We start from the raw sequence: 72089 nt of genomic DNA on the forward strand, positions 1-72089 counted from the left end.
ATGTTCACCACTCTGTCACCCCGGAGACACTTCACTTTAAACCAAAGCCAGCGAGAAAGCTCAGTGAGCTGAACGGTCGCCGCTGTCACAGTGCAGTTTACCTCCGGTCGTGAGTTCGAACCCCACCTAAAACAGAAACAGTCTTACCGTACATCGTTACACTGAGTCACCTAACTTAGGAAACCATAACTTCTGTGGTTACAGTGCATAGAAATGGCATACGTTCAGTATTTAGCACTACATTCAAAAGAAGGTGCTATTAACATGCTTTATGGAGCTTGCGGGGCACTGAGGAGAGTGGCATTGGACATCCACATTTAAATAAAAATTGTACTGCAAAAATTATATTTGATTCCTGAGTGAAAACTTGATATGGCCCATTTCGTCAACTGGTGCAGCTAGTTTGGGACCAATTGCTCAGAGGGCACCAAAGACAGGTTGAAAACAGGGCTCTGTAATTGGCAATATAACAAGCATTGAAAATGCAATAGGTCTCGCCTTTTATTAAGTTAAAGCCATTTGCTTTGCTGTACAATACCATTAGCAAAGCAAATGGCTTTAACTTGATCAAAGGCGAGACCTTGGTGGCCCTGTGCGTGGGTGGCTCTGTCTGTGTGTGGGTAACTCTGTGTGTGTGTAGGTGGCTCTGTGTGGGTGGCTCTATTTGTGTGTGGGTTGCTCTATGTGAATAGCTCTGTGTAGGTGGCTCTGTGTGGGTGACTCTGTGTGTGTGGCTCTGTGTGTGGGTGCAAATGCAATAGGTCTCGCATTTGAGAGAGATTAAGCTATTGACATTGTAAATAACAATGCAGTTTCTTTAAATGTTTTAAAAACAAAAACAAAAATAATGTCATGAGCAATGCCAATAGCTCTAACTTTAACAATGCCGAGACCATTGCATTGTAAATGCTTGTTTTTAAAAAAGAGACCATGTGGCGAAAATAGCAGGAGGTTTACCGTGCTTTCATTGGTTCACCTATGGCAGCAGAATGAAAGGCAGCCTGTTCCACCCTTTCCAATGACCTCAAGGTCAACAGAGGCTCAAAATGCATGCTCCCAGTGCCACCAGGCATTAGTAAAGCCCACACTGGAGATGAAAATGGAATACTAGGGTGCATACATTGGAGCTTGGGGGAAAAAAGGTGGGAAAGAACAGTAATTGAAAAGGGGAAAGGGCACATCTGACAGAGGAAAACATTACACACAACTGGAAACAAAGAACAGTCAAATTGAGCTGTAGCCCCTACAAATGGGTTTCTAGCAGCTGTAGAAACAGAACACAGTCAATCTAAACTGAGGAGCAGTCTGCTCAACCTACTTCAAATGTCTTGAGGGAAAGAGAGGCACAAACCTCATGGAGGTGAGAATGAGAGATTATGGCAGAGAGATGTTCTGGTTAAACCCTCAATTTCACTCCCAATTTATGATGCTCTCTCCTCTTCTGTCCCATTGCACAGCTGAGCAGGGGAGGGAAATTATTAAATTGGTTTGTCTTAACTAACTGCACAGCGAGCAATTATTACACCACTCACTTCTTTTGACTGGGGATGACGTAACATACCCTCACCCATGGTTGTATGAAACTGCAGCTTCCGAGACCTTAGCTATCTTTCTGTAGCACTCTATTGGGCAGTGGGAGAGCATTGGAAAGCAGGCAATGCTCACTGGCTGGAGATGACAGAAGTTGCACTGTGACCTGCCTCCTGCAGGTCCCTGTTGGTCAGTGAGAGCCCCTGGAGTAGGCAGTGATTGCGGTTGCTAGATATGACAGAAGGGGCAGCCCCTGCCTCATACAGGGAACTGTTGGTCAGTGGGAGCCCAAGAGAAGGTGACAAGCTGCAGGTGCACGAACGTGAGCCTCACCTGATTCCCACGCGGTCCCTGCTGGTCAGTGGGAGCCCAAGGGAAGGTGACAAGCTGCAGGTGCACGAACATGAGCCTCACCTGCTTCCCACGCGGTCCCTGCTGGTCAGTGGGAGCCCAAGGGAAGGTGACAAGCTGCAGGTGCACGAACGTGAGCCTCACCTGCTTCCCACGCGGTCCCTGCTGGTCAGTGGGAGCCCAAGGGAAGGTGACAAGCTGCAGGTGCACGAACGTGAGCCTCACCTGCTTCCCACGCGGTCCCTGCTGGTCAGTGGGAGCCCAAGGGAAGGTGACAAGCTGCAGGTGCACGAACGTGAGCCTCACCTGCTTCCCACGCGGTCCCTGCTGGTCAGTGGGAGCCCAAGGGAAGGTGACAAGCTGCAGGTGCACGAACGTGAGCCTCACCTGCTTCCCACGCGGTCCCTGCTGGTCAGTGGGAGCCCAAGGAAAGGTGACAAGCTGTAGGTGCACGAACGTGAGCCTCACCTGCTTCCCACGCGGTCCCTGCTGGTCAGTGGGAGCCCAAGGGAAGGTGACAAGCTGCAGGTGCACAAACGTGAGCCTCACCTGCTTCCCACGTGGTCCCTGCAGGTCAGTGGGAGCCCAAGGGAAGGTGACAAGCTGCAGGTGCACGAACGTGAGCCTCACCTGCTTCCCACGCGGTCCCTGCTGGTCAGTGGGCACTCAATGGAAGGTGAATGGATGCAGTTGGTAGAGCTCAGGGTCAGGCTGGCTTCCCTGGCAAACTGGCACCATCTGATGGCACACATGTTTTAGGGCAAACAGGCCTGATGTTGATTACATGGTGGCCCTGTTTTGTGGCCATATATGGGTCATTACCCCTCATTATAAATATGATGCAGCGCTAGCTTTTTGACTATACGTGGTGGGAGGTCAAGAGGAAATTGTGTGCATGGTTCAGCTCTGGCCAGACGGTTGGCCCATTGAAGTTGCCTCATGCTCCAATCAAGGCTTACTACCCAGTCCTATAAGTAGCACCACCACCAGCTCATTGGCTGGACACACTTGACGAGGCCCAGTGGTGCAAGTGGCTGCTGTCACTTAACCAATGAAACACAGAGGTCTGCAGTGAAGGAGTGCGGTGGAGTGGTGAGGACACTATGAGGGCCAGGTGGAAGTTCTGCACCCCATACATGGGGAGTAGTCACAGAGGAGATAAGACTCCAGAGTCACAGGTAGCTCAAGAGGCGTTGGTCAGGTTGAAGGGACTGAAGTACTCATTGATTGACTGCGACTGGTGCTCGTGGAAACAGTCCAAAGAAGGGCCAGCTGGGACCAGGGGTGTCTGAACGTGTTCCCTTCCTTCTCATACCCCTACACATCTGCCTGCTTCGTGTGCCATAACAATGTCATCCTGTCAGTAGATTACTATGTACTTTGCAGAACATGTTACAATTAAACCATTAGCCACTCAGAAGGTGATGTGTGGAGGAATTGAGACAACTATCTCTGCACGGATCTGTGATGATTATAAATACACCTCTTTATCTTTCCGAGACCCACCCCTGCGCTCCGCCTTGAAGTGCTTCCAACCTGGGACATTGTGCACTCTCACACTTCTGAGCTGATATTAATCGCAGTGGAGTGCAACATAAAAAGGAGATAATCACAATGTGATATCTTCTGATTCAAAAGCCAAAACAGTTCAGATTGCTTCAGGCATGGTTACATCATGGAGATCTGTTTTTGTTGACACTCAAGTGCTTGTTCTGGGTGAATAATGATGGAAAACAAAATTACAAGAGCCAGAATGCAAGGCGAGAACCACGACTACATGAGTTATACCTCTCGTGAGATAACGCGAGATCTGTGAAAACGTGGGGCCATATTAGCAACAAACTGCGATAAATATCGCAGAGCGCTAACTGTTGTTAACGACAGCTTGCTGATAGGGCGATAGAATTATCGCCGCTTTGACAGGAAAAGGTCCCGCTAAAGCGGCGATATTGCCCTTGCTAATATGCCCATTTGTTCCCTAATGACACTGATACAATCATGTATACAAATGGTGAACAAAGTAGACTTTAAAGAAAAATATGCAAAGGTTTTAAAAGAAGACAATAAGCTATGTTGTTTGTTTATCCCTCTAAGCTTCCTTCATTTTTTAAATATAAATGGACGGGGGGCGTGGCTTGGCGAGCCAAGATGGTGGACGTGCTTTGAGCCGGCTCCCGGCCGCCCGTTACATCTATACGTCTACTTATCCTGTTTCCCAGAGCTGAGGCGCCCTGATTCGAGGCTGTGGGGTGTGAACGGCAGCGGCGGCAGCCCGAGTGATCCTGGAGGTCTGGGGTCCCCTGTGAGCCGCCGGATGATCATACGGCGCTTCTGGCCTGGTGCAGCGGTGTGAGCCGCGGCCTCCAGTGAGCGGGGAGGCGGGGCTTGGCCTTCGCGTGTGGAGCAGCGGCGGGGACCCGCATTGAGCCTAGCAGTCGCCGGACGGGGTGTGAGTGGCTGGCGGCGGAGCGGCGCCTCGAGGCAGAAGAGACAGCCCAGCCTGGAGGGGTTCTGTGGTGGCTTCCTGGAGTGCCCTTGCCCGGAGGGGCATACGAGGCGGTGAGGTGTGGTGAATGACCCGGCCAGGCTGTGGGCCCCACATCAGCGTCGCTCCCCGGCTCTCTGTGCACTGCTTTCCCCCACCCCCTACACCAGTGATCCGGGGGTTTGGCGGCCGATTCGGGTCGCAGGGGGAGAGGGGACCTGTTGGGGGCTGCCGGGACGGACCGACAGAGATCGGGCCCAGACAGGGCAGGCTGCAGCATTCTTGACCCCCGAGACGGAGTGACCTGACCCAGTCGGCCGGCTGGGCGGGTGCGGACGTCGCGCCCCCCCCACCCCCCCCGGGGCATTATCCTAGAGGTGGCGCCTGGATCCTGCTGGTGGTGATTGGACCTAGTCAAGTGAAGGCCTGTGGCACACAGATTGGGCGGCGGCGGCCTGGCGCCTGGGGCGGGGACCCTGATCCCTATAGCTCCCACCAGACGGTTGGTGCTCTTGACTCTTCTCAGGGGCAGCATCCCGGAAGCAGCGTCGTAGGTGGCAGAGGAGACTTACCTTCAGGCCCGTCTGGTTTTGCACGGCTGTGGCCTTGGAGCGGGGTCTGAGACGATGACCAAAGACAAGCATGGTGGAGGCGCGGCGAAGCAGGGGCCGATAGATAAATTCACGGGCCCGGGCCTGGCGGGGGCGGCCGCGGGGGGCTCCTCGGCTGCGACGCCGGATAACACAGCTCTCCTGACAGCTATAACGCAATCCCGAGACATGCTGGATGCCAAGATACGGGCAGTTGGGTCGGATGTGATGCTACTGCGCAATGCGGTTGCCTGCATCACGGAGACTGAAACTAGGGTGTCGGGGGTTGAGGATGAGGTGGCAACGCTGAGGAAGCAGGTTGCGGCCTTGGAGTCAACCCAGCGGGGCCTAGCGGGCAGGGTCGAGGATGCAGAAGGGCGGGCCCGCAGAAACAACATGCACTTTGTGGGTTTTCTGGAAGGCTGCGAGGGGAGCAATATGGAGCGCTTTCTTTCCCAATGGCTGGAGGGCTGGCTCCCACCTGAGTCACTGTCCCGCTGCTTCGTGGTGAAGCGGGCACACCGGGCACTTATCCAGAAGCCTGATATCTCATACTGCGCAGCGGCCCGCCGCAAGCGCCGAGAGGGGCTGGTTCAAGCGGAGGCCGAAGTCGCGGAATTGGAGCGTAAGGGGTGGGAGGATGGGGGAGAGGTGTCTCGCCGGCAGCTACTCTATGCACAGCAGACGTACGGTTCTCTCTTGCTCGACAAGGCACGTCAGGCCTGGTTAGCCACCAGGAGCCGTGTATACCAATGGAGGGATAAATCGGTGCGATGCTGCACAGGTTGTGCCAGGGCATATATCATACCCAGGATCTCCCAGGGATCGTAGACCCAGAGGGCACACCTCTTGCGGACCCGGGTGCGCTCGCCAATAGTTTCGCTACATACTAAGCAGGCCTGTATAGCCCCAGTGAATGTCTCACGGAAACAGACATAGAGCGGTTTTTACATGATCACCCTGTCACGGCTCTATTAGAGACGGCGCGGACTAAACTGGATCTCCCGTTTACGGTGGAGGAATTCGGAGAGGCGCTGGGTGGCCTCAACCTGGGCAAGGCCCCGGGCCCAAATGGGTTCCCGAGTGAGTTCTTCAAGAAGTTTTTCCTCCAATTAGGTCCACATTACAAGGCGGTGGTGGAGGAGGCTCGGGACTGTGGGCTGTTACCTCGGGACTGGAGGCATGCGGAAATTGTGGTGTTCCACAAATCAGGCAGGCCCCCGGGGGAACACGCCTCGTATCGTCCAATTTCCCTCCTTAACGTGGAGGCAAAAATTTTGCCGAAAGCCCTGGCCAACCGCCTCTTGCCATACATTACCTCTTTGGTTCACCGGGACCAGGCGGGTTTTATGCCATCCCGCGCAATGCGGCATAACATTCGGTGGGCCCACGTTGCGATCGCCGTGGTGCAGCGGTTGGGGGTTCCAGCAGCCCTATTGTTGGCAGATATGGAACGGGCATTTGACTCCCTTAGCTGGCGATATCTGTTCCTGCTGCTGAAACGCTTGAATTTTGGTCCGCGGTTCATATCCTACGTGCGGCTTCTATACACAGAGCTTACGGCCTCGGTTAGGGTAGCGGGGGCAACCTCAATGACTTTCCCCGTACGACGTGGAACACGCCAGGGGTGCCCCCTGTCCCCATATTTATTTGCCCTGGCCATGGAACCCTTTGCAGCCTGGGTGCGGATAGACGCGCAAATCTCCGGCTTTGAGTGGGAGAATGGACTGTTCGATCGCATAGCTCTCTATGCGGATGACGTCTTATTTTTTCTAACAGATCTTGACCGCACGGGGCCTGAAGAAATATAAACTCCTTCTCAGGGGTCTCACTGATACTTAGTCCATTCAAACCAATAATAAAGAATTTGGCACAGAAGCTGAAATATAAAAGAACATTTTTATTAAACTCAAATGAGTGTGACTGCGTCACACAGAAGCCGTAGCAACTGAATGAGGTAGTCCATAGAATGGTCTTACTTCACGTCTTATATACTCTTTATCCTGCCCCAGGCATGTAAGGGAGTTGTACCAATGACATTCCTAAACAAATGGAAAATCTGGAGGGTCAGCAGGTGAGTAGCCTTTGGGGTTTTAACAGGATATGGGCAAAACATTATAATTACATAGTTCACAAAGGTTAAGCTGATTTAGATGGCACTGCAGGGCATGGCATGATTACATGTACAGTATCCCAACCCAAAAGTTAATCATTAGGAATGTCCCAAATTCAATCTCCAAAAGCCGGACAAACCTATAATTGAAAGCATAACCCATGTAATAAAGAAACATAAAAAAAAGAAACAGTAACAGATGATGAACAAGATAAGGCATGTGCAAGGAAACTAAAAGTTAACGATGTCCTGAACATTGATTGGCAATCTCAGACAAAGATCGATCAGGGAAATTGGCTTTGCAAGGTCAGTTTCAGGTGAAGAGGTCAGTTTCTTACAGTTCATTCCAGAGTCAGAAAGAAACCTAGTTAATGTATACATAGACTAAGAAGACCAGGCCACTTTGTTCGCCAGGCTACCTTCACAGGCCTACGTGAGGGCAACACAAAATGGTGGCACAATATAAAATGGAGTCAGTCTCGAGAATTGCAGAACCTCAGACCCTCCTTTTGCCATTACGTAGGTAATAACCTAAGACTCATGTTATTCTGAATCTAGGTCTATATCGATATTCATTAGGTTGTCAAGGTGTTGCTGTAACATCATCTTATTATTCTCTACTTCTCTCGGGACAGGTCTCCGAACACACATAGTAGCACAAAGACTCACTTCTGGTGGATCATTTTTGGATGCTAGAGGCGGAGCCACTTCCTCTTCCATGGCAATTCAGTCAAATGAGAACTTAATTAACATTTACTTTATACAATTGCACTGGAATCGCTTGTGCAACTGTGCCCAAAGTCCTTTCCAAGCCTCTCTAGCAGGCTTCTATCGTCCATCAAATCTGCTTCCATTGTCTTCTTCCGCATTGGGCCTCTCGATTCAGGCCTCGTCATGAAAATAGTACTGCTTAGTTGGAGTTCCCTTCCTGGCAAACACTCACAGCTCACTCGAAAGTCTCAATGTCTCAAGGCAGTGCACCAGTGTCTCTCCTCTGCGGCAGACACTACAAATAATGTGCTCTTCATTGGTCATGGGCACAGATCATCTTGTGCAGACCCGGGTCTACATTCTCAGGCTCCAACACTCATTATTCAGTGTCAAAGGACGCTCAGGCTGCTCTTTCATGGGCACCATAATGTAGTGCCTTTTGTCAATCTTAGATCCTCCGGTGCACTGCCCTTCCATTGGAGCAAAGAAAAAGGGGGGGGTGTGGCCAAAACTCAGGCCAAGGGGTTCAAGGGACTGTACACTGTCAGAGGTTACCAGCACATGACAGGTAGAAAACTCAAGGCTCAAATCAACCCTGCCATCAACAGCTCCTCCTTCTTTTCTGATGTTCAACGCCTTCTGATGAAGCAAGCACGATGCTTTGGAGATACCATTGATGGCGCGCTGGCGATCACTGTCCAGTCTTGCTACTTTTCTGGGTGCTGGGACTGTAGGGCCAAAACCTCCGGCCCTCATCTTATAGCTGTCACTGATGGGAATTAGGCTTAAATCAGCGTTCTGCAGGTTATTATGACTTGATACCGCAGAACCTAGTGACGTAGGAAATGTGACACAGTTGTTAGTTTCCTTCAAATTCAGTACAAAAACAGTTCATTGTATTTAACAAGGGGACTGCAAGCAGGTGGCCTGCAATCTTCAAAGGAGTGGCTTCAATGTGAGAGCATATCCTCTACCATCTAGGGGTAGATAGTTACATGGGAATTCTATCTGAATGGATGTCCTCACACATAGTGGCATTGTCTAATGGGGTAAACACAGATTTTCCTCAATAATTAAGTCTAGGTGTTCCTTAATTCCTTATCTAGAACCCCTCAAAAGAGAAAGCACATGATACAGATTATCAGGGACATGTAGATACCTCCCTTAAAAACCCATCTGGTCATACGAAAGGGAATTATACATAATATGGGGTTCCCTGGTACATCACTGCAGTCTGGAAGTGTGAACCTGAACAATACACCAACAATAATAAATGGGCTGACTGGTGAAAGGAATACGGAAAAGGGAAATGGGACTAGGACACAACTAAAATCCCAATAACTAGGCACAATGTGACATCGAGCAGGGGAGAAGGCACAATGTGACATCGATCAGGGGAGAAGCGGCAAAAGAAAAATCTATAGGAAGGACAAGAAATTACTTGGGTGATAGTCAGGCATGTGACACAACACCAAGAGTACGGGTGATACACAAAAGGCCAAAGTTACACAAATTTTAACTCTACCGCTGGCCGCTACACCATATACGGTAATCTCGGCTACTGTTCCAGTTCCTTTCCCGGGGAAAATGAAACCTGGTAGTTAGTAAGCAGAACATGATTAACTAATGCAATATAGAAATTAGGTCACCTTGTACAAGAATGGCATGGTGAGCAAACAAACGATGGATTTAGGCCCAGATCTCTGTACTGGGGTGAATGTATGACATTGTTCTGCATTCTGTCCATCAATTGTTATATTTGCATTTGTCACCCCGAGTGGGAAGGGTATGCTCAGACGTGAGTCCCTTGCTCCCCATGCCACTGGAATCAAGCTATCCTGGCTGACGAGGGCTGAAAGCCCGAAACCGGTCCTAGGATGCTTGTTTCCAGTCCAGGGAGGACCTGGCTTGGCAGTTCGGGCTGGACTGTTCCCATGGGGCACAGGGTCAAGACTGATTTGCATATGGCTGGGTTCAAACTGGAATGGCATGGTGAGCAAAAAAACGATGGATTTAGGCCCAGATCTCTGTACTGGGGTGAATGTATGACATTGTTCTGCATTCTGTCCATCAATTGTTATATTTGCATTTGTCACCCCGAGTGGGAAGGGTATGCTCAGACGTGAGTCCCTTGCTCCCCATGCCACTGGAATCAAGCTATCCTGGCTGACGAGGGCTGAAAGCCCGAAACCGGTCCTAGGATGCTTGTTTCCAGTCCAGGGAGGACCTGGCTTGGCAGTTCGGGCTGGACTGTTCCCATGGGGCACAGGGTCAAGACTGATTTGCATATGGCTGGGTCCAAACTGGAATGGCATGGTGAGCAAAAAAACGATGGATTTAGGCCCAGATCTCTGTACTGGGGTGAATGTATGACATTGTTCTGCATTCTGTCCATCAATTGTTATATTTGCATTTGTCACCTTGTACAAGAGTCACAGATCTATAATTTCATCCTTAGGTCCAATCAAGGAAACATAAATCTAGGGCTGCCTGTTCCTTGGGGAAAGGGCAGTAACGTGACTAACTGCAGGTGAGACACTTTGATCCTGTATATCTCTTTTATTTTTCTTCAATACTATTATAGCCAAATAGACATGATGCACTGGTGAAGTGTTGTCTGTCTTGTTCACAGTATCAAAATATCATATCTGTGAAATTTAGTATCAGAGCAAGTTCAACCAATTGTTGCTCAAAGATGTACATCGTCATGACATCCCCTCACAACACAGGAAAACTTGTAATAGTATCAGAAGCAACAACATAAAACAAAAACATACATAAAATAAAAAAAACACACATGTCAAGCCATCAGATATACGTGCTGTATACCAAGCACAAAAAGCATAGACAAATTACAATAGCACATGTAAATGAGCGGTGACGCACGCACTTCATAGACAAATTACAATAGCACATGTAAATGAGCGGTGACGCACGCACTTCATGCAGCCCAAAACCCAATATTCGGGCCTGCTTAATTTGTCAGGCTTAAAATTAGAAGTACACTTTCTTTTACTTTCCTCACCCTCCTTTTGACAACTGGTCACCAGTTAGTGGTGATCAGCTGTCAAATACAACTTACTGTGTCGCTTCTGACACACAGGACCAGCAGGAACAATTCATAGAAGGACAAAATGCAAAAACGTGAGAAACACACGAACATTTTTTCTTCAAAGGAGTCATACAAAAACTCATCTTGTTTCAACATACTGCTAACCCCCACCTTACTGACCTCAAGGTCAAAATCTGCCTCTCCTCAGCTTTCTCTCTCTTCACCCTGAAGCTGTCAAAGACAAAAAGCCTACCTAACTCTTTCTAACTTGCAATAACCAACCCTATCCAAAACCACATACCATATATATTACTCCCTTTAGGGGCCACAATCCACTCCTATTCCCAGACTCAAAAACATCTACTTGTGAATAATTCACAGAACACAACGACACAACATACCAGTTTTAGAACAAATGCTTGTTACCACCCTATGCAATGGTACTCATTTCATCAACCTTAAATGGATGAACGTCTCAGTAGGTCCAGCTAGAGTCAAAACCTTCAACCCTGATATTAAACTCAAACCTCTGCACCGGGCACATTGGCTCACTGAGCCATTAAAAGCAACCCCAAATGAGAACAACCTGCAAATTTGTATTATACCTAAATGTATGCATTTACTGAAGCCTAAGGCACTTTAAAAGCTACTCTAAATGAAAAAAAAAATGCTGCCTAAATAGTGCCCTCACCCAATTTCGACTTTGACACCTGGGGCACTTAAAAATAAATATCCTATAATTGTGCTACATATTAATCATCCTCAGAATGTTCTTTACAAATTGCAGAGATTGGACATTAGACATATCTCATGTAAATCCTTAGAAAAATGAGTTTTTTACGCCTGCGCCAAGTGAAATTCCATATGCAAATGTTCTCATTTCTGCGGTTCAACACAACTTAAATTAAATTTTAATGCTAGGAGCAAACACTCAGGGCACACAAAACAGCGCGCTTTAGTCATTTATTTCATAAATAGCGCCATCGCTATTTACTTACAGAGACATTTAAACACACATTTAACCCACAGATCAATACTCAAGACAGTAACAAAGGACAGCCCACAGACTGTACTTGGACCAAACCATTTGTAAATACTAGTTGTAAGTCATATTTACAACAAGCGCTTCTCAATGGTGTTCCAAAAGACTGCAAAAACAGCCCCACAGACCTTTATTTCCAAGAAGCCAAGATACACTCAATTCACTAGCTTTGGCTGGCAGAACACCAAAAATCGCTCTGCATATCTCCATTCATAAGATTGCACAGAACAAAGGATCCTTGTATGTATTATGTCCATATTTTAATTCCCTGGGGATACAGAATCACCAAGGAAGAAATATGTTTTTATACCTAAACCTATTTAGGTATTCCCTCTAGGGGAGCCGGCTAATTTACTTCACATCACACTATGGTACCTCCAAGAAAAAAGCAACACATTCTTCAATGTGAGCTTTGAAAACAGGCATGCCAAAAATACTGCAGAATATGCAATATTATAATCAAAGTAGTGCTTAAGGTACTCTCCGTACGTTGCACTGTTCAACAAAACCAGATAGAGAAAAATCTCCTCATTACCTGCCTACACGAATTGCAATTCGCATATACAAACCTATACAAATCCAAAGTTGGCCAACACAAATTCCAAAATTCCAAAATTCCAAAGCTATAGTAAGTGTTACTAAACTACCTTACCAATCCAAGGCAAAAACCAACAGTAAGAGCCGCATAACGACTTTTACCAAACAAATGGTTGTCCAAATTCTAACTGCCAAGTTCTAAATGACCTAACGGTCTTTTTTTTTTTTTAAATACTCACGCCAAAAAGGTTCTCAGTCAGGGGTGACATCATGTGGAGGATCAAAATCAGGAAGATCAGAAATATACTGGGCTGCAGAGACAAAGAATCCCCAGAATCTCCGTGCACAGAGTACCTCCTTAGTAGAGTCCTGTCCTGTCGTCCTCAGTATATTTCTGTCTTCTGACAAGATCACTCCCACAGATAGCCACTTCTCTGATGAAACCCACATTGGCCGCGCCATTTGAAGAAATATAAACTCCTTCTCAGGGGTCTCACTGATACTTAGTCCATTCAAACCAATAATAAAGAATTTGGCACAGAAGCTGAAATATTAAAGAACATTTTTATTAAACTCAAATGAGTGTGACTACGTCACACAGAAGCCGTAGCAACTGAATGAGGTAGTCCATAGAATGGTCTTACTTCACGTCTTATATACTCTTTATCTTGCCCCAGGCATGTAAGGGAGTTGTACCAATTACATTCCTAAACAAATGGAAAATCTGAAGGGTCAGCAGGTGAGTAGCCTTTGGGGTTTTAACAGGATATGGGCAAAACATTATAATTACATAGTTCACAAAGGTTAATCTGATTTAGATGGCACTGCAGGGCATGGCATGATTACATGTACAGTATCCCAACGCGACGGGCTCTAGGTTACGCACCTGCGTTGCTACGAGAGGTACATACCTGATAATGATTTTAGCAGCCTACACAGCAACCCTGCACTCTTTCCTACTCCCTGCTGACGAGAGGCAACAACCTCGAAACACGTGTCCAGGGATGGCTAACGCTATTCACACTTGCACTCACGACACGAGCATAGGTGTATCCGCCGACGCTGACTACAGGGACCACAGTTCTTTGGGGTAACACGCAGGTAGGTCAGCAGTGTGCGACCATTTGGATTTATTAATTTAGTGTCTCCTTGAGCCGGGAGAGCCGACGGGCTCTAGGTTATGCACCTGCGTTGCTACGAGAGGTACATACCTGATAATGATTTTAGCAGCCTACACAGCAACCCTGCACTCTTTCCTACTCCCTGCTGACGAGAGGCAACAACCTCGAAACACGTGTCCAGGGATGGCTAACGCTATTCACACTTGCACTCACCACACGAGCATAGGTGTATCCGCCGACGCTGACTACAGGGATCACAGTTCTTTGGGGTAACACGCAGATAGGTCAGCAGTGTGCGACCATTTGGATTTATTATTTAGTGGCTCCTTGAGCCGGGAGAGCCGACGGGCTCTAGGTTACGCACCTGCGTTGCTACGAGAGGTACATACCTGATAATGATTTTAGCAGCCTACACAGCAACCCTGCACTCTTTCCTACTCCCTGCTGACGAGAGGCAACAACCTCGAAACACGTGTCCAGGGATGGCTAACGCTATTCACACTTGCACTCACGACACGAGCATAGGTGTATCCGCCGACGCTGACTACAGGGACCACAGTTCTTTGGGGTAACACGCAGGTAGGTCAGCAGTGTGCGACCATTTGGATTTATTAATTTAGTGGCTCCTTGAGCCGGGAGAGCCGACGGGCTCTAGGTTACGCACCTGCGTTGCTACGAGAGGTACATACCTGATAATGATTTTAGCAGCCTACACAGCAACCCTGCACTCTTTCCTACTCCCTGCTGACGAGAGGCAACAACCTCGAAACACGTGTCCAGGGATGGCTAACGCTATTCACACTTGCACTCACGACACGAGCATAGGTGTATCCGCCGACGCTGACTACAGGGACCACAGTTCTTTGGGGTAACACGCAGGTAGGTCAGCAGTGTGCGACCATTTGGATTTATTAATTTAGTGGCTCCTTGAGCCGGGAGAGCCGACAGGCTCTAGGTTACGCACCTGCGTTGCTACGAGAGGTACATACCTGATAATGATTTTAGCAGCCTACACAGCAACCCTGCACTCTTTCCTACTCCCTGCTGACGAGAGGCACCAACCTCGAAACACGTGTCCAGGGATGGCTAACGCTATTCACACTTGCACTCACGACACGAGCATAGGTGTATCCGCCGACGCTGATTACAGGGACCACAGTTCTTTGGGGTAACACGCAGGTAGGTCAGCAGTGTGCGGCCATTTGGATTTATTAATTTAGTGGCTCCTTGAGCCGGGAGAGCCGACGGGTTCTAGGTTACGCACCTGCGTTGCTACGAGAGGTACATACCTGATAATGATTTTAGCAGCCTACACAGCAACCCTGCACTCTTTCCTACTCCCTGCTGACGAGAGGCAACAACCTCTCAACACACGTGTCTAGGGATGGCTAACGCTATTCACACTTGCACTCACGACACGAGCATAGGTGTATCCGCCGACGCTGACTACAGGGACCACAGTTCTTTGGGGTAACACGCAGGTAGGTCAGCAGTGTGCGACCATTTGGATTTATTAATTTAGTGGCTCCTTGAGCCGGGAGAGCCGACGGGCTCTAGGTTACGCACCTGCATTGCTACGAGAGGTACATACCTGATAATGATTTTAGCAGCCTACACAGCAACCCTGCACTCTTTCCTACTCCCTGCTGACGAGAGGCAACAACCTCAAAACACGTGTCCAGGGATGGCTAACGCTATTCACACTTGCACTCACGACACGAGCATAGGTGTATCCGCCGACGTTGACTACAGGGACCACAGTTCTTTGGGGTAACACGCAGGTAGGTCAGCAGTGTGCGACCATTTGGATTTATTAACTTAGTGGCTCCTTGAGCCGGGAGAGCCGACAGGCTCTAGGTTATGCACCTGCGTTGCTACGAGAGGTACATACCTGATAATGATTTTAGCAGCCTACACAGCAACCCTGCACTCTTTCCTACTCCCTGCTGACGAGAGGCAACAACCTCGAAACACGTGTCCAGGGATGGCTAACGCTATTCACACTTGCACTCACGACACGAGCATAGGTGTATCCGCCGACGCTGATTACAGGGACCACAGTTCTTTGGGATAACACGCAGGTAGGTCAGCAGTGTGCGACCATTTGGATTTATTAATTTAGTGGCTCCTTGAGCCGGGAGAGCCGACGGGCTCTAGGTTACGCACCTGCGTTGCTACGAGAGGTACATACCTGATAATGATTTTAGCAGCCTACACAGCAACCCTGCACTCTTTCCTACTCCCTGCTGACGAGAGGCAACAACCTCGAAACACGTGTCCAGGGATGGCTAACGCTATTCACACTTGCACTCACGACACGAGCATAGGTGTATCCGCCGACGCTGACTACAGGGACCACAGTTCTTTGGGGTAACACGCAGGTAGGTCAGCAGTGTGCGACCATTTGGGTTTATTAATTTAGTGGCTCCTTGAGCCGGGAGAGCCGACGGGCTCTAGGTTACGCACCTGCGTTGCTACGAGAGGTACATACCTGATAATGATTTTAGCAGCCTACACAGCAACCCTGCCCTCTTTCCTACTCCCTGCTGACGAGAGGCAACAACCTCGAAACACGTGTCCAGGGATGGCTAACGCTATTCACACTTGCACTCACGACACGAGCATAGGTGTATCCGCCGACGCTGACTACAGGGACCGCAGTTCTTTGGGGTAACACGCAGGTAGGTCAGCAGTGTGCGACCATTTGGATTTATCGTTCTTCAAGTAGATTTCCTTAAGAATCAGTGAAATCTACAGATTATTGTCATGATTTCATTTTTGGGGCTAAGAGCTATCAAGGACCTCAGGACCAGGATCAATCTGAGGAAAGTGCAATAGGTTCAAATTAACTGAAGGGGAATCACGCAGAACAATGAGGAAAAAGGGACATGAGAATTAGCAACCCACTGAATGATATTCAGCTGCGTTGCGACTAAAGAATGAGTTGAACCAAATGTATTTTATACTATTCAACAGGAAAAAAGAAGAGGAACTGTTAGAAATTGGATTTTTGGTAGGCTTGGGTGTGGGCCAAAGCCAGGCAAAACCCCCCACTCTAGCCAGGATAAGGGAGTTACACGTCTAAAATAACCCCTGCTCACCCCCTTGGTACCTTGGCACGAGCAGTCAGGCTTATCTTAGAGGCAGTGTGTAAAGCATTTGCACATAACCAACAGTAATACAGTGTACGCACTTCAAAAGGACACCACACCAGTTTAGAAAAATATCAAATATTTTTATATAATTAAAACAAGACCAAAAATGATAAAAAGCCACAATGCTATACTTAAGAGTTAACAGTTCAAAAATATGCAGATTAAAAAGAGTTCCTTGTGTGGATAGCCCCGTCTGGGCTACCACGGCATCGTGAACACACAAATCCAAAAACAGTTCTGGCTGATCGCTGGGCCGCAGGCCAGCTACGGTGTCGGGTAGACCCACAAACAGTACCTTTCAGAGATGCAGGGCGATGGAGCCCTTGAAGTCACTCGCGTTGCAGGTCGAGCTCCTTCCTATTGGGATCAGGAGCGCTGGCGCCAACAGGCGTCGGGTGCTGCGTGAGAAGGGCAGCGGTATGGCGTGCGGTGCCCCCAGGTCGCGATGCGAGCAGCAGTTCGGTGGCGGTTTTAGATGGCGTCGTTGGTGAGACCAGGGTCGCGGTGCAAGATGGAGGTGGTGCTCGTCACAGTGCTAGCAGGTCACGGTGCAAGCAGTGGCGTCGTCGTTGCTGAAGCGCTGTCGTCGGCTGACGAGCGAGAGTCGATGGCGCCGGTGTCGGTGGGACATGGCTGCGGTGTGGGATGAGGGTGGTGCGTCGTGTAACTTACGAGCAGTGCTCCCGGACCAAGGAGCAGCATCGATCTCGGCGGTAAGTGGCGGCGTCAGGAAGGCCACGGCGTCGTCATGTAGTGAGGCGGTGCAAAGTGCGGTGCTCACAGGTCGCGGTGAGAGCAGCGGCTCGGTGATGGCATCAGCAGGCATTGTCGGTGAGGCCAGGGTCACGGTGCGGCGTTGCGGCGGTGCCCCCTGCGGTGCCAAAGCTTTGGCGTGAAGCAAGGTGGTGCGGAGTGCAGTGCCCACAGGTCGCTGTGTGAACAGCGGCTCGGTGATGGCGTCAGCGTCGTCGTGAGTGAGACCAGGGTCGCGGTGCGGCATTGCGGCGGTGCCCTCTGCGGTGCCTTCAGGGCACGGGGTTGGCGGGTCGTCGTAGGTGTCGTCGAGGTGGTGTCCTTTGGGTTACAGTACGAAACACACAGTCCCCAGTGCTGCGGGTCAAAAAACCTGGAGTCTTTGAGGTTCCTGAGAATCCGTGAACATGGGGCAAGCTCTACTTCAAGCCCTTGGAGAGCCTCACCAATGCGGTTGCAGAAAGTCCAGTCCAGGCCTTTCACTGCCCAAGACAGAAGCAACCACTGCAGGTCGGCCCAGCAAAGCACGTAGCAAAGCAGTCATTCCTTCTTGCAGCTTCTCCGGCTCTTCGTCTTGGCAGTCTTCTTGATCCAGATGAGTTCTAAAGTTCAGGGGTCTGGGACCCAGTATTTGTATCTAAGAATCCTTTGATCTTCCAGGCAGAGAGTGTCTATGTCCGGCCAGAACCAGTTGGGCCTTCTCTGGCGTGAATTCCTGGCAGGAGGTGGAGACGGCTTTGTCAGAGCAGACCAGGAAATCTGCTCCCTCTTCCCCCCATCGCAAACCCATGTCTATTTAGCCCTTTCCTGACCTACCTAGGCTATCGGGAGCCACCCTGCTTCCTAGCCATGTGTCATCCAAACCCCAGACAATCCACATTCCAGCAGGGGCATACGGGATGACCAAGCAAAATAATACCCACCTTCTAAAAGTGGCCTTTATGAACTCAGAATGAAAAGGGCACCCTCGCTAAAGGCTGCGTCTTTAGACGCTGAGTTCAGGCATACCAAACTTCATTCACTTATACCTTTTTTGGGCTACGTACGTGGGTGGCACAATCCGTGATGCAGGCCCACGAGTAGCGGTTGAATCACAAGCCCCGGCACCCGCAGTGCCCTTTACTGGGGACTGACAAGTAAGTCAAACATCCAATCATAACACAATTTACCACAAGAGCACCAGCACTGTACCACTGATCAGCAGTGCGAACAGCGCGCTGAAACGTTACACCAGCAAAAACAGAGTAAAAACCGGAAGGGCAGAGAGCAAAAACTCGGGAGGAACCATCAACCATCTTGGATTGGCATTCTCTCAACATTCAGTATGGGTGAGTGACCATTAAAGAAGATGTGCTCCCTGGCAATCAGGAAATTGTAGCATAGAAGGCAAAAAGACGTCCATGCTGGTCCTCGCAGGGCACACCTGTAGGCACCTGCAGATTCCAACTAGCACATCCTCACAGCCTCCCAGGAGCCGCACCATCAAGGAGTAGGCTTTTCACTGCCCACAATTTCCAGGCGGCAAAGGAGAAAAACACTGACTCTTCTCCTGGCACGTGGGTGGACCTTACACGTAGATATTTACTTTTTATCTTTGATTTCCTAGGTGCTTTCCAGGCCTGATGTTTTAGGAGCTCAAATGTTGAGCAAGCACAGATTTTTAAATTAGTTTTTGTTGTTTAAAAAGGAAGGAGAGGTGTGGTGGGTAAACCTCTATTACTAGGAACTGACACTGAGCAGCAACTGGCTTGACATTGAATAGTGAAAGCAGGTGTTACTATACTGTCCACTGGTGCATGCACACTGATTATAAGATGGCGGCATATAGAGCACGATCTAGTAAAAGGTGCACATTGACGTGTGTTGTTTGGTTTCTATTGCTCAATGTGTTTTAGATGTCATTTGTTAACATTGTTGAAGTGGCTGCCTCTCTCTTCACAAGAGCCTTGTGAAGAAGAACCTCTCTGCCAGGGGCACTGCTGCTTCTGGATATGTTCCTGCATTTAGTCTCATTCTTCCTGCAAGGGCACCTAGACACACGTGCAACCTGTTGAAGGGTCACAGCTGTGCTCTTCAGTGTGTCGAAACACGGTCGTCATTTTGTAGGAAAGCTTCCCCAGCTGCTGATGATTCTGTGCCTGCACTTTTCCTCTTTTGTGTTTGATTTAAAGTTACAGAGCATATTCCTGTGCAAGGGAGTAAACATGCAAATTAAATACCCCAACACCCACTCTAAACGTATCCTGGTTGTCAGGGTTCAAGTGAAGGAAGACTGCAACAACACATTACTCCCTAGTAAGATTTGGGGGCTGTCTCTATTTGAGGGAATTCTTAATCCAGTAGGGCCAAATAATGCCTTTCACTGATCAGTTTACAAATAATATGACCATAAAACTACAGTTTTTCATTGAGTTCAGTGTGGACACTTATGAAATAATCTAAAACGTCAAGGGCTGCGCATTGAAGCTGACCTTCCCCAGAAAGGCTGGGATAATTAGTCACTTTTTCCCAGGAAAACTTTGGAAATTATTTCACTAAAAGCAAATTGGTTTGACAGACAGTCTTTAAGGGGTCCTCGTTAAATGTTCCACCATCAAAACAAATGGTAGCAAAATGGGACTTTTTTTGTAGTTCCTTAAAAATTGTCAAAAGGGCTATACATTTTCAAGCTGGTAAAATAATTATTCAATTTTTCATTTTTCTTCATATCTATTTTTCATACCCTTTAATTTTGACTAAGGGTGGGCGTAGTTGGCGGAGTACCACTACACGGGATTCTGCAGAATGGAACAAAAACTGTGAACTCTCCGTTCTATCTCATCCCAATTAATAAAACTGAAACCTCACATTCCCTTGATAAAATAAGAAACAACTCTAGTTTCACATGCAAAAATGCATATAGTCATCTCATAAAAATGAAAATACAGTAAGCAGTGAGAGAGGTGGTGATTTTGGGGTCCTCCCTAACCTAGGGAGAGAACCAAGCAGACTCCTTGAACACAAAGAGCACATCATGCTGAGCGATTCAGTGGTAGTCCCATCCTCCTAGGACCACCCCAAGCACAGTTATGGGCAAAAATACTATCCCAACCAAAGGCCCTTCAAAGCATTATGGGACGAGATTCTAGAGGGCAGTGACCCAGATAAAGCGAGAGAAAGGCAGAAAGGAGCTAGAAGGAGGACAAGAAGGATAAGAAAGTTGCGAGGGAGCAAGCAGAGATGAAAAAGAACCTGCAAGAGTGAGATAAAGAGACTTGAAGTGCAGGGTGGTGGAAGAAAGAGGCATGAGCATCAATCCTCAGCACCAGCAGCGGGCTCCTACGGAACGCTGACAAGCGAAGCACGGTGCCAAACCCTCCATTTTCAGTACAAGAACAACAATTATATGTTTGGAAGAAAAACATTAAGGAAGCAATAAAGTTCTCAGATAATATTTCCAGGATCAGAAAACAATGGCTGGTGGTGACATGCCTTCCAGGGTGCAGACAGAGTAACAATTACACTATAATTCAAAAGGGAGTGCCACAATAGAATGCGTGGCTGAGCAGCAAGGCAGCAATGGGGCAACCTTCACCTGCCTGTGGTGCAGGTGACACTTGGTGCATGTTCGAGAGACACAACTCGAGCTCTAAGCTCTGGTGCATTGGAGTGAGGTATAGGATTAGAAAGTTTCCCCCAAAAGTGCAACATGTTGAGGTGTAGGGCAGTGGCGGCTGGCATCTACGGGAAAGGGTGTGAGGCGGACACGTGTAAAATAATATAAAAAAATAAAATAAAACTTACCGAACTTGGCGACGTCCTCGCTCCGGACCTCTTCTTTCCCCGATACAGGAACCGGATGCTCCCTTAGCCAATCCTGGCGCTGCTCTCACCAGCATAAGAGCAGAGATAGGATTGGTGGGAGCGGCCTCACTCGGCGCTCCACAGTGCTCTAGAGGCTTTGGCTTGCTGTTACCCAGCTGGGTTAGAGATGTTTCAAGGGCACATCTCCATTCTCAAATTTCGACACTGGTCAAAAAAATAAGAGTCACAATTTGTGACCAGTAGGATTTGGTACATATGGCCCAATATCCCTCGTGGAGTCAGAGAGGCATGCGATTGAACGCTTTTGAATCTTCACCATTCTTATGCCCTAAACATTTCCAAAGAAGAGAAATGAGGTACATTGGAGGAGCTGCATGTTAGTAACTTGTTGAAATTAAAGACATTCTCCTTTAGGGAATAGTGAGCATAATTTAAAGGTTTTGTAGAACAAAATGACGAGGAAGGGAGGACTGCTCTGAAAATATTTCTCTGAAAATACCATTCAGAGACAGAAATTAAAGCTCACCTTAACTTTTTGGAAGAACATTTGCAAAAAAAAGTCATTGTGTTTTATATCTCGTCCTCTAGATCACCAATGGACGATCCCACGGATGCTCAAGATCTTGTGTTTCGACCAATGGTATTACCCATGACATTACATGTGACCTCCACATATGCCACCTCTGATGACCTTTTGCTACACACTAATGTGAAGTAGTATCAATATCGAGTTTTCAATTACTCTGAATGTGATATTTATTTTATTTAGTTAGCATTTGTATCATGCTCTTTCATACTCTTTAGATTCAGAGTACGAGTACTAATAATAAGAATTGCGAGAATTACAAAAATTGTAGTTCCAGTTTTATGAATGATTTATTAATAATTTAAGTAAGTAGTTAAAAGCCACTTAAAGGTTGGAGACAGAGGTGCTGACTCATGCTCAGTTACTAGAGCTGCTGAAAGGATGAAGCACTTAGTCATCTCCACCCTGAGTCACTTCAGTAAGTCTCTCACGCATGATGGTGACGTGACACGATGTGTGTCATGGCACTGGGTGCCAAGGGCAGTCGGGGACCTCTACACCGCACCTCTGATAGACCCAACCATCAGTTCACCCACCAGGCAGAGGAGGGATGCTATGGACTATGTATGATGAGGTCAGCTTGTTTATTGATGATGTTACTGGTAATGTCATATGTGATGCAATAGAATAGATGATGCTACTGGTAATGTTATTTGTGGGGCAACCAATGGTGTAATCAATTACGCTGTTTGCATTTTATTTAACGTGAAATTTCATGTTTGTTCGCTGCCTCCAAAAGCTGGCTCACCCTTACCAGCCAGGAGCCGGTGGTCAGCTTCCTCTCTGATAATTCAACAGTGCTCCTTAAAGGGGCTGTTACATGATGGAAGGCTCTTAGGAGGCCAGGCAGTGGCGGCTGTTCCAATTTTAGGGTGGCGGGGCAAAGCGGGGGGCAAAACAGGGGGAGGCATGTGAAGGAAATACGTTTTTTTAAGTTTACCTGCTCCTGCGCCCGTTGCTTCGGTGCTCCTCGTCAAAGGCTGGTCATGCTGCAATGGAGAAACATGAGTGCGCATGTCTGCTTGGCTTGTCACACAGACATGCACACTTACAAGTGCCCCACACTTCTCCTGTAGCATCATGATGACCCGCTCCTGCCTTACCTTGGCTGGGAGTCATAAAAAATAAAATGATAGTAAAGTGGCTTCATTATCATTGTATTTTCCAGTGGGGCACCATTCCTCTGCTGTAACGGAGGAGACTCCCCTGAGTCCAGGGCCAGATACTCTGGGACACCCTGGGTCACCCATTCTGAACATTTAGTTCAGGAAGCTCCTGAAACAGTGAATGTTTACATTCAGCTGTCTACTAGAACCATCCATGAATGTCAATTCACCAAACTGTCAGGGGTAGAGAAAGTGACATCACATGCCCTTTGACCTTCAATTTCCCTCACACACACACACATACACGCATTCACACTTACACACACTTTCTATCTCACGTAAACACACACCCACCCACAAACACTCACACAACATACATTTGAAACCTTTTTTTTACTTTCCTCAGCTGCCAGGGAAGGTCAAATTCCAACTCATTGTACTCATTTTTTTATTACACTAATAGTGAATAATGAAACATTGTTTACTACTAGTGTAATAGAAACATTGAGAGAAAACTGAGTGCAGCCCCAACTGACATCCATAAGGACTAGCTGCCACTATATTTATGGCACTGATTGTGCCAGGGGTCAGAAAGGCAGTGCCAGGTGTCGCAAGGGGCAAGTCAGGGGTCAACCCCTAAATGACGTCCATGGAACCATCTACACCAGACTACATAGACATGTTTAACTTGAACCACCTCCACGTGAAGGAGCGAATGACGAATACGGATGTAGGTCCTTCCCTTACATCTGGTTGGACTCTAACCCCTGGATACAGATTGTTGTCTCAGAGCAGTGAAGTGATTTGTGTGGATGCGATAGAAAGTCTGTATGAAGAAATAACAAGCCGTGAGGTGGTGTGGATGTGAACTGCAAATCTACTTTAATAAGTAACATAGGTACGCAGAAAATAGAAAACCTCTATTCCAAGAGAATTGAAAAAGGCACTAAAAGCCTCTGAGGAGCTGTTTCACAATTGTCCCAGAGTTTGTCAAACAAATGAATGACGAAGCCATTGTCCCGTTGATCATAGGCTTGCCTTCAGCTTACTTTGCACTGAGAAAATATTGGAAATATTGGTCACCTCGCAACGTTTTGCACACCTTGGAAAAATGTAGGGGCAGATTTATGAGCCCCTTGCGCCACTTTTGCGTCACTTTTCCCATGTTAAAAGTGACGCAAAAGTGGCGCAAGGGGCTCATAAATCTGCCCCGTAGTACTTAGTAGCTGCTGGTCACATTTCAGACCTTTCAGGTTTCAGGTAAATAGAGGTTTACTATCCTTAACTGCACATCTATGTAGATTGACAATACATAAATATGTGTATGTTCAAGGTACATACATGTGGAATTAGGAAGGGCAAATCTTTTGTTACATAAGTATACTAGAGTTTATTTTGGTACAACAGATTTCATGATTTTGCTTAGAATTATGTCAAAACCAGACTTTGCCTACATATAACAGTATATTCAGAAAAGGCAAAAACAAGTATTAATACATTTAAAGCATTATAATTGGATAGGTTCAATAAAAATCAAGCAGGTACAATAGGTATTACAGTGATTTCATGGTGCACAAGCTCTGGTTCCTTGGAAGGTGACAGCATAGGGATGAGTTTAGGTTGCAAGAGTGTGTATGGAGGTCTACAACTTTCTTGCAAAGACTTTTAGAGCTTTAATCCAAACATTGATATGCCAACCTGTACCCATCTTTGACCACTTTTGCGGTCACTGATGTGTTCAATTTAGTGGAAGGGAGAGTCGCTGAAATCATCAGCGTGCTTCCTCGGGATAGAGACACTCGGAAGTTTCCTCCCTTGAATGTGGCTAATTTCCCAAACCATATCAATTATTTTCTGTGAATTATGGCTCTGCTCGTAAATACTATTGCCCTGATGATGAGCATCTACTAACTCCGGGTTGAAACGCTATCGAAGTTAAATGGCTAACAGACTCGCTTGCAATTGTTTTCTCCACTGTGTTATAACTAAGGACACTGGATGAACGAACAGCTCTGTCTGAACTTGATTAATTGTCTATTGCCACAATCCTGGATTATACACACCTATATGTTCTTCTTGATGGTATTAAGTCTGTCTTAAGTTTGTCTTAAGTCTGTCTTAAGACTGTCTTAAGTCTGTCTATAGACTGTCTTAAGTCTGTCTTAAGACTGTCTTACGTCTGTCTTAAGTTTGTCTTAAGACAAATTTAAGACAAAATCCTAACTTCTGTGAATACCAAAAGTAGCAAGTTTAGGATTTTGTCTTAAATTAGTTCTGTGAATCGGGCCCTAGATTTCCGAAAGGAAGATAACATTTCAAATTTAGCAAGAGGTCATATGTGTAAATCCCTTAAAGGTTTTCCCAAAGAAACTAACTGTTGAAATAAAAAAATATTGAAAATGAGTAGAAAAACCCAGCCATTTGTGACAATGTTTTTTGTTGCAAAGCCATCCTTTGCCCTGGGCACCTCCATTCATTTGGTGACTGGTACTGGTGGTAACTGACTCTAACTGTCCCTGTGATCTGCCTAACCAGGCCCAGGGTCAGTACTATGCTGAAAACACAATTAGAATACAGTGAAAACAACTACATATAATAGGGTACACTATGGGTTAAGGTACCCCTATGATTGGCATGACCTCCCTGAAAGGGCCTAGCACATAATAGGGCAGGGGGGTTACAACTGCCTTTAAGTCTGTAGTATAAAATAGGGCATGGCCGTTTAGAGGCCAGTAGCCCTTTCTGCACTTGCATGTGTGCACTGCTGAAGCCTGAGGTCAGTTTAAAAGCAGCCCTCTGTTGCAGGGCTGCTTTTAACATGTAAATTGTGCCCAAACTCTACTTTGGTGTTTGGGGCACTTAAATGTTGATAAACTACAATAATTTGGCATATTAGGTACCCCCAGGATCTCTCCTAGGTGTCCCGGGGTGGGGGGTCAGGTACCTATAAGGAGCACCTTTATAAAATAGGTTTTATGTGCCTTGAGGATAGAGAAATTGCACATTTCACTTCCCTGATTGTAATAAAGTGCTTCCTAAAAATCGACTTTTGTGCTAGGAGCACTGTGGAGTGAGGATCTGCATATTGTTTGTATATTCAGAACCCCTAAAGTCTCTCCTAGGTGTCCCAGGCGTGTGGGGGGTCCTGTAGATAAAGGCAGGGTCCTTATAAAATATGGGCCCGATTCACAAAAGTAATCTGAGACAAAATCCCAAACTTACTTCTTTTGGTATTCACAGAAGGCATTTAGTAGTAGTAAAGTTATGATTCCTAACTTTACTACTACTAAACTGAGACAAAATTCTAACTTTACGACTTTCATTATTCACAAAAGGCATTTAGTAGTAGTAAAGTTAGGAATCCTAACTTTACTAATACTAAATGCCTTTCTGTGAATGCCAAAAGTATTAAGTTTAGGATTTTGTCTCAGATTAGTTCTGTGAATCGGCCCCTATGTTTTTATAAGCCCTGGTATTGGAGAAATTGTCCAGTTAATTTTCCCTATTGTAGATCCTCATCCACAAAGGTTAACTTGGCAATCAGTTATTATTAAATAACTAACGCTAGGCTTTACAGAAAAATATCATTCAAGGACTTAGGTGAATGGTATTGATGAATCCAACAATATGCTGTTGTTGAATTCCTCTTGAAATGTAGAGAAAATAATTTATAAGACTTTCTTGTCTGTAAGCCAAATTTTAGCTTTCCAGTGATCGGTCCTGATTGGTCAGAGCTAAATTGATTAGCCAGGCTGCTTTGATGAAGTCACCTGGGGTGAAGAGCTATTCTCAGAGGAGCAGGTTTTGCTGCATAGGAATTTTAGAGCAAGGGAGAGGGGGCATAAACCATGAGCTTCACAGGCCCAGGTGGACAAGCAGAGAAAGCCAGGTCCATCTATGCCCACCGCCTCTGTACCCAGCCAGATGACAGGCTTAAGGAAGAAATGTGAAGTTGCCAGTGGAGGGAGACTATGGCGATGGGCCATCCTGAAGGTGGTTTAGCTAGTGATTGCCTCCTCGCTGAGACTTCAGCCATTTTGAATGTTGTAGAAATAGTGCTTTCTGAGAGACCACTGTGCCACAGTTTGGAGGAAATGGTCATTCTCTAGGGTGCTGCCCTGCACATCATTGGATGTTACCACAGAGAACACTGAATAAGTATCTAAGAGGGGCAGAGCCTCTCAGATCTGCTGCTTGAAACCACAGAAGAAGAAGGGTCCTTGCTGGAAGTTTGCTTTGCACTGACCAGGCCCTGAACTCTGACTGACTGTGCCTTCAGCACTATCTGGAACTGCAGCCCTGTGGATCAAACGTGCTTCAAAAGAACTAGAGAGTGGACTCCCTGCAAGATACAGGTTAACAAAGCTCACCTGGATCATCACCATCAAGAATCCCCAACATGGAGTGACTCCAGTGGATTTGTAAGGGTTTTGTCCAAGTAGATTCTTGGAATTGAAGTCCCAAACTTTCAAGGACCATCTTGGATCTTCCAGACCCTAGGAGAAAGTTTTGGACACTTTGGGACCCTCAAAGGAACTTCAGGAAAGAGTTCAAGAAACTTGGAAAATTTTGAAGCAGCTTTGAAACAAAAGCTCCATCAGTGGACCGACTCTACCTGGCCAGCCAAGCAGGCAACCCTTAAACGCAAACCGGCCTGCCTTCCATGTTCGTCCTGCTGAAAAGCTCCGGAGGTCCAACTTCCAGAGGTTGACCGGGAGCTGGATAAAATCCAAACCAGCGAACCCTCACTGGTGAAGAGCATCGAGGGACCCCAGTATAAAAAGCTCTGTGAAAGTTTCTAAGCTCGAAGGTAGAAGAGGTGACCGGGACCAACCTGCGGGAATTAAGCCGCCCACCTTCAACCACGAGCCGGTCTGGATCTCTGGTTCGTCCCGCTAGGAAGCTCCGGAGATCTATCTTCCATTGGTTTGACCGGGTGCTCGTCGCAAGGCAAGTCGGCGAACCCTCACAGAATCCTGACAGGTGGAGAGCTTCGAGGGACCCCAGCAGAAAAAGCTCCTGAAAAGTTTCTAAATCAGAAGTTAAAAACTTTGATCGAGGCCTACCGCTAGGGGTAGCCTCGCAGGGCTCCATCGAGGTCGGCCTGAAACTTTTACTTTGTCCCTTTCTAGCGCACCAGATGTCCCAATTGGCGCTATACGTTTCTATGTGCTATATAATACTAAACCTTTAGAAATTCATACCTCCAGTTCCCTACATTGTTTTTTTTTGTTTTGGTGTCATTTTAAAGATAAAAATATTTCCAATTTTTATAAATTGGTGTTGGATTTTTATTGTGTGTTGTGTCTCAATTATCTACTGAATTAGTGTTTTTAAATGCTTTACATACCTGTCTCTGAAGTTAAAGCCTGCCTGCTTGCCGCCAAGCTACCAAGAGTTGAGCATGGGATTACCTTTCTGAGACCTACTTTGAGCCTTATTGCCACAGGTACATAAAGGTTTACCACTATTAATAATCAACTTTGCAACAGTTTTCATCTGTAACTTTTTGTCACAAAGGGACGATTTACAAAATCAATATACCTTTACGTTTTAAAGACATTTCTAGTTGCAGGGATACATAGGATTTGCAGATCATCTAAGAACTCAGTGTACCTAGGGTCAACAACTGAGTTGCACCATACAATGTGTTTTCATTGTTAACTGAGTATAGACCAATTCGTATGGTGAAATATGTAGAGTGAAAACTGGGCATCAAAGAAACCTATCTTTTTCTGAAATGTGCACAAGATATGGAGTAGCAGTAGTTATTCAATCAATCAATCAATCAATCAATCAGTCATTTGTAGAGAGAGCTACTCACCCGTGAGGGTCTCAAGGCGCTAGAGGGGGAGGAGGGATGTCGCAGCTACTGATCGAACAGCCAGGTCTTGAGGAGTCTCCTGAAGGTCAGCAGGTCCTGGGTCTGTCGCAGGTGGATGGGGAGGGTGTTCCATGTCTTGGCGGCGAGGTGGGAAAATGACCTGCTGCCGGTGGTCGTTCGGCGGATGCGTGGGATGGTGGCGAGGTCAGCGGAGCGAAGCTAGCGGTTCGGGTGTAGAAGGTGAGTCGTTCATTGAGGTAGGCTGGTCCAGCGTTGTGGAGAGCTTTGTGCGCGTGGGTTGCTATTTGTATCTTTGAATATGTGGGTACCCCTACTAGCATATGATTTAGAAGGTATATCTCCTTTCTTACACATTGGCTTACATTTGGAAGGCACAAATGCAGCAAAATCCAATTGGTAATAACAAATGTTCCACTTTCTATGCTCCCACAAATTTACCGATAAAAATGGTACCTCACTTGTGTGGGTAGGGCTAGTGCCCGCAACAGGAAACAGCACAAAATTGATGCATCACATTTTTCCACTCAAAGCTGACCCTTTTTTGCAAAGTGGATAGCTGTTGATTTTAGGCCCTAGCTCACCCGGCATCTAGGGAAACCTAACCAGAATCCCTTGTAAACCTAAAAAAGCACATTTTGCTCACATTTCTGTGAGGTAAAGTTCTGGTATCTGTGGAGAGCCACACAATTCCTTCCACTCAGCATCTCCCCAGCATTCGCCCATGTCGCCCAATAAGAATGGTACCTCACGTGTGTGGGTAGGCTTAGTGTCCAGAGCAGGAAACGGCCCAAAACGCAACATGGATACATCACATTTTCCCATTCAAAACTGACCCACTCTTTGCAAAGTAGGTAGCTGTAGATTTTGGGCCATTGCTCAGCCACCTAAGAAAACCCAGCAAACCTGTACATTTTTTAAAAATAGACACCTTGGGGAATCCAGGATGTGGTGACGTGTGGCTTTCACCAGGTTTTGTTACTCAGAATTCCTTGCAAATCTCAAACTGTGACTACAAAACATATTTTCCTCATATTTCAGTGATGGAACATTGTGGAATCTGCAGGGAGCCAAAAATGTCCTTCTACCAAGCATTTCCCCAAAGTCTCCCTATAAAAATGGTACCTCACTTGAGTGGGTAGGCCTAGTACACGTGACAGGAAACGGCCCAAAACGCAACATGGATACATCACATTTTTCCACCCTTTTTAGGTCTTGCTTGAGCCAGCGCACGTGCGCTACTCAGCGAGGCTTTAGTAAGGGCTTTTTTAAATTGTAAACACACGCTCGTGCTTGTTTTTTTTTATCACCTGCAATTGGCCTTTGCATGCGTCTTTCCAAGAAATTAATGCCATCTGTTTCCAATTATTGCATTCGTGTTAATTGGAAACAGATGGCGCGATGGCTGTCAGCGCTGGTCGCGCTGGTTTTTCGCCTGCAGCGGCGGGCACAAGCGTGCGCGCCACTCCCAGGCTTGTTGTACATTCCGCCTTGCATAATATGCCCTTCTCGTAAAAGCTTCACTACTTCACCAATGACGAGTTAGTCCCTCTACCGGTCTGCTTAGCCCCGTGCTTCTCCCTTTACCATGCCTTAGCCGCAACCCCCTCCTCTTTGGATGAGGTATTACGCGTGAGGGTTGCGGGTATGTTTCTAGGTGTGGGTGCGAGTTTAAAAGGGTGCTTTCTGTTTTTTTGTGCAAGGGGGTGTGTTCCCAGCTGGGCCTTGCCATGACTCTGCAGCCTCCTGGGAGTCTGGTTGGCTGCCGGAGATTGTAGTTCCACCGGGCAGTTTCTGGGAAGTGTAAGCCAGCTGCGGCCATGCTTTCCACAGTTCACAAAGCGGAATGCTGCATGCTGCTGCCGGGAAGAGGGCAAAGCATACCTCTCGTGATTCCCGTATACGCCCTCCCTTTGCGAGAATTGCAATTAATTGAGCCTCCCACCCAGGGTCTCTCCGCCCCTCATGTCCCAGATCGGAGTTTTATGTGTAGCACCTTGTCAGTTCACCAGCTGCACATGTGGCCGCACCAAGCTCCTCCTGTTTCAAGCACATGACAGTGGGTTGTGCACGCTTTTTGTGAGCGGATCACACAGGACATGACCCCATACTTTAGATAATTAGAGATCCTGTATCCACACCTCCTATGGGGCACAACGCTAGGGGAAAAAGTATTTCCGTGGAATATTTCACACGGGGCTGATTAAACCCCGACCCATTCGGAAGACATTATTTTATGCCCAAGTGTTGCATTTTATTTTTATCTCACCCTCAGCAGTCAAAGATGTAGCATAGATGCATGAGGTACCATTCAAAAGAGTTTGCAATTTCCCCATCAAAACTAATCTTTCAGTTCATTTTAAGCTCCAAGCCATACCGAATCATTCTTTTGTGACTTCTCAAATGGAGGCTTTATTTGAACGTCAAATATCTAAATTTTGATTGCTTGCTCACCAAATTGCTTTAGTCAGTGACTCATTAAGATTACTATTTTTAAGTATCAGTGTTTTTATGAACATGTATAGCTCGCTATTTCTGATGAGGAAGTTTCTGGGATAAATGTGTTTTTGTACGTCGAAAACCCCACTTCTATCTTCCGTTGACTTAGGACGAGAGGAGCCACGTTGAGCTTTGAGGTACCTCTTTCCCCCTTTGTGTTTGAATATAAAGTGCATGTGCATTGAGTAAATAGATATTGGCATAGCCAATAGCTCTCGCTTTTGGGACCTTATAAGTATTTAGTTATGCAGCACCATATCCTTGATGCAACAACATCAACTGTTGGATGGCTAAACACTTATAAGGTCCCAAAGGCGAGACCTATTGACTATGCCAATGCTTGCTTAGATAGGTGGGTAGCTGCAGAGTTTGGGCTGGAGCTCAGCCGGCACATAAGGAAACCAAAGCTGCACATTTTTTTTAAATTAGCCACTTGGTGGAGTCCAAGGTTGTGTGCTTCACATGGATCTGATGCCCTGCAAACCGCAAAGGTTGCCTGAAATTCCACACTTTCCTTACATTTCTGTAATGGAAACTTCAAGAATCCACAGGAATCCACCAAATTCCTACCACCCAGCGTTACCCCACTTGTGCCAATAAAAACATTGTGGCACTTGTGTGGCTCGGCCTAGTGCCCGAGACAGGAACGGATCAAACCAAAATCAATGGAAATCCCCTTTCAAGGAATGTACCACTCATCACCCCCACAGAGGTGGCACAAGGACTATTTCTCTTGTTGGGATGGGAGCATGGCCATGCCCATGGTTGGCAGCCCCCCCACCTTTATTTTGTTTTTTTTTAAACAACATTCGCTGGTATTAAGTGGGGTTTCTGTCCACCCGGGGTGGGCAGATTGGGGGTACTTACCCCCATATGCCATTGCCATTCAAGTGGGGCAGAAAGACTGTCACCATCGTTTTTGTGAGGGTGGGGGCAAGGTCATGCCTACAGTAGGCAGCCCCCACCCCTATTTTTATGTTGCAAATAGACTCTCATGTCTAGTGGGCTTTCTGTTCCCCCTGGAGAGCAGGAAGACTGTTACAATATAGGGGTGGTGGAGCATAAGCCCTTACCCAAGGGGCCGCTCCTACAAAATCCCTGGTGTCTAGTGGGTGAATCCTTGCTTGGGGATCGCTATCCAATGGCAATCGTCAAGCTTGGATCCACTGGGTAGAGATACCATTGGAAAGGGGAAATTTTGCTAAAGAAAAAAAAAGACTCAGGTTGCTCGGGAAGCTCATCCTGAGGAGCCCAAGTTTTAGAAATAATAAAGGACCCGCTCTGGTGCTCTGCACCAGAGGAGCTTTAATTGACCTCATCAGTGTCAGCCAATAGCTGACAGACTCACTGGGGAGGCAGTGCGGGTGTCATGCACTAAAGAGGTTAGGATTTTTTTTTATATGGTTCAGATAGAGTGTGATTAGACCATGTGTTGAAATGGTGATTGTAGTAGCTGTAGTGATAGCTGGCTGGCACAGGTACTATTTTGCAAACTATATACGCTAATTAATTTAATTGTCTCGTTCAGACCACATGGACCAGCTCAGCATCACGTTTTATAGAGACTAAACAGCTCAAACTATAGAGGAATGGTGACAGTTGTTTCATCAGTGTGTTGGTCCACTTTCTCTCACAGCCAAGATGCTTTCATCACTTCACAGTAACATTGTTGGAACCGCTGTGCCTCAGCTGCTGGGATGTCTAAGAACCACAGTGCTAGGTGTGGTTCCACAGTTCCCAGGCCTCAGGAAATGCAGCATGAAGCCCCCTACTGTGGACTGTGAATTTCACTCACCTGGACTGCATTGTGTCGTGCTTCTGGGCTCATAAGTGCTGCTATTTGCTCCTCTAGCTCCAAAATGGCAATTAAGTGCTTCAGGGTTTGCAGCTGCCCCTGCTGGCCCCCTCTCCAGCACCCATCCGAGGTGCTCGCTGGAGGCATCAATATGTATGCTCCTACCCTGAGGGAGCAGATTCTCCCTTTGCTCCCACCTGGTGGGTGCCATACTTACAGCCGCAGGGGATGGGGTCCCCGGCTTGAGGAGGGGGTTGTACGGCCCCCTAAATTTACAAATTTACCCAGGGAGATAGGCTCCAAGGGACTTTTGTACGGTTCAGGAAGGTGAGCCAAATCTCCTACCCTAGATTTTAAAATTAGCCCTCGGGTTGGCGTAACTGGGGCCTCTAGAAGGCTTGTGAGGAGGGGATAGACCCCCCACGCCCCCAAGTAATGCCGACCATTCAGGCACTGGCCCACCCCTGGGGGCTTACTTTTGAAATGAGCAGAAGCCTGCCATTTTTCTTTTATTAGCATAGTGGATCTGCGAATCCACCGATCCAGGGTACCAATAAAAAAATATATATATGTTTTGGGTTCCAGGGGGATCCCTCTGGGACCACCTCCCAGCAAGGCAGTAGGCTATCCCTAATCTGTCCCCCTATATGTCTTTTTACTTAATTTTTCAGGTCCGGGGAGTCTTAAAATAGCTGCTGACACATCTTTGTTGATGAGGTGGCAGCCAATCAGATCTTATCTGTAGATCTTGCATCTCCGCAGATTCTCAGATTTTGAACTTTAATTTCGCAAAAGCTACAGAGCGGATATACTCCAAATCACAAAAAGCACGCTTTCTGAACTAAGATCAGGCTTTCTGCCAAATTTTGGGTAGTTCGGTTCAGCTGTTTTGCCTGTAGCTTTATCTAATTTTTCTTTGGAAAACTGCGTGCCAAAAATGCTTTTTGAGGCCCATCCCCTTTTTTCTCGGTTCCCACTTGATGGATAACATCAAAACTTTCCTGGAAGAAGCTGAAGTGAATGAGACTTTCTTTTTGGAAAGTGTCATGAAGATTCATCAAATGGTACCAAAGCTATTAGTAAACAAAAAAATCTATTTCCTATCGAAATGTGGTCCTAACTATGATTACCCGCTGACACAGTAAGCAACAACACAGTTTCATTTTGCGAAGTCATCCTCTACAGTCGGAAATCTCACCCTAGATGGACAGGGCATTAGGCAGCAGCAAATGTTTTACCTTATGTCACTTAGGATGGCCCAGCCTTAAGTGGCAGGAGATAAACTCCGTAGATGCCAACATTGTACAGTGTCATCGGATTTCACTACTGCTGAAAGCCTCACCTTGGGGCTTTCGGCTGCAGGTAATAGAGAGGAGCTTGTCACTGCTAAGGCAACTGTAAGCAGGCGCACAACGCCCATTGGGCTCAAAGGTCTTCTGCCCCCCATACCCACCCGCCCGTCGTGTGTGTCAGCCCAGGCTGAGACTGCTTCCCGGGCACGCCCGCACCAGACTACTTCACAGGTCTTTAAAAGACCATTTACTTGTTAACTAGGTTTTATTGTGTTTTCACCCCTTCTTAGAGCCCCTACATCTCCACTCTGCCTATTGCTGGAAGAATTACTCCCCCCCCCCCCCCCGAGATTTTTATTGCCCCCCCCCCCCCCGAAATGTGGCTCTAGTTGTGCCTCTGACTGTAAGCAGTAGCCGAGGGGCTTATGTGGCAGCAGGGAATATAAAGCCATTACAAACTGGAATTTTAAACAAAATGTGTAGGGCCAGGGCTTTGCAACGTCAACCACCTCTACCTGAAAATGTATTTAACTTTTAAATACCATTTATTTTATTCAGGAGGTCATTTCATCCCATGAAGAAGACAAACAGGGAAGGCACTCTTTGCAGTGGAGGAGATTTGTAATGAAAGTGGAGCGCACTCAGTTCCATGTAAGGCTTCCTTGAGACTATGCCCCTCGCCTACTGTCCTCGCGCCGAGGCAGGCTTGTTGTAGAATTTACCAGTTTCCAAATGAACATGTCGCTTTGGCCTATAGCATTGTTCTTTTTTCCATTATTTGGACAGGCTCCTTTGGCAGCGGGCGTCTACTGCTGCATGTGTTTTGAGGTCGGATAATAATCATCTACCAGAAATTGGCGTCATCGCCTCTTAATGTCTGTCAAGAATGCTAGGCAGACCAATATGAGTTGGCTTCTCACACCAGAGGTGACGAGATGTGTACTAACACTTCCTATTGTTACTTGTTGAGTTTGTTGCCACAAGAAGTTTGAAAATCTCTTCCACGCCCCTGTCGTGCCCCTGGCCCCATCCCATGGACCCAACCAGCTTCTTGAAACATCAAAGGCCTTCACAAGTAGCCTTGAAATCCCAGGGAGAGCTTCTTCCGCCCTCACCTAGTATGTGTCATATCTGCATGACTCAGTTTCATTGGTGCGCGAAGCAGGCAAGTCTCATCGCGTGACTTTCATTGGCTAGAAGGAAGCCAATAGCCGTGGGCTGCACGTGCCTCAGCAGCAAGAGGTAAACACCCTGGCGCCAGCGCAGCGACGACCACGTTAGTAGTTTGGGAGCACCTAGCTCCTGCGTAATCAGCCGGTGGTGTGAGTCAGCCCATTCAAGGGCCAAGCCCCTCGGGAACCAGGACAAAAGACCAGGCAGGAGGGTTTCAGAGAGCAACGCCCTTTAAGACATTAACACATATGATTGCTGAGCCGTGTGGCACCGTGTGTCTATGAGATTTGGTTCTTCTCAACAAAAACGCACAAAAAAATGGACGGACTTGTGGATGAATCACACGCCCTGAGCTCCTTTCGTGAGCAGGGTGTGGCGTGGTGCCCGCGCAGGTGGATATGCAGCTTACTCTGGCAAACACCTCGCTTGCCCTCAAGCAGCAGCATGGCTGGTTTCGTCGACACGAGCCTGCCATGGCTGCCTTAGCAGCCAACCCCAGCTAGCTTTGCATGGCTCCACTCCCCCCTCTGCAAGGCCGCACGTGCACATTTGCGTTAGAATATACATTTTGCAAGTGGGGAAAGTAATTATGGGATTCTTAAGTACGGATACGTGTTCGTTTTACAGATTTCATGTTGGAAATTCGGAAGTTCTGCTTATATTTTCTTTGTACGCCATATTCGGACTTTTGTTTTCTGGAATATAACTTGTCTTTAACCCACTCTCTGTTGTAGTGCATCATTCATGCAGGAGTGTAGAGGAAAGAGTGAGTGTGTGCCTTATTCATGAAACTACTATTACTATGGGTTGTCTCTAACAATAATTTGGAGGTTCTGTCCACCTCAGTGGTCAAATAAATGTTGCAAGAAAACTGCTTAGCATACGTGTTGCCCCACTTCGGCCTGTCAGTGCTGTCAGGCAGCAGTAGGGCTGCATAAAGTTCCCTACAAGTGACCAGCATAATATTATCTGCATTGTCACACTATAAGTTAGAACTAACGTTTTACTAACAAAGACTACCAGAACAAATTGCAGTGTACACAGTCTGAACTCTACTGTCAGCTCACAACGAAAGCCACATTCTGGTTTCATCACACAACAGCTACTGCTGGAATGTCCAGCATATGCACATTTGAGAAGATCCACTTGTCTCCATGTACCAAGATTTACCACCTACTTGCTCTTTTATCTCCAGACCAGAAACTCTGATGCACTGGGGTACACAACATTTAAATATCTCCCCTGAAGAATGCCATTCACAGGAATGAACATTCTGGCCAAAACGTTACCCACAACACCCCTCTGCAGACAGGAGGCCATATTAGTGACATATTTCATCCCTGGAACTGAAACAGAACACAGTATGTAACTTTAAAAAGGCACAAGCCATTCAGTAATATTGTGGGTAAATTCATCAAAGCACGAAAAATCGCGAACCCAGAAATGTGGTGTCCTTTGCTATTGGACTAGAGTTAACCTGCTTTTAAAACACACCAATATAATATTCAGAAATAGCTATTAAACGTTCACAGCATATATGTTAACGAACAATGCTACACTGTTTGCAACTTTGGTGACACCCTCATCATTTACTTTATTCCTCTGCTGCACTCATTCACCACAAACAACCATGACTGAAGGTCAGGTAATACAAAGCATAATTTTAGTCTGGCTTTGTATGACTCCACTGCTGGAGAGAGGCTGGGTTGTTACTTGCATTAGCTAATACCCCACTGTACCTTACGATAAACATTGATGCATGGCACTTTTAATCCTTTCATTTGGCGCGAGGATTCCATGCAAAGCCAGGCCCTGCTACATTGTGTGACTTTAGTTGATGTGGCTTTGCATTTAATCTTATGGATATTTATACTGTTCCCATCCAATTACAGACACTTTGAATAAGTAGTTTGATCCTATGAGATGCAAATGCATTTAACACTATGTATCAACTTATAAACAAAAAAATGTTTGTGCACAAAAGTCGATCAGCAATCTTTGGTGACTCAGTGTATCAGACTCCAAACTGGGGGCCCCCTTTCTAATGTCTTTGGTAGGCCTAGTCAAGCAAAGAGAAAAGTAAAAATAAAATAAAAAGATTTTCACACATTGGGTCTTCCAGTTGTTGACTGGCAATCACCAGGAAGCCTTCACCGGTCTATGGCTTGACTATTGTAACAGTCTTTTAGTGTATTTTTCGAAGACAGCTTCTCAAAAATTCCAGCAGGATCAGAATTCTGCAGTGTCAGTTGGTGATGTGCAAAAATGTTATACTGCTTCACCCCTGTGCACATTTCTCAAAAAGCACCCTGTGGCTGTTTAAAGCCTGCTCCTGCAGTTACTAGCTCAGCGGTTCTTAACCTTGTGGCATTTGTGGACCTGCACTGGACCACTACTAGGATCCAAGGATCCTGTCCTGAGCAATTTATACGATTTGAACCTCAAAACAATACACACTTTAAGAACCAAGTATACAACAAATACACAAATAATAAATATTTAATGTATTTCAAGAAAAATATGCAGAAATTGAATTTTTAATTTTAATTGGAAGGTTGAAGCTTTTCAGCATAGCTTTTCAGATTCTAGCGTATCACTTTGTCTTTTTAGCCCTGAACGCATGCTCTCTTTTTGTCGACGCAAAACAATGTTTTAATTGAGGCCTCCAGTCATCCATGCTAGATATTGTTTGGTGTGGTGCCGCTGCTCGCACTAATCAATCAAAGCATACTAACTTAATTTGTAGCCTCCAGTTTCAAATTCCTTCAAATTTACAGAACTTTTTAAAATTTTAAAAAGGTACATTTTGCCTTTTTATGACTATGTACTTTATTAATCTGCTAGTATTCTTTAATTTTCTGGATAGTCACAGACCTCTGAGTAGGTGTTGCATACTCCCAGGTAAGAACCACTGCTTAGATATTTATCAGACATCTAGGAGCCATATGTCTGTTCCACGATGATAATGAAATGCTATTTGTAGAACCCTGCCAACAGATTTCTTGGCACTATTTGCAAAGTCACCAGGAAACCTGTGCAGAACAAGGTGGGCCTCAACTCCAAGCAGTGGTCATTTCATATATAGGTCCCAGGTACTCTCAATGTGTGTACCACCTGCTGGGCCTTCTTAATTCCAACCATAGACCTTTTGAGTTGCGAGGAGGATAACACAATCCTAGTTTAGATGCAAACTGAAGAGTTTTGTAGACAAAATGGTCCAAAAACGTGAATGGCTCAATGGATAATGAAGAGAATTCTAAACCAAATCCTTTATCGGACAGGTAACGAGTGAAGGAAGTGGTGGGCCTCTCTAACTTGTATGTGTATTGACTAAGCGGTTGACCAAAAAAAAAAAACTATATCATTTTGAACTTGTTAGCTATTTAAATTATAAAAAGGTAGAGCAAAATACATACTCAGGTTGTTGACATACATAAACAGGTTCTTGATGTGAAAGAATTGTGATATCTGTTGATATCGAAGGTGGGTCTAGTTCGCGCTATAAAAAACAATAAATAAATACTCTTTCTGTGGTAGTATAAGTTTGTCAAACAGGGCGTTTATTGACTTAGGAAGAAAAGGAAGCATTTTACAGATTGTTCTAAAATGAAAAAAATCAAGAAGGAGTTGCTCCCTGAATTTGCGGATCGAATGAAATTTCTTATTCAAACAAAAGGTTCATAACTTTGGAGTAGCATGAGGAATCAGACAAAAAAACAGCCAAAGGGTCTAGAGGAGAACAAGCGGTAGATCTCAACATTTAAGATACAAGTAGAACGTCTTGCTTGAAAAAGGAGAAGTTGGAGGAGAGAGGGAGTTGAGAGCCCCAGGTGGTCTGCATTTATCTCTTTATGTGCATGGAAGTGATGTGGTCTTCAGCATCTGGCAAGCCTGAGCGTGGATTGATCAATGTAAGTATTGCTAAGCTTCTTGGCATGATAGTGACGGTGGCCTGCTGCAGGTGTTTACACTAGAAACAATAGAATTAAACATTAACTAATTTTTGCAACCTCAGTTTGTCAACCTTGGAATGATGAATGTCTGAGTTGGCTCACCTCAGATTTGAGCATTGACCAGCAGGTGACACATAGATATTGGGAAAGAGCATTCAATCTGCTGTAAATTCATGCCTGAGAGACAATGATCAATAAAGCAATTAAAAATATAACATGTCAAAAGTCAGGCATGAAATGTTTCAATTACCCGCCAATGCAGAACAAGATTGCTTCCTATTGGAGCAGTAGCTTTGTCCAACCAAACCAGCTGCACGCCTGCCTATTAACTTGGGAATGACCCTATGGCCAAGTCCACTGGAATTATGCGACTGTGCGGCCGTGCCTATTTGCCATAACTATGGTTCTGCCGCATTTGCCACATAATCCATTACCTGCTGCATAATTCGTAGATTTTAACAAAAAATAAATGTTTCTAGCGCAAACGGCTCAAAAGTTACTAAACATGCAGTGACACATGTTGCTGCACAGTGAAAGTCCCTCTGCAAAGGGTAACTGGTAAACTTTCTGTTGCTTATTTATATGTTACTGGTACTAATGAGGTGCAACATGTGCCCAGACAGTATTAACAAATGTAAAAATGACAAAATAATGAAACAATACTATCATTACGCCGCATAATTTGCCTTTTCGTGCCACATAATTTTGTCAACTCTGCCCTCAGGGGAGGGCCATAATATGGCCGCATATTTCCAGTGTCTCTGCCTATGACCCTGCGCGTCATTTGTGAATGTTTCCAGGGCATGTTTTACGTCTTTTGCATGCTGTAGAGGCGGCGGTGCTCACCCCCACTGTTGTCTTTGTCACAAAGCGTTGTTGGGTATCACTTTTGACATGTTGAAGTACAATGCTTGTTTAAAAGACTGCTCAATGCACAGTTCACCGAACACAAATGCTGCAGAGTCGTCATCATGTTTCAGCTTAACTCACGCTGCTAGGAGTGAACATGTCTGGTATCTTCATCAAAAGCGTTGGGCGCTTTGTTCTCAGGCGTAATCAAGCAAATAATGAAATACTAATAATAAAAATAAAAGAAGAAGAAAAATGACTTAGGACAAGGGCCAGAAATCCCGAGCAGTCGCCAGGTGCTGCTCAGAGGATGCGCCCCTTTATCTAACCAGAGGGGCTGCTTTTTGTCTCCTCTGTAGACGGCAGATGAAGGTCGGAGTCTGAAGTGCCTGGGAGGCAGCAGGAACAGAGCGCTAAAACAATGGAAGGGGAATGAAAGGGAATGCCGAGTCCCTGGAACGCTCCACGAAGAGCCAGACGTGCTTGGGTCCAACTCACTGAGGCATTTATCCGTAGGTGAAGACGTAGGGGCATATTTACAAGCCTTTTGCGCCACTTTTGCGTCACTTTTCCCATGTTAAAAGTGACGCAAAAGTGGCGCAAGGGGCTTGTAAATCTGCCCCGCAGTACGGGTTACTACTCACAGATTCATAAATGCCTTTGTACATTTATTTCCTTGTTAGAAAAAGTGCAAAGCAGGTGCAGTGGTTTTTCGTTCCTCTAATTGTACATGGATCTCCCCAGTTTTCCAATATTCATTGTTTTGGAGCTCATTTACCTGGATATTCAAGAGTATGTGAATGAGTACTACCTGAGTACTGCTCCAGGTACCGTTTACGCCTCTGTCAATTGACCCCTGTGTGATCTTGGCATCTTCTCCATGTTGATTTAACTATAACATTTTGCCACGTTATGTTTTTGATTCTTTACTTTGGTCCTCCAAGAAAGCCATGTTTCCCCCTAGCTTTGATGCAGAAATGATGGCTATTACGGAAGTTTCTGGATGTAAACTCTAACTAGCACATGCATTAAAGCTTTTTGCGATCGCAAACGGTGCGATTCGCAAAAATCGGCCGTTTGCGATCGCATAATTAGCTTTTGCGATGCATCAAGGGTCAAGGCCCTCGCAATTTGAGAATTCGCAATTAATTGCGAGTTCTCAAATTGCAATTGCATTTGAGGAATCGCATTTTGCGATTCCTTAAATGCAATGCAAGAACCACTTTGAAGTAGCGATTTCACTACTAGGGGGCGCAAATTACCATGAAGTTGAACTTCATGGTAATTTGCTAAAGTGCATTTTTCAAAGTTGTAGGTTCCACACACACACACATGTCCTTGGGACATGTGTGTGTGCAACATTTGTGCACAGATCAATTTCAGGGGGTGCAACAGGGTGTCCTTTCGACACCCTTGCACCCTTGAAATTGCATGAGCAGTTTGCGAGTACCAATTGGTACTCGCAAATTGCGCTTGCAATTTCTCATTCATTCCTATGGGCCTGTAGGCCCAAAGAAATGAATGGGATGCTATTCCTTATTTGCTACTCGATATTTGCGAATCTCAAATAAGGAATATGTAGGAATCGCTATTAATATAGCGATTCCTACATGCATAGGATTTTGCGAGTCCTTAATTGCGACTCCTTAATATTCGCAATTAAGGACTCGCAAAATTCTGGCTTGATGCATGTGCCTGTAAGAAGCACAGAGCACCTGGAACTGCTTCATAGTGCCACACACCAGGCTTCAAGCTGCATCAAAGTCTAGCCCACGCCGTGTGCACGTTTCCCAGGTCCTGGCTCCAACAATGTACCAAGTGATTCATGCAGGGCTGGGCCGCTATCTCCAAAGGTGGAGCACGCCTGCCTTACCACAGAGCCGGTGTACTCGTGTTCATAATTACCTGTCACACTTTCTACCTCACCTGGGAGCCCCATTAAAGCTTCCTGCACCAAGCGCAAATAGGTCTTGCACACGTGTGTTCTAAAAAGACTGAATGACTCAGGAAAACAAAATGGCCGCTGCAGCCAAACTGTCAGGCACAGGTACAGGAACCCATATTGTTTTGCAACAACGGATATATAAATTTAACACAATGCTATTTACAGATATCTTTTTTTGGTTTCCAGTGCACGACTCCTGCTACAAAAATCATTCCAATTATATCACCATACACTATTTTATATTATGTTTTAACTTCCTTCTGGGTGTCTGTAGACTGAATACCCTTAAATCATATCAACCAACCTAAATTAATTCCCCCCATCTGTACATTTTTATTTTCATTTAGCCAAATAAAGACATCAAATTCTGGAGTGTTTAGATGCCATGTACATACATGATTTAGAGTTGAGTGGGAACAGAAAGTCGCCCGATTTACAGAGTAAGTGCTCAATCCACCGGCTATGTTCCAGCTACCAGATACTTCCAGAGTGGAGGAAATTCTGCTGGTGAATTATCCACCACATTCATGGTCCTTCTACAGAATTTGAATGATTTTCCATAACTACCAACTTTTAAATCACGGACATGTGGTTCAAATATGAATAAATAAGAGAATTAAATGTATTTTCAGGGTGCCTACTATGACCCCCAGCGAGGTATTTGGTGTTGAAATGAGTGAAGTAAGAACCAGTCAAGCCAAGATCAGAAGACTTGAGCAGAGAGGCAAGTATTAAAGGTTCTGCAGCACGCGAGATGGCTGGAAATGTTTTCGATCGAGGACAGCAGGTAGTTCCATTTTTTGGCTTCAAGGAATGAGACGGGTCTACCTCCAAGTCTAGATTGTGTACATCAGTTTCATTGCGCTACACAGAAACTTCCAAAAAATTGGCAAGATTTGCACAATGTATAAAGAACAGAGAGAGACCCCTTGTAACTATCAAGAGAAATAAGGTACTCTTAACAAGTAAGAAAAGGTTATCCCTTGACAAAACAATATGTTCTCAATGGTCAACTCCTACCATGCACCTATTGCAATTTTTAAGCACAGCAACAATCCATCATATAACTAATTGTAAGCAATCATTCGATTCATACAGTCAAAAATATTTTATTAAAAATATATTTTTCAAGAGATTAAAAACATAAGATATCACAATAGTAATCATAAGCAAATCATTAAAAACAGTTGATACAATGCAAAAAATTATTCAACACAAATTACAAATACCGTTATGAACCAGCATAACAGAGTAAACAACATATATAAGACCGTACACTTTGTCATACACTATTGCACATCGTATGGAACAATAACTTCAGAGCATAGCTTGGGATACATTAATCAATCTTGCATCTCCAAGTCTATGTCGATCCTTAGATTATGCCTACAGATGTGTCGACGCGTTTCGATGGATTTTCTTATAGTTCCACCTTTATCAAGACAAATAGTTAGGTTCTCTCAGATGTAATTTCTGGTTTCTCTTTCCTGTACAAAGTAAATGTGTACAATCAATAACTATAATTACATGTCTTGCACATTTTGTTAATCATTTATGTGTCAAAATATCATTTCAACATGCACTGTCCACAAGTCTTAGTGCCTCTTTAGAATCTTTAGATTATCTAGGATTTGCACTACACAATCTTCTATTCCTGCATTAATAAAAATAAGCAAGAATCTCCCCTTATGATGGTATATTTACAGCAGGTGCTCTCCTCTCCTCATAGTATCCTTCTATTATGCCTTATCCATACTGTCTTCAAATTATTCTACGGGTTGGTATTTTAACCCTCCCGCCCAGTGTCGCAATGACTCATCTGTTCTGCAGCAACCCATCTATGAAGCACAATTTTTAATAGATTACCTCTGTCATGCAGTGTATATAAGTATTTTTGATCCACTTTATATTCTTCTTCTTTTTATATACATATGGACTTCTTAATACCCTATATCAAAAATAATAATAGGGTGCTTGTTAAGAAAAACTTATATTAGGTGTCACTTATTAATCTGGATAAAAAGATTTTTTTTGCTTTCTTTTAATATCATGGCAACTATGAGGGCACTACCAATAATGTAACTCTCTCACCTCAATCATATATTCTACGCATTTATATGATTGTATTAGTCTTTGAAGCCTTTGTTATGTGTCGTATGATTTGCACAACACCACTGTCATGTTGAGCAAACTCAAACATTAGCACGCTCCACCCACCAACTGTTTCATTGGCCGTGCTCTTGATAAACATGCCTTGTTTGTTAGATGCTAAACACAGTTCACTGTTGTGCGACAGTGCAAAGGCGAGTTAGTAGAGTCTTCTGTGAGATTTGTAAATGAGGCACAGCATCCTGGACAAGTCTTTAGGCTTGGGCAATCGCCTAAGTGTAGCTCACACAATATGAGTATTTCCAAAGAAGTTACACCTATTATACATAGGAAAATGAGCTGATTTTCCTTTTGTTTTTAGTGTGCGCCTGTTTTCATTCAGCACAAGGATACCACTCAAAGCTGGGGTGTGTTATTTTGCATGTCTGTAGTTGATCTCGCATTACGACTAATCCTAAGGTTTTTTGCGCTATTCCCACCCCATTATTCTCCTTTTCCAAAACGTATCATAGATTTGGTAATATGGTTCACCCTGAGATTTGGTGCTAAGCTCAGGTCAACATTTGGTGCAACAAAACATTTTGTGTGTAAAAGTTGATTGGTGCTGCCATTTGCACCACTACACCCCATACGAAAGCCCACCCTACCATTTAGTAAATCTGGGACAATGAGTTTGAAGACAAATTAACAGCAATTTATGCCCATTTCCTGACTTCATGCTAACCAGACATTACTTGGCTTCCAACCTTACTATTACTTCATCTGTTCATTTTTAAAATGTATTTACTGTTATTATTTTTCATCGCTTTTGCTTGGGTACTGTTTGAAAAATCTACCACTCTGCCCTTTCTTTTAAAAAATAGTCGCCAATTGAAATGCGTGGGTGGAGATGTGGCCTTGTGGCTAGGGCTGCTGACTTTGCAATAGGGGGACCATGTTTGTATCCTGGCCCGGATCCAACATCCTGCGATTCTGCGCTAATGACCATGCTTGAATATATAAATGGATAGATAGATAGATAGATAGATAGATAGATAGATAGATAGATAGATAGATAGATAGATAGATAGATAGATAGATAGATAGATAGATACATTTTGTAACATATGGTTCTCATGTAAATCTCTCTAATGCCCTTGGGCCAAGCTTGTGCTCTATAAAAATGTAAAAAATAAGAGAAAATGTTTATTCGCTGTAGGACTGAGACTGCCTCTGTCCGCAATCCTTCTCCGACACAGTGTGCATGAGTACATTCTTAAACCTTCTTCCCCGAGACTTCTGACATAAAACTTTAATCACTCTCTGGGACCTTTCTCGCCAGACCTTCCTCAAAACGTGCCCTCCTTCCTAGGAATGAAGCGCAACACCCCAGTTCAGGCCACAATAGTGAAGGAGAACACAATCTGGTTCTTCTGCTGGTAAGGCATCACATTTTATGTCCTGATGCCTCTCTTGCTCTGCCCGTGTCCTCATCACATGGTTTAGCCACCGTAAGCCTTTCTGAAATGGTTCACTGCGGTCCTCTAAGACCAGTCTGTTTTCGGGCAACCTAAAAGAAGGCACTCACCTCCGATGCTTCTCCTCTGGACAGCTATGCCTAAAGGGGGCAACTTTACAACTGGTTACATGGAGCCTCTACTCCCACCTCCAAGATCATTCTTACAGCTCCTCTAAATCATGCCCCATTTTCTCGCTCAGTCTGCATTATACACATCTGATCTTGAGATGTGCATACATACCTACTACATCCTTTACAGTGTCACCATGCATGCTTTGAATCTCACTGGTCCTCAACTACATGCCACATGTATGTTGGCCAACTTTGCAGCTTATTTTGCTCAGAATTGACTGCATGTGCTCAAATTCTTTGCTGCCAGCCACACACACTGTTTTGGCCCCACTAACAATCCAAGGCTCTTTAACCAGTTCAAAAGTCTTCACAGGGGAACAACATGAAAGGTTTCACTGAAGTCTCCATAGTCCACAGTGATCTGTTCACTTCCTCACAGGCATCAATTTGATTCTTGTGACATGACTTTCCCATTGTGACAGAATGCTGCATCCCTTGGACCGCTCCTTCAGAAGCACTCGCCTGTACCTGCCTAACTCCTCCTACATTTCTGGTGTGAAATGGGTTGCACGGGCATTGGTCAACACCTTCTTCTTGGTGGCTGGTGGTGTGAGTCCAGTGTTGTTAGCGCCTGCATCCTAAGCTAGTGGTGGCAGAGAGATGACTGATGCTTTTGCTGGTGTGGTGGTATCCCGCCTGTGAGGTATCGCATATTAGTGCGGGTGACATTCTATTCTTAACCTGCCCGAAGAATAAACACGTTTGGGCGGTGTTGGTACTTCATGTGTCTGGTTTGTAAACAGCGTAAGGCCAAAACACTTGCTATTTTAATTTTTTTTGCATGTTGTATACTGCACATCTCACGCACACTTGTGTGTTGAAACAGTACTTAAATTGGTTTTGTGTCCTGCAGACGTGACACATCTTTGTGTGCAATCGCACAGGGCAAATGACATATCTCGTCAATTGCCACAGGTCCGACAAGAGTTTATATTTTGGAAAAGATGTTTAATCACATGGTTGGCAGGGAGCCAGGTACACATGGGCAACATGCAAAGGCTGACTCTGTCTGGACCACATGCTTGGAGCACTGACAAGCTGACTAGTTAATGGAGGACTGTGTACTCCCTCCAGGGTCTGAACGATCATCTCTGTGGTTCAGAGCTGATAGGCCATCCTCGCACGGTCTCTGTGGTGAGTGTGGGCTCCACAGTGTCTGCGCCAGGGTGATGGTGCTGTTCTTGGCTGGGCTCTGTTCTTGTGTCACTAGCATCCCTTCTAATACTTGATATTGTCTCCTCTCAGTGACGAAAACCACTTTAGTATCTAATCTATGGTGTGGCAGTCAATGCAAATGTATTCTTCAAGCCTCCATTTTGACCCATACAATAGTCATGGCAACCTTGACACAAATGTGATCTTTTGTGACTTCATCCATCAGTACAGGTTCCTGTTCCAGGGACCTTTTGTTTTTGTTTTCCTTTTATGTGAGGTTTAAGCTTCCTGCCCCTTGTGCTGTTGATTATCGGCACAGCCGCCAATGCACTGGGCTTTTACACACCCCTGGACTCTGTGTGCAGTGTTTATTAGCGGGAGTTCATCAACACCCACCACGCACATTTTCGGAATAAGGAAACATTTTCGTGGTTCACAATCTGCATTTGGTGAGCGCTTACGAGGCACAGGGTCAAGACTGATTTGCATATAGCTGTGTCTAAACTGGAGTGGCAAAAGTGAGCTAAAGAACGATGATGGATTCAACCCAGATCTGTGACTGGGGGTGAGTGGTTGCAATGTTCAGTACTCCACCCATCATCACCTTGTGTTTGCTTTGTTCGCCCTAAGTTGGCAGGGTATGCCCAGACATGGGTCCCTTGCTCACCTTGCCACTGGATTCAAGCTAGCCTGGCTGATAAGGGCTGTTAACCCGAAACTGGTCCCAGGATGCTTGTTTCCGGTCCAGGAAAGACATGGCTTGGCAGTTCAGTTTGGACTGTTCCCATGAGGCACAGGGTCAAGACTGATTTGCATATAGCTGTGTTTGAACTGGGATGGCAAAGTGAGCTAAATTACGATGATGGATTCAACCTAGATCTGTGACTGGGGGTGAGTGTTTGCAATGTTCAGCACTCCGTCCATCATCTCCTTGTGTTTGCTTTGTTCGCCCTAAGTAGGCAGGGTATGCCCATACATGGGTCCCTTGCTCACTTTGCCACTGGATTCAAGCTAGCCTGGCTGATGAGGGCTGTTAGCCTGAAACCGGTCCCAGGATTCTTGTTTTCGGTCCAGGGAAGACATGGCTTGGCAGTTCAGTCTGGACTGTTCCCATGAGGAACAGGGTCAAGACTGATTTGCATATAGCTGTGTCTGAACTGGGGTGGCAAAGTGAGCTAAAGAACGATGATGGATTCAACCCAGATCTGTGACTGGGGGTGAGTGTTTGCAATGTTCAGCACTCCGTCCATCATCTCCTTGTGTTTGCTTTGTTCTCCCTAAGTTGGCAGGGTCTCCCTAAGTTGGCAGGGTATGCCCAGAAGTGGGTCCCTTGCTCACTTTGCCACTGGATTCAAGCTAGCCTGGCTGATGAGGGGTGTTACCCCATAACCGGTCCCAGGATGCTTGTTTCCGGTCCAGGGAAGACATGGCTTGGCAGTTCGGTCTGGACAGTTCCCATGAGGCACAGGGTCAAGACTGATTTGCATATAACTGTGTCTGAACTGGGGTGGCAAAGTGAGCTAAAGAAAGATGATGGATTAAACTCATATCTGGGGGTGAGTGTTTGCAATGTTCAGCACTCCGTCCATCATCTCCTTGTGTTTGCTTTCAGCGCTTACGATTTGTTCATTTAAGATCGCTTATTTGTGAATGTTTCGCTCGTGAATACTAGTGAACAAACTTGGCAAATGTCTTGAATATCACGTTCGTGATAAAGTATCTTTAACAAGAACAGAAGCTCCTGGGATACACACCTTGATCAATGTCACGTGTACTTAAGTTTGCTTTGACCTACTTTAGGAGAGAGATGTGAAAAAAGTGCACACCTTCTGGGGTGAAATCTCCCCAAATATCAGTTAACTACGTGCCCGATATCCTGAGCTGTGTCAGTAACATGTGCCCTAATTAAAACACACCTATTTAGCTCAGAAATTGTCCGTATTACTGCATGAGCTGCAGACAGCACAGCTTAGAAATAAATGGAACAATTTCTCATTGTTTCTGAGCTGTGCTGTCTGCAGCTCATGCAGTAAATTTTGAGTTAAATGTACGCGCTTCGACAGTGCAATCACGTAACATGTGCACGAGTGCACATGTTCATGACAAGCCTTCAGAACTTAGTGTGTGTGAATCTAATGAGAAACCTGCACTGTTCAGTCTGTACAGCTTTAGATCAAAGGCCAAGTTAAATTCATTTCCCACTATCAGGTCTCCCTTCATGAGCAGTGGAAGGGCCGGAGAAAAGACAAAGGAAAAGTAATTTGTCCCTGTTTGGGACAGTAACTTAAACCAATTGGTACACATTTTTGAGTGGCTTTTGACCTAGTTTAGCAGCTGTTAGTACCTAGGGGCCAGATGTACGCAGATGTACAATGCTTTTTTCAGCTCCAAAGGACTGATTCGCAGAATTGGGCCTTTTGTGACCGGAAGAAAAGTATTTTAAAATGTACAAAGCCCTATTTGTGATTCAGTAACCTATTACCAAATCGCAAATTGGTTTGTGATTCAGTATTAGGAAGGGGCGTGTTAAGTGCGTCCCTCCCTAATACCAAATCACAAGGGTATGAATGAATGTTTTGTGAGTGAAATGCGGTCACGAAAATTCACCTTTTACCACCAACTGCAAGTTGGTGGTAACCCAGTTGCAAATGAGAAGGGGTCCGCAAGGGACCCCTTCCGCTTTGTGAATGCAGGCCAAAACGTTTTTTTAAGAGCAGGCAGTGGTCCCACGGGGAAAACAAAGCTGCTTAATGTAAAAGCAAACACAGATATGGTGGTCTGCTGTCCCCAACAGGCCACCATCCCTGAGTTTTTAGAGATTCCCAATGGATCACAAACTGTGAACTACATCATGAATATGAATGAGGTAGGTCAATTGCAACCCACTGGGATTCGATAACGGTGTTAAGCACACTGTTGTACATCGCTGTTTGTAATTTCCTACTAGCGATTCGCTATTAAGTAATCACAATCCCTAGATTTCGTACATCTGGCCCTAAATTTCTTGACGGGTTTCACGTTCTTCAGAGTTCTCGACAGAGTCTATTTGTGTAGAACGCGTTGTTGATCTTTCAGGGGCTGCCGCATGGTGTACCAAGGTTCCCAGTCCTCTATTGCTGAAAATCGCACCTGAAAACACCTACATCATCAGAAGAAGCTTTTAACCCTGAAAGAGCTGTGCTCTTTGCTTTCCTGGAGGAAAAATCACTTTCCATTGGCTGCAACTTTTCTGCAGCAGAACAATTCAATCACTATCCATGGCACCATGAAAGTAATACAATTTTATTTTTTTTCAGAGGAACTTTCCATTACCTTTGCCCCGGCGTTTGACTCTTTTTCATAAGTTCTCGTGTCTCTAGCCTGTCCAAGCCTTGCTCAGGATATGGCCACTTTAACTTTGAACTTTGGTACATTTGAATTTGCATGAGTTACTGCGTTTCCTGGGGCACTGTAGGCAGTTCTCTCTCACTCTCACTCCTTTACTCCATACATCAGACCCCATCAACCCAGCTATCCCTTCTCACTCTTCTAACTGAACAGGCCACAAAAAACACATGACAGGGAACTCTGATATGTGTAAGGATGTCCTTAGAGTTTGCAACTGAAATTCTACACGTGACATAAATTAAATACACCCCCTCCACACACACATACACACAGATACACACACAGACAGACAGACAGACACACACACACACACACCCACACACACAAACAACATGCAAAGCACATGTTTTTGCATTTTGTATTGTGTGTCCTGTGTAAGACTTTCTTTGGTTTTTGGTTAGCAATGAACTAGTAAAAATAGCATCATTGAAATATTGTGTGGTTCACTGGCATTGACTCAACTATGGCTTTTCTCATAGTCTCCCCACTTGAAAAACTGAAAACAAACACCCACCATGGAATGATCACCTTGTTGGGAATTCTGAAAATTTCAGGACAGTTATTTGCTATTGAAGGTCAACCAGTCTGTGTTGAGTCACTTTCACTTTCAGACCAGTCCCCCAGCAAAATGGTGACTGCATGGCGGCCCTTGTCTCTGGCAGGCATGTTGATCTTAAGGCAGAGCCCATGGCTTGTCCCACAGTGAGCTTTTTGACCTGGAGGTACTTGTGTTCTGTGCACTCTTCATGCACTACAACCTCTGAGTTGTAAAGAGGCAGTAAACAGACTTAGGTGGAAGGCATCCACATAGGGGAATATAGAAAGAATCAGCGATTTCACTTGCCGCGCCCGCGTGCAAGGACTCCGGCCAAGAATTTTGAGCTGAAAGCGAAATGAAGGTTCCCCAAGCAGCAGGTGTTGCAGCCACAGTGCCAGGTAAAGTGGATGGACTGATTCACAGTGACAGATCCATTTCCCTTCATAGGAGCCACATTCCTCGGTGCTGTTGATGTGGAAGGAGGTGCTTCAATGCGCACTGTACTTCATGCAGCTGAAGGTCAAAGTCCCAAGGGCAGGAGCTAGACAATCCTTGCCAAGAACCTTCACCATGCTGGGCCTTGAGCAGCATCTGAGCAGCAAAGACAGGGCAAGCAGAGGATGTATTGGGTAAAGAGATGGGCGCTAATGGAGGAGGCGCTAATGTTGGTACAAAGAAACAAGGCTGCCAGCCCTGACTCAGCCAACATTGTGGGATTCTTTCTTGCAAGGCAAGTGACCCAAGAGGATGTATGAGTTAATAGCTTGTGGTCAGAATAAAGGCTTTTTAAGAGTTAGTTAGCAGTGAAATTTGGTAATGTATTGGTACCTTGAAAAATGTGCTATTACACAATATCCAAGTGCATTAAACTAGTGCCCTCAAGGACCAGTGAACAAACTGCCCTAATATGCATCTAATGGGCTAAATATACCAAGCTGTGAAGCCTGAATGCTGTGAAGGTCTCTCTAGTTTCCTTCTTGATTGCACGAAGAAAGGACAGGTCCTCCTAGCAGCCACTGTGATATTCTACACAGCTATATACATCTGAAAGGTGCCAATGCTCTCCTTAAGAGGGTCTCGGTTTGACAATGAGGATAATACAGGAGTTGAAAAGGCACAAAAAGCATCGTGAATCAAGGGTGAAAAGACTCAGAGCCCAGCATACATCTTCCAAAACAAGCAGATCCAAAAGGAATCCTGCTGCAGGAAATGAAAATACCAGGGATGAAAAGGCTGCGTAGTGGGCAATGAATGCACTGAGAAATCGGGGAATGAATGCATTGTAATACATCTATCTCATGGCGACGTCTAACAATATAACATCAAAGCAGGAAATGACATCACAGGAAAAGAGAAGAGCGCTATTGTGAATTGGGACCCTCAGGCAACAACTACTGGAACAGCAACCACCTTGGGGGCATATCATCCACGAGGCGCTAAAAAATTATCGCCGCTTTTGCGTCCGCTTTCAGACGAAAAGCGGCGATCATTTTATCGCCTTATCAGCAAAGACACGCTATCGCGTGAAAACTTGCATTAGCGCCTGTATTCTGATCGCCCAGCTTTGCATCTCTAATGAGATGCAAAGTGGGCGTTCCTGCCCTGACATAACTGGAGAAATGTCGCTAAGCAACATTTCTCCAATTATCAATGGGCACGCTACCCTGCAGAGCGACAAGCAAAGTAGCGATAACCTCTGTTATCGCTACTTTCCTTACGCCTGCTTCAAGACTGACTTAGCCATGATATCCTATGGAAGATGGATATCATGGATAAGTATGCCTTGTCCTATCATCAAGCTATCGCCAAACTTTGTGAGATTATCGCTGGATCTCACATTTGGCAGTTAGCGCTTGGAATTTTATTGGTTTTGAGATAAGCGTTGCTAATAGCACACTATCTCAGCGATAAAATTCCACGTTACCCGGCGATAATTATCCTAGCGCTAAGTGTGCTTAGCGATAATTATCGCCGGTCCTTGATGATATGCCCCTGAGATCGTCTTATATTTAAGGCCATATACTCGGCAAACAACCCTTTGACCAAGCGTTGGTCATTCCTTTACTGCAACCATTGTCCCACATGCACGTTTCCAGTGGACAATTGTAGCGACGTGTCCTTATTCCATTGAAGCTGTATCATGCGTGTCCCAATGCTGTCCATGAATAGGGCCGTATCTATCAAACTGCGCCACTATTGACATATTTTCACTAGAATTCAGGTGCTTTCTGCATACCTCCGACATGTGGTTTCAAGTGATATTTGTTAAACATTTGGTTTACAAATCTCTTAGTACTGATATTTCTGATAAGTTTGCAAGGATGCTCTTCTGTCCAAGCACTATTTATTTGTTCCCAATATCTAATAATCGTCAATGTTTGAATGAGAGGTTGAGACATACATTAGACAAGCAGTAAAGAGACATCCACTGAAGTTGCCTTTGGAGTGTCTCCTAAGACAGCACCGCACCACTGTTCATCTTTTAGTGTACTTGTGATGCTAAGGAGATGTCTGGTCTAGATGGAGGCTATTTGCGGCCCATCACGGATGGGGGGTGGGTCTGCATATGAAGTCACTAAGTAACCTCAAAGCACATCTTTATTATAAGGCCCTGTCATCCCTTGGTCAATGCCAGGAAGGGTAAAAACATGGATGTCCAAATGCCCCACCTCCCAAGGTGTGGAGCAGGCAGTACAAATAGATGGCCCTTAAAAGGATGTGGGAAGCATGAGTTATGAAACAATATATGCACTAACCTGGAAAGAGGCACAATGACAGACTTTTTGGAAGTAGCCATCGAACCCTGTTGCAAAATATCATGAGACGCGCGAAGAGTTGACAGCTCAGAGCCAGGTTCTGGGGTTTGCCTAGAACTGGTAGATTTTGCGCTTGACCCAAATTTAGGACTGCGAAAAGAAGGTGCGGAGGAAAGGTTCCCGTGCACAACCCACAACAATGAGATGTTTTGTTTTGCTGATGAAGGGCATGCTTTGGACTGGTCGTGGGCAATGGGAGTCTAGGGGGAAGAAGGTGGGCTTCATGGCTGCTGTGACTGTAGGCGAGATCTATCCAAGTATTAGTCCAAATGCGATTGCCCTTTTCTTTAACACAGCCCATAAACCATATACCAACAGCTGTGTGTACGAAACTCTGATGCTTGTCAATTAGAATACTGCGCATTATTCTTTTCAGGTCTGCAGAGAAATAATAGGCCAGCGCCTGGGCAGGAGACTTCTGGGGAAACAATTTAATTGTTCAGTTTCTATTTAACAGTTAATTCAAGGTGTTAGTATGCTTCTAAGCTACCCTAAACTTGGCATATCCCCTGGCACTGCTGGTAAATCACAAGACCCTCTGATGCCCTCACATGGGTTAGGCAGGAGGTCGCGAGCCATGGCTCCCTCACCAGTCCCCTTTAAGCCACAGCTTTGGGAAAGCCGACCACCAGCAGACAACGGTCTGCAAACTGTGGGCCTGATTTGCAAAGGTAGACTTACACTTTTGTGTAAATTTACGATTGTTTGATATTCATAAAGGAATTTAGTAGTAGAAACTTTACGAGTGCGTAGTCACCCCACATAAAAAGTCCTATCTTTTTAGGGGCGGACACTCAGCACTTTTAAAGATACGACTCGTAAATCTCTTTGCGAATACCAACACTCGTAAACTTACAGGAAAGTAAAAGTAAAGTAAGTGTAAGTTTATCTTTGTAAATCAGGCCTAGAGTATCCCAATAGCACCAACATTCCAAAAACTAGGAAATGCTGCATTATACATTGGTAAACCCTGTGCAATATGTTACATTGTTCTTTAGTCCACCTGAGATGCCAGTGTGAGGGCTGAGAGCGTCTGGATATTCCATTGGTCTATTCTGCTCTGGATATTCCATTGGTCTATTCTGCTCTGGATATTCCATTGGTCTATTCTGCTCTGGATATTCCATTGGTCTATTCTGTTCTGGATATTCCATTGGTCTATTCTGCTCTTAGTAACTCTTGAACACTTAGCCAGTATCTGGGATTGAAATCCCTCAGTTTTCTTTTCATTGATCTCACATGCCCACATGTGCAGGAAAACCACACATTTTTACCAGATAGTCTGTGACTGGTACAATAGCTTCAAGCTTATTGGAGTTCACAGCATGGTGTGATTAGTTCTTCAGACAACTTTGATGGGTAATAAGGTTGATCAATGTAGCAAATCTGCGTTAGATTTGTGACCTGAAAGTGGATTCAGGCCATGCACTTAAGTGAAATGCGTGCTGTCGAGTGTGTTGTAGTTACGAATTATAGATCACATTTACGGATTCAACAAATCAGGAGTCACCTTTCAAATTTTGAATGTTTGTGTGACTGCTCTCTCCCACCAAGACACTGTGTGACAAAGGGCGGCTGATCCATATATGCAGAATCCATGTACTGAGTTGTTATGGTTTCATGGTCTTCTGGTAGCAGATCAATATGGCAGCAGCTGTGAATCCAGCGAGAGGCAAAGGATAGGTACATCCAATTGCTGCCCCAGTTTATAAAATCCTCATAATTATTGATGGGAAAATATTTGCATTGCACTTCTTTGCCAATGGATCTTGCATCAGTAAAAACAGTATACACTATCGGGAACTGGGCAAAAGTCCAGGATCCAAGGGCGTGGGTCTAAGTTCTTCCAGGCTCTAAGATTAGAAAGTAACTAGGCCAAGCTGGAAGGAAGCTCTTTGAATTTTGTTTTGGTCCCAGGAGTCTGAGTCAGAGAGGCGAGCGCACACTGCCTGGATCTTGAATTTCAATCAGTGCGGGGGCTGACCCACGTGAGCAGACCTCAAAGACCAGTTCACCTTGATGGCCTTCAGGTCTTGACTTGTCTATGGCAGGTTTCCCATACCCACTCCAAAACAACAAGGCTGTTGAAATTGTATCAGTGAAAGATTTTATGTTTTTCCAGTTATGCAGCAGGGAAGGACAAAAAAAGCAGTTGAATCCTTAGAAGCTGCATGGGAACATATCTCCCTTATGCTTGTTTCATAAACCAGGCCATGTTTACAGATAGCTGCTGATGCTTCCGGATATATCTCCTTCACAACTTACACACCCATAGTATCATTGCTTAAAACCTAAGAGTTTAGACTCAGACTTGAATTCGTCAAATATCAAGAACTTGTGTCAAGTTTCATGCATGCTATAGTGGTTTCGATCCACGGTATCCCGGGCCCTTCCCATATGCCCAGTATCAATGAGTTGTCCCCTAAGAAGGACTGTTTTCACAGTGTTTTCTCTGTAGTCACTCAGTGGTTTGTACTAAGAGGTTGAGAGGTGAGTTATATGACCAATCATCCTCTCATAGAGCAGAGCATCCTTCTATGGGTCTTCTTCTAAAGATGAGGGCCCACACAATAGTATCCATCAGAAGCTGCTGGAAGTGGTTCTCCCCTCCACAAGGGGTGGTGATCTCCTACTAGGAAAAAGTTGGGACTGCCTACCAGCAATTCCAAGAGGCAATATCCTTCCAGAAACAAGTGCTGATTTCCCTCCAGATGCAAGTGGTGATCTGTATCCAGCACAAAGTGGTAATATTTCGCTAGATGTAAGTGACAATCTCCTCACAGCAAAAAGTGGTGATCTCTCTCAGATGCAAGTGGCAAACCCCTTCCAGTCATAAGTGGTGATCTTCCTTCTGATACAAATAGCGATCTCCTTCCACTAATGAGTGGTGATCTCCCTCCAGAGGCAAGTGGCGTTCTCTTTCCTGCAATAAGGTGAGATCTTTCTCCGGATACAATTGGCACTCTCCCTCCTGCAGTTAATGGTGATTTTCTACATATCACCGACCCTGTTAAATATTTACGTGCCTCTGCTGGCTAGACTGATCAAAGCACATGGTTTTGCTTTGATCTCGTATGCTGATGATATGCAGATAGTGATAGCTATATCTTCAAATGTAGAAACAGTGGCGAAAAGGTTTCACAACTGTATAAAACACATCATTGAATGGATGCATTTACATTTTCTTAAACTGAATACCGAAAAAACAGAGGTGGTGGAATTCGGAAAAGGTCCATCCATTTGGAATCAGTCATGGTGGCAAGCGGATGCTGGGCGATGCCCTGAAGCGACTAGGAAGATGAGAAACCTAGGAATTCTGTTTGATGATCAGTTGAACTTTGCTGGCCAGTGTGCTTCCCTGACCTCCTCATGTTTTTTCCTCCTGAAGGTTTTGCGTAAAGTCTTACCCTTCATTCCTCAAGACCTTTGCAAAACGGTGGTAGTCGCACTGATTCTTTCCAGAATCGACTATTGCAACGTGCTATTTTCAGGCATGGACAAAGGTCAAATGCTAAAACTCCAAGCCTTGCAAAATGCCGCAGCTTGGGTGCTACTAAACATCCCGAAATACCATCCCATCTCCAACAGTCTCAGGGAGCTTCACTGGCTCCCGGTTCAGAAGCGCGTCAAATTTAAAGCGCTATGCTTTGTGCACAAGGCACTTTACGGAGGGCGTTCTCTGAACCTTCAGCAACTCTTTCGCTGGCATATCCGTGTCGAGAACTTAGGTCAGCCAATAAAAGACTAGTCCAGATCCAAAAAATCCGTTCAGCTAGATGGGGGGGAATTGCCGGTTGCAATTAGGCTACAACCTAATAGAGCTATTTTTAGGAGAATGCTTAAAACCTGGCTGTTTCCAACTAAACCAACCTAATCATGCTGTCTCCATACCAGTTACCACAACTCATTACAGCTCAGCGCCAAGACACCTCGGCAGCAGTTGCGCTCAATAAATGTCTCACTTACTTACTTACCAGTAATAACTGATTCTATCTCTTAGGAATAAGTGATGATGTTGTTACAGCAATATGGGGTGATCTCTTTCAAGCGCAAGTAGCAATTTTCATCGATCAAGGTATGGTGATGCAACAAAAAGCAGTATTCTCCTTCCAGCAATATGTAGTTGTCTTTTTCCAGGTTGATGTTTGAGATTTTATTCCCTACTGTGATGATGTAGGACCTTCCGAGTAGTATCAATGGTCGAAATGCATGGGTTCCCGTTACCAGGATACTGAGTACTTAAGCCCTGATTGAGGTTGGCCTAGAAAATGGGGAAATGTTTATTGCACTCAATAAATTCCAACATCTCAAGGATCAGAATTGATTGATTATGATAAATGGCGCCCATTTACATACGATCATTGCCTGATAAATGAGCCGTGACGTGGATTTTGGTGCTTACTCGGCATTTTACTCCATGCTAATTTCGGCTGGTTGGGCTTCTGAAATTTACCTGAGGTTGGTTCCGGCTGGCTCTGGGGTCCTCACTGCACAACCTATCATTTAGAAGATCTAAAAAAAAATGACTCTGTATCTCTAAATCTATGACTAATAACTAGAGAGGCACAGCGGCATTGGTATCATGGAGAGGATCCTTTAAAGAGGGGGTTAAAATTGGCTCCGCCAGCAAACTATCCAATATCCAATGTCAGATGGGTCAGATATCACCAAATCCACTTTGCGAACCAAGTCAGTGAGCTCTTGTTCCGAGTGCAGGGCCCATGCGATTCTCACAAACCTTTGCACTGCCCTGTAGAGCCCGGTGAGACCTAGAGGGTAACTTAATGACTCTCTTCTGAAAGCCAGCCCCACCACTGGTTAGTGCCTATACCCATGCAAAGCTAAATGATAAAGGGTATTGCGGACTGACAAATAGGGAATCCTTGCATCAATAGCAGGTCACTCAGTCTACAGGGGAGGGTGCTCACCAAAAAGCACCACAAACTCCAGGGGGTCACCTCCACTGTCTCTGGGGAGGCGTGTAGAGAGGATGTCTAGAAGGTCTGGGCAGTTCCTTTGACCTCAGTGGTGAGTTCCTCATCTCAGGACGTACATCCGTTTCAGTACAGCCCTTTGACTTACCGGATTGGAACAGCATTCCACCACCAATAATGTCAGCTGCAGGGTTGCTGGCTTGCTCTGGAACCTGGAGGGTGAAATGTGCCTTGCAGAATCCACAGCCTAGATTTTCCAGTTGGGTTATGTTGCTGTTGTGCAGAGAGGGCTCACTTTGCCCACAGCAATTTGAGAAGCTTCCTCAGGTGCAGTTTATAGACAGATTTCCATGTCTACTTCCTGTACTTTTCTGAAGGAGGCTCCTAGGTAGAAATGTTTGTGTTTGTGTATTCCCCAGACACTGAAGCAGATTGAATGAAGGTGAATAGGTAGGCAGTGTGAGTTTTAGTCACATAGTATCAAATGGTTTCTGGCACTCAGCTCTGTGTTTGTAGATGCACATCCTTACAACAGGCAGTATCTCACATGCTGGGTCCATATTATGTGTGGTCACAGGACCTTACATATGACCTTGAAATACCTTGCCCCTTGGATATAGTCTTTTTGTACTCCTCAAACCTTTAATTATACTGCCACCAACTAGTGACCTCCTTGCAAGGTGGAGGGTAGGATGCACCCCAAGTATTTTCGGTGGTTCATTTTTGGCTTCTTCATCAGGACAGTAGTTTCAGTCTCTGCTAGGGAGAACTGGGGTTGGGCCTGAGTGCTCCTTTATATTAAGGGGCACTGAAACACATAACAACATAATTACAATTGAAGGAATAAACAAATATCAGGATGGGACAGCTGATTCAAACAGATGGGAACTGCCACTTCTCTATGAGTTCTTCTTTACCCCCTCACTTGGGCACTCTGCATTCAAGCCATGGAGCTTATTTTGAAGATGATTGTTATACAAGATGAAAAGTAGGGGGCCTCAACACATCCATGCCTCACTCCTTTCTGATGGCAAATGGTTAAGTTATCACTCCCCGGCACACATACCACACTCTGCCCTGTGAGTCTTTCAAGTTATGAGCCTACCCGAAAGGATCTTCCCAAAGAGATGATTGTTACCAATCACTTAGGGCCCACATTTATCAAAGGATTGTATTGCCCTTGCGTCATGCAGGGTGACGCAAAGGCAAGCAAATCCTTAAATCAGATTTAGCAAGCCACTCAAGGCCACCATGTGTGGCCTGCGTGCCTTAGTAAATTCAAAGTAACACAATGCAGAGAATATCGATGCTTTGCGTTACTTTGCACCAGGAAGGCATTACATGGGTTGAAGATGCATGTTCCCAGGCATCCACCCATGGTTTTCAGCACATTTCCAGATTTACCAGGAGTAGTAAACCTAGGACTGCTTAAAAATTGTACGCCTTCCCATAGAAGTGCAAGGAGGAGTAATATCTTTGTTTCTCCTTGTTATTTCCTTTTTCTACACGTCCTGCATCCTTCAGCATACGTAGAAAGAGAAATACTCCTCTAAGGATTGTTTTTGTGCAGGAAGGTGTCCCTTCTTGTACAAAAACAATCCTTCCTGCAATGCAGGCACTGCAAAGGTGCCTGCGTTGCCGCTTGGCAATAGATAGTGTGGCATCGCAGTGAGAGAGCAGGAACGCGCCATACCTTGGTAGATATGGTGCATTCCTGCCCTCTCCATTTGATGCAAAGCAGCGCAGCAGGTTGTTCTTCTGCGTTGTGTGGCCTCAAACATTGATCAAACTTCTCCTGGATCCCTAACATGGTTGGCTTTATCTCTACCCATTTTTGAATGTTGGTAATATTGTGTAGAATGACCAAGTACTGGGCACCCTTCCCTCTTGCACCTTTGATAATAACCATGTGGCTCTCTCAAATGAGTCTATGCAAGGAGAATGTTCCATGTTTATCCTCATAAAATCAAGCATAACTGTTCTTGAACTGCAATCAGATGTGCACCTCGGTTACTTTTGTTGTAAAAAAAGGATTTGATATAGTAACAATTATGTGGATACACCTATTCCCATGTGTCCCAACCCTACTATACAAAACCGTAGGAGATACAGAGCTTCGGAAGCCCAGGGTAGGGCTAGGCTTTTATAGCAAAAGAGCAGGGGAGGGAGCACGCTGTATTCCATCACACCGAGTTCCAGTACTAACACTGAGCCACCGACAACAGGTCTTTGTTAGGTGGGACACAAACCTGATCTGGTCTCACCTAGTTCATTATTGTTGTAAGTCATTGATGAGGACTTGCACGTCCCATGGGTGCTGATCACACTACACAAAATTACAGGATGTAGAAAGTTTCAATTTAGGATACAGTATCTCAAACTGGCAATTTCTTCAAATGTGACTAAGGTCTTTGAACTTCTCCACAAACATGCTGCTCTCTTCATTGAAACACAAACTATTCCTACAAGAGGAAAAGGTATGAATATACTTCCACATGGATAAGGACTTTCAACCAACGGCAAGGAACAACAGATTGTATCATATGCATTTGGTTCACCTCTCCATGGTTATATACATCTTTGAAGTTCTACATCTATACTCACCTTATTTCCTCCACCTCCTCCCAGCTTCACATCATCTCATTGCATCTTCAGTCTTCCTTCTCTGCATTGCACCATCCAACTCGTCACAGTATCTTCCTCCTCCTCGCAGCATCCACAGCTTTTCATGGAATCTTCCTTCTCTGCATTGTTCCCCACCTCCTCAAAGTGCCTTCTCTGTCCTTACTGTATTTCATGTCTTGAAATTGCCTTTTTCATTTCATTGTGGTATTTAACTTCCATTACTGAATTCCATCTCCTTATTGTTTCCCCTATCTCCTAGACTCGTATAATTTTTAGTTCTGAAATTCATGATTTGTTGTTGACATTTGTCTTTTTTTATTTTATACTTAAGTTTTCTGCCTGTCACTTTCGTGACAAGGAACTTTTGTAAGAGGTTTGAAATTGATTCCAAACCAACACCACAGTAATTGAAGCCATTGGGTTGTTGTTCTTTAGTCAAGGATTTGCTAAACAGATGTTCAGGGTTTGCTTCCTTATCTTTTGGTTGTGTTGGCTATCCCTGTTATCCTGACAGGTCTTATGAGGCCTTGGATTTCATGCTGAGGAGTCTTGTCTCTGTTACTGTGTCTTGGGGCTCTGGTGGTAATCTCAGTTAGCAGAGCCCCATCTGCTGTTTGTGGCTTTGCTATGCAGGCAGCCCCAGGGAAATGTTAGGTCTTGCGAACACTCCCAAAATCTAAGTGTTCTGAAGTCAAGAGTCTCCATGGTAGACAGGCCTAGTGCCTATGACTGGTTCCAATGTTGTCTCTTTCAGTTAGTAGGGGAAAGTTTGCCAGATTGTAGGTTTTCCTATAGGAGGATCCCTGTGGAAGGGTCACATCTTGAGACCCGACAAAAGCACTGGGGTGACAGGAGTCGATGGGATGTTTGCTGTGTTTTGTGTCACCCTCTAGTGGCCTCCTATGAGTTTATGAGTCTCCTGAGTTTTTCTTTATTACATCAGAATACAATAACTTTGGATCAATCACAACAGGAGATTTTGGCGTCAAATATACATTTTGGACCTTTTCGCTAGCAGCCCAGTTACGCTAAGATGTTTTAAGATGGCTGTAAGTGGAGAACAGCTGGTTAATAAAATTGCCAGGACCACCGTGCCAAATGTGGGATGGACTACATCTGAAAGATTTCCTTTAACGAGCTACCTGAAAGTGAGGGTAAACAAAGGAACACTAATGCCATTCAGAGGGTGAGTCACTTGTCTCTTGAAGAGGCAACCACCTCATCTTTGGCCAGAATAGTCCTTCCAAAAGACTAAGAAATCCTTCATCCCAATCTTCGAAAGAACCCTCGGGGTTCAGGTGAAATGGAGGACAACAGGCATAAGGAAGGTCACAAGGGAATAACAACCAGACTGGGCCCAAATCCCTTGGTCATGATTCCCTGCTTCCAGGGTAATATTTGAGAAACAAGGAATTTATTTTGCTTGGCACAAATAACAAGCCACGTGGAACCCTTTTGTAGATCATCTGAACCAGTACTGGGACATAGGAGCTAAGTGTAGGGATGCTGCTCAGCCTGTCACTGACATGTTTTCTCCTTAGAAGGTGAAGAGCAGAGGGGAAGAGCAGGATGCTTTTTGTCCAACATCCAAACACATTTGCCGGGTACGGTGGCAAACTGTCCCACATTTTGCAGGTTTGTCCTGCAAACAGAGCTCCTGTCCCAGTGCCCGCCCAGATAGACTGTGAGATACCCTTTGTCTCACATTTTAGTTCCCTATACTTTTAACCTTCTCAAAGGACAAACACCTCTGGAATCCCTTCTTGCTCAAAGTGCCAACGTGCCCCAGCCCGAGAAGCGTCCGATACCACCCTTGCCATATGCTGATGACGCAGTACTTAGCCAGAACTGTAAATGCCCTCCGGATTATATTAGATGCTTTTACAACTTTTACGAGTAATCTTGTTTAAAAGTTACATATTAGCAAATCTTTTATTATGACAAGTGAACCGAGAAACAACAAATCCAAGTCCTACTTTATCTGTGGGGCGGAGGTCAGTAAGTGCCCTACATTGGATTTTTTGGGAATTTTGCTTGACACTTCTAGGCATCTGATAAATACCAGATGGCAACCATTTGCAAGGGACACCAAAGTGATTTTTTGCTTTGCCAACAAGCTCGGACACCGACCCCAGAGAGTGATGCTAGTGTTGTATCGTAGTAAATGTATTCCATTAGCTCTATACGGGACGTGTTTAGGGGTCATGTTAATTCTGGTGCTCTTCAAAGAGCGGGTTTTTCTTTTTTATGTAGACTCCTTTCGGTACCCACGAGCACTGCCACTCACATTTGTCACATCAAAGTAGGGGCAAATGATATATCAGATAACCTACGATTAGCCCCTCTGTTGCTATGGATTAAAATTTGACTCTCATCAGAGGTATTAAAAGATTGCCTAGAGCTGAATAATTCACTAAAAATCCCTTGGCTCACTTATATCAAACAGTCTATGTCAGAGCTTCGTGTCCCAGAATATTTCTGTAATCCCAATCAGATTGATGAAATTGGAAAATTAAGGATTAGAAGCTTGTTTTTAGACTAAAGTTCAATGAAGAGGGCTGAACAATTTCCATAAATGCAGAGTGTAGCCTCATTTAGTTCCCTTATATCTTCCCTTAGTATAGAACCCTACTGGACTACCTCAAGTAATTTACAAGATACCTTTTATGTGACTTGCTTTCACCTTAGCACTTAGCACTTTCTGGTAGCCTTCCCCTATTTGGGAGGCTGGTTTGCAGCCTGCCAAAATGTGCCTGTGACAAATCCTGGCAGCAAAGTACTATTCATCGTACATTATTTTGTACTTTATATTGTACTTTACGGAAATAAGTTTTAGTCCCAATCATGTGGGCATCCACTATTAGATGTTATAAGCAAGGCATGATATATTTACAAGACCTTGAGATACAAGAAATAAGATGCACAGTATTAAACTTCATATGCACTGTTTTAGCAGTGAGGAAAAGTTATGCATCAGTACAATTATTAATATTTGCATGTTTTAATTTATTTATTTGAATATCATTGAACTTGATATGACTTGTGTTAGAAATGGGATTTTTGGTAGGCTAGGGCATGTGCCAAAGCCAGGCAGAAACCACCACTCTAGTCAGGATAAGGGAGTTACACTCATAAAATAACCCCTGCTCACCCCCTTGGTAACTTGGCACGAGCAGTCAGGCTTATCTTAGAGGAAGTGTGTAAAGCATTTGCAAATAACCAACAGTAATACAGTGTAAGCACTACAAAAGGACACCACACCAGTTTAGAAAAATATCCAATATTAATATATACTTAACACAAGACCAAAAACGATAGAAAACCACAATACAGTACTTAAAAATCTTCAGTTATCAAAATATGCTTGAAAAACAGTTCCTTGATGTCGATAGCTCAGTCCGGGGCTCTCACGGCATCGTGAACAAACAAATCCAAACAGTTGTGCCTGACCGTGGCGTCGCGAGCCAGCAACGGTGTCGGGAAGACCCGCAAACAGTACCTTTTAGAAATACCTTGATTCCTTCCTTCTCTTCCTTTTCTCCGTTCCTTTTTCCCCCCTTTGCCCCCTAACCAATAAGCCCCCACTACCCCCCTCTCTCCCCCCTACCAAAATAACTTTTCTTCCCCACCCCCTTTTTCCCCCTTCCCCAACACCCCCCCCCCTTCCCACTTTTATGTTTTTCTTCCACCCCCCCTTTCTTTTCCGCCCCAGCTTTCTTTTTCTTTTCCCCTCCTGTCTGCCGCTCTGATCTGGAAATTGTTTTTTACAGAGCACTCCCAAATTAGGCGACCCAGGTCCTGATGATAATCCTAAATTGACAGGATCGAAACGCCGTCGACCACTATCCACCAGCCCAAACGTCTTTGGCGCATACAAACCTGGTTCATTGAAATAATGAAAAATACCAATTAGACCATTGAGTAAATTGTTATATGAACCTTTTATTGTATATATTGCTTCTTTTGCACCTCTTGCTGTGGTTTTTTCACGTTGTCACTTGTGCCGTTGTCTCACTAGCACGAGCACTTTGTACACCTTCTCCACTAGGGTTGCCTGAGTATTTATACCCTGTTGTGCTCTTACTACTACTATTCGAAATTCTTTTTCTAAATATATGACGCCTATTGGGGCCTTGAAAGAACAACCTTAAGTCTCCTCTCTTTTGTTTTTTGTAATGTCTTGTACATACCATTTTAAATAATTCCAATATATCCTGCTGAGATATTGTCGATTTTACACAGTATTTACCCAATCTCAGTTGGGTCTACGGGTATTACTCCTGTGATTGTTCTACATTGTGAGCAGCTGCCTAGCTACGAGAGTAGGTCTTCTGACCCCTATCTCCAACTAATTGTAGTTGTTTCTATCAGTATTTCTTTCCTGATTGAATATGTCAAGAGAGGCCCCAAATTATACTGAAGATTATATTCAACGTATCCTGAGCGGTCCCTCCCTCCTTTCCAATTCTGGTCCCTCCCTTACCACGACCACTCCTACCACCAGTTCCTCGAAGATTTTGCTCGACAGACTTGAAAAACTAAAGAAAAAACAAATCCGTACAACCCTTCATGCCCGGATGCTCACGGAGTACCTCAAAGCAGGGATTATTCCATTGGGCCTTCAAATACGTAACGTTCCAGCCATCTTCACCCAGGATCCCAAATTTCGCACTGGTTTCAGTCATTTGGCCACTACTTGCTCCCGTCACTGGATGGTCTTGGGGATTGATACAGCCATAGAACACAGCCAAAAAGAATTAGAAGAGATTGCTGAGATTGAGAAACTCATTTTGGAAGACAACTCTATACCTGAAGCAAAAAACCTTCTGGATAAAATCAATTCGACCATAACAACCTTCAATACCTTTGAACTGAACAAAAAAGTCACCAAAATACAAAGGGACATTAAATATTACAGCATAGATAAAACCTATCCGTACCTGAAGGACGAATTCTATAACACTCCCTACAACCCACCTAGGACACGCAACTGGGGCAGATTCAGGAATAATCAGCATATCACCTTCTCAGACTCTTCCAACACCTCAATTGAAGATTCGGATCACAACGGAGAGCCCAGCACCTCTAGAAACCAACACAAACTTCCATCTCTACTGCCACCCGGTTTTTTAGAACAAGGCCGCGGACGCGGCCAGAACCGTCCACGCGCACGGAACAACTACCAAAATCAATACTCAGGCGAAAGACAAACCAGAAACAAGTTCTACCGTTGGGGCCCTCAACAATAATTACCCCGAGAAACACCATGAATGTATCTGTCATCGCCATGGAACCAAATGACCCTGAATCCAGCACCAACCCTGAGGTGATCCCCATATTCAATCTTTCCAAGCATACTCTCTCTGAAGAAGAAACTCGTCTGCTCAGTAGAGGCTTGAGCTTTGTACCTACGGAACGCAGCAACTTTATCGATTTACATGTACATCTACTACAGTTCTTCAGACGAATCAGACTACGGCAATTTTTTGCAGATAAACCGAATCCTTTTCAAACTGACGCTCCACGTTTTCACCTCCCCTCTACCTTCCATCCCCCCTCACACACCATGCCTCCAGAAATACTGTCTTTTGAGCGATTGGTGCTCCATGAGATTTCAGATGTACAAGAAAAGTTTGAATATGTTCCATACAATCTCCCGCTGGTTGAAAAACAGGCCTTACTTATCCTGAACAACAGATCTGAACTAACCATCAAACCGGCAGATAAAGGAGGCGGAATTGTCATCATGGACAATGAGAAATACGACTTTGAAATTAAAAGACAACTCTCTAATGTGGCCCATTACCGTAAGCTCACATGCGATCCCCTTCCGGACATAAAGAAAAAGATACACCGCATCACCAAACAAGCTCAAACTAACAACATTATTTCCTCTAAGGAATTTTCTTTTCTTAATAATGCCCACCCACGTACACCAGTCATCTACGTCTTACCCAAGATCCACAAGGACCTTCAAAATCCCCCTGGGAGACCCATTGTGTCTGGTTGCGGTTCCGCCTTGGAACCTTTGGGTAAATACATAGACGCTGTCATCAAAGAATTCGTCCCGCTTACTGACACTTTCATAAGAGACAGCATGGATCTTATCAAGACCATTGAAGACAGACCCTTTGATGTAGATAGGAATTGATGGCTGGTTTGGATATAGAGTCCCTATACACGAACATCCCACACGAAGAAGGACTTCTAGCCATCTTTGAACTACTGGAAAACAGACCCAAACCTACCCGCATTCCAACAGAATTTGTCATGGACTTATTACACATTGCCTTAGAAAATAATTATTTTTTGTACAAAGAGGACTTCTATCTACAAATCAAAGGCGTATCGATGGGAGCATGCTTTGCCCCGAATTTTGCCATTCTCTTTGTTCACAGACTTGAAACTTCCGGTATAATCTCTCACTCACGAACACATTTCGACATCAAATTGCCTTGTGGCGCAGATACATCGACAATGTCCTTCTACTCTGGAAAGGATGCGCCGCCACTTTAAATTCCTTTGTCAATTGGTTGAACAGCTCCCAAACCCACCTGAAATTCACATGTGAACAGACAACTAATGACTTGCCGTTCCTAGATCTGACCATACATGCTGAGGAAGGACTGATCGGAACATCATTATACCGGAAGCCAACCGAGAGAAACACACTGCTGCATTACTCAAGCTACCACCCACGTGGGCTCAAAGATGGATTACCTTATGGACAATTCCTTCGGATTCGGAGAAACTGTAAATGGCGCAAAGACTATTTCAAAGAATCCGAAGTCCTATGCAAGAAACTCACAGACAGAGGCTACCCACGTAGATTGGTTTCACGGGCTCGAAAGAGGGCATGGTACTGCCATCGTGATCACTTACTTACACCCCAGCCTAAGAAAACCAATTCCCGGATTCCATTTGTTTCCCAGTTCAGTCCGAGTAGTAACCAGGTCAAGAAAATCATTACTCGAAATTGGACACTTCTACGGACGAACAAATCCTTTCAAGAACCGCCCCTTTTTTCATACAAGCGTGGCAACAATGTATCTAACCATCTGGTCCATGCCATCACTTGGCCCAACAAATCGACCATAACTAATACCATCACCTCGAGTTGGGGTTTGCCGCCCATACTGGGTCATTACAAATGTCAATCATGCAGTGAATTAACAACCAACAGGATTTTAAATTCAATAACCAATCACATGTCCTGAACACATTTACTAACTGCCGCTCACAGAATGTGATCTATGCCATCGAGTGCCCTTGCCATCTCATCTATATTGGGCAAACTACACAGATGATTAAACAAAGAATCATTCAGCATAAGAGCAGAATAAACTGCAGGACCATTACAGCACCCTTGGTCTCACACTTTCTGGAACAAAATCACGATGTTCTGGACATGAAATGGCAAGTCATTGATCAGCCTCGCCTGCCTCCCAGAGGGGGAAATCTTCAAGCTCTCCTTGACAAGAGTGAATGCAAATGGATAACTCGTTGCAACTCTGTACACCATGGCCTGAACACGATTGATGAGTGGAACAGTACCATCCATTACACCACCTGATGTTTTGTCCTTTCCAGCCCCTTCTACACTCTGGTTTTGCCAACATGTATTCTCACCTCAATGTCCTGACAGACCCGGATATCCTTACCCTTCTCCTAAAATGTCAGTTCATGCTTATTCCAATTTATAACATTGTTGTTTTTCCACAATTCAATTGTCCATTCTTCCCAAATGTCAGTTCATGCTCATTTCTCCTCATAACACTGTTGTTGTTTACCACCATTGAATTGTTCATATTGTTGAAATTGTCCCCTTATTTTGGTCTCCAGCACTCCTTCAGTGGCTTCATCCTTCTTTCTCTCTCCCCTCCCCTTTTCCCTCTTTCTCCCCCCCTCTTTCCTTCTTGTTCCCCTTCCGTGCCCCCCTTCCTTTTTTTTCCCCCTCTGACCTGCCTTGGCTTCCCCTTCATTGACGCCCTCCGCTCCAGGCCTTTCCCCCGTCCCCCCTCCTGACCTTCCTGCCTCTCCAGATCCTGAATCCGTCGGTTCGATCCCCGTAGCCCCGTTCAACTCTTCCCTTTCCTTCCCTCCGTTCCCCGTTCACCGAGCGTCCTTAGCAACCACGTCGCTTTCCCACACCCCTGGTTACCAGCTTGCTGACTCATACCCCTCCTCTCGTCCCCTGCGTCCTATAGACGGCCTATCCGCGTTACGCTAACTCCTCCCCTATATAGGAGTTACTGTGGTTGACTAGACAGTCACTGATCGTTCGAAGGTTGCACACGTCCGTGGCTCCTCTCGTCCCCGTTGGATTAGTCCCGCTCTGATTCATTCTCTGATCCGCTGCTGATCTCCCATTTACACCGCGACCGCAGCCTTTTCTCCAGCTCCATTAACTATCGGGTAAGCTACACCATGTCCTTGTGCGCTCCAGCCTTTACCCTGCGTTTTCAGCCGGTAACCTCCTCCCCTTTTTGTCCCTAGGCTGTGTACCGTTCCTCCCCCTCTCCGGACCCCTGTACCGGTTGCCCTCCCTGCGAAGTTTCGTTAATTCACTTTACACCGGTGAGTCTCCGTATTCCTTGCTGCCCTTCCTTTTCCCTTGTGTTTCTTTCCATTTCTCCTTCTCATTTTCCTCCCCTCGTTTTCCACAGAACCCCGAGGGAGAGGATTCCCTCCCCTCGCACGTCACTGTGGAATCCACTCACAGCTGAATTCCCCGTTCTCTCGCCAGCGCCTTCTCTTCGTGCGCAAGGTAGGCCTCTAGTCATTGCCTGCCCTACCTTGATTCCTTCCTTCTCTTCCTTTTCTCAGTTCCTTTTTTCCCCCCTTTGCCCCCTAACCAATAACCCCCCACCACCCCCACAACCCCCCCCTCTCTCCCCCCTACCAAAATAACTTTTCTTCCCCACCCCCTTTTTCCCCCTTCCCCCAAAACACCCCCCCCTTCCCACTTTTCCGTTTTTCTTCCACCCCCCCCTTTCTTTTCCGCCCCAGCTTTCTTTTTCTTTTCCCCTCCTGTCTGCCGCTCTGATCTGGAAATTGTTTTTTACAGAGCACTCCCGAATTAGGCGACCCAGGTCCTGATGATGATCCTAAATTGACAGGATCGAAACGCCGTCGACCACTATCCACCAGCCCAAACGTCTTTGGCGCATACAAACCTGGTTCATTGAAATAATGAAAAATACCAATTAGACCATTGAGTAAATTGTTATATGAACCTTTTATTGTATATATTGCTTCTTTTGCGCCTCTTGCTGTGGTTTTTTCACGTTGTCACTTGCGCCGTTGTCTCACTAGCACGAGCACTTTGTACACCTTCTCCACTAGGGTTGCCTGAGTATTTATACCCTGTTGTGCTCTTACTACTACTATTCGAAATTCTTTTTCTAAATATATGACGCCTATTGGCGCCTTGAAAGAACAACCTTAAGTCTCCTCTCTTTTGTTTTTTGTAATGTCTTGTACATACCATTTTAAATAATTCCAATATATCCTGCTGAGATATTGTCGATTTTACACATTTTAGAAATGCAGGGCGTCGGCGACCGCTCGTTCTATCTAATATGGAGGCCATGTTGCTTCACCTTGGTGTTTATTTCTTCCATTGAGCCCATCTTAAAGTGCTGACATATTGACAGATCAATGGACAGAGGCACAAGGGGAGTATGATTTGCACAGAATAAAGCAGGCGGCTAAAGTAGAAGACCTGAGACTGCAGCAGACTGCTACTTGAGCAAAGGCTATACATTTACCACAATATGGGATTGTGGTGCGTACACCATGAGAATTGACACTTCTCAGCCTCTCGCCTCCAGGAAATTGCTAGTCCATTTTTTAACCAGATGTTTACCAGCAGATTTTACTTTGATTCTAAATAACCCCAGCCTTGTAAAAAAAATGAGGGCATGGGAGATCAAAAAGTGGCTGCCCCAAGGCCCATAATTTAGGCAAATGGGAGGCTGAGATAAAAAACGTGGGGCATATTTACTAGAAACTTGCAGAGCATGGAGTTACACCAAAATTGGTAACACCACACTCTGTCAGTTTCAAAACGTACGGTTGCGCTGTATTTACAAGAATGTGGCGCACTCCTGCATTTCCCCTAGCACTGGCGCCAAAAAAGCTGCCTAGCGCTAGCGCAGGCACCCATGCGCCATATTGCAAGGGTACCTGCGCTGCAGAGGCAGTTGTTTATGTGTAGGAAGGCACACCACAACTAAAGTAGCAGTAATTCTGGTGGCAAGGCCAAGGGGTTACCCTTCCCAGGGTAATGCCACTGTGTATAGGCCCTGCCAAGCCACGTAATACAATGTATATTTCAAATACGTTTAGCGGGAAAGCTGAGTTGAGATGTCAAATATACTATTTTTTGTGGCTAAAACATATCCTCTGAACCAGGTCCTGTGGCTGTAGCTGGGTACTGAGCAGTTACCCATATCTCCCATTGGTCTTTCAATGCTTAAGACGATATCATTCGATTTGGATTCCGTAGTTGTTCATGTTCTAAGCTAGTCGCTCAAGCAATGGAATAGTGAGGGTCAGGAAGTGGAAATGGGCTAGAGCTCAAATACAGCATGAATAGAAACCACCCCC

Source organism: Triturus cristatus, chromosome 4_2, assembly GCF_964204655.1.
Source record: "Triturus cristatus chromosome 4_2, aTriCri1.1, whole genome shotgun sequence".
Taxonomy (NCBI): domain Eukaryota; kingdom Metazoa; phylum Chordata; class Amphibia; order Caudata; family Salamandridae; genus Triturus; species Triturus cristatus.